Here is a 72,089-nt window from a genome sequence, read left to right on the forward strand (position 1 = left end):
GCTCAAAAATCATTATTCATTATTACTCCAGTGTTTTATTTTAAAAGAAGGGTTAATCTTCAGTAATCATCAATTTATTTATAGAACTCAGTTTTTCATCCACGAAATGAGGGAAACACTAAATGTTTTATGGGGGAAAGCTGAAAGCATTTCCACTCAGAGCTGAAATAAGACAAGGATGTCCATTTTCACCATTCTTAGTAAATATTGTATTGGAAGTTTAGCAAGAAGAATTAGGGAAAGAAAAGAAAGAAAGGGCATCAGAATTGGAAAGGAAAATGTAACAATATCCATATTTGCAGATGACATGATGTTGTACATGAAAACCTAAAGACTCTACCAAAAAGTTATTAGAAGTGAAATATCAATTCAATAAAGTCTTTTTTTTTTATTTTTGACAGGCAGAGTGGATAGTGAGAGAGAGAGACAGAGAGAAAGGTCTTCCTTTTGCCATTGGTTAACCCTCCAATGGCCGCCACGGCGGGCGCGCAACGGCTAGCGCATCGCACTGATCCGAAACCAGGAGCCAGGTGCTTCTCCTGGTCTCCCATGTGGGTGCAGGGCCCAAGCACCTGGGCCATCCTCCACTGCACTCCCAGGCCACAGCAGAGGGCTGGCCTGGAAGAGGGGCAACCGGGACAGAATCCGGCACCCCGACCAGGACTAGAACCCGGTGTGCCGGCGCTGCAGGAGGAGGATTAGCCTATTGAGCCGTGGCGCCGGCTCAATAAAGTCTTAAAATATGAAATCAACAAACAAAAAACAATAGCATCTTTATGCACCAAAAGTGATCTCATTGAAAAGGAAATGAAGAAAAAATTTCATTCACAAAAACTTCAAAAATCAAGTATTTTGGAATACATTTAACCAAAGTAGGAAAATATCTCTAGAATGAAAATTACAAAAATTTTGATGAAAGAAATCATCAAGGACACACGAAAAATGGAAATATATTCCTGGCTCACGGATTGGGAGAATTGATACCATTAAAATGTCTGTACTGGGGCTGCTTCTGTGGGATGTGCCAGCATCCCATATGGACACCGGTTTGAGTCTCAGCTGCCTCACTTTCGATCCAGCTCCCTGCTGATGTGCCTGGGAAGGCAGTGAGGATGGCCCAAGTGCTTGGCCCCTTTACTCATGCAGGAGACCCAAAAGGAGTCCTGGATCCTGGCTTCAGATTGGCCCAGCTCCAGCCATTGCAGCCATTTGGAGAGTGAATCAGCCGATGGAAAGCCTCTCTCTCTCTCTCTCTGCCTCTGCATCTCTGTAACTCTGCCTTTAAAATAAATAAATAAATCTTTTTTTAAAAAAAAATGCTCTCTCCCTCATCTATAGTCTCACCATAGGAACTCCCAGATTTCCCCATATGTCATCAACTAAGGTTCTAACGCAGGGGCAGAGAGCTTTGATACATTGTGTCAAAGCTATGACCCAAGTTCATTCTGATTAGTTGATGTATATGGCATTCCAGCCTTAAAATATTTTGGATACCACAATGTGTGTTACCCATTTCCTCCAACATGGAGATATAACTGTGACCTCTTTATCCTCATTCTGTATACATTTCTTCCAACTCCACTGATATTGTTCTCATGTACTTCAGTAGACTTAAAAAATCCACCCCCCCCCAATTCTCTTAAGACCTCTCCACTTGTCGTTCCTAGAACACTGCTTCTCTCTACTCTTCTCAAGTGTGATCCCATCTCCCTCAAAGTGAGCTTCCCAGTTAGGGCCTCCTGGGCCACCCCAGTCAAGCTAGGTAGTACCAGTTCACATTATGTCTGTCTTTATTCTTCTCACACTAAAATTGTAATTATTTTACAAATTTACTTGTTTGTTTTGGATTTCTCTTTCACCAGAATGTAGGGTCCATCAGAACAGTTATGGTGGCTGTCTTTTTCAACATTTTATTCCTAATGCCTACTACCATACTTGGAATATAGCATACCCTCCACAAAAGAAATATACCTTAGTTCAAACTATTACAATGAAATTACTATATGCTAGGTAGTTTCAACAACAAACATTCACTTGTCACAGTTCTGCGAATTTTGAAATCTGAGATCAGAGTGCCTGCATGATCAAGCTCAGGTGAGAGCCCTATCTAAATCTTTAGCAATCTTTTAATAACTAAGCATTTTTGACTTAATATTTTTAATTTAATAAAGTAAATTTGCTCTAAGGTCTGTAAGTCTCTCCTGGAGAGAACTTGTCCTGTTATTTAGTAATTATGCAGCAGATCATGATAATTTGTTGTTAGCTCTGATGAGGGAGAAGAAAATTTCTGAGCACCTTGAAGGAAAAATGAGAGATGAGGTTATATCTACTTATAAGGAATTTTTACAGTTAAAAGTAGCTCATCATGGGGTCAGCACTGTGGCGTATTGGGTAAAGCCACCGCCTGCAGTGCTGGCCTCCCATATGGGTGCTGGTTCAAGTCCTGGCTGCTCCACTTCCGATCCAGCTCTCTGCTATGGCCTGGGAAAGCAGTGGAAGATGGCCCAAGTGCTTGGCCCCCGCACCCACATGGGAGATCTGGAAGAAGCTCCTGGCTCCTGGCTTTGGATAGGCCCAGCTCCAGCTGCTATTGCAGCCATTTGGGGAGTAAACCAGCAGGTGGAAGATCTCTCTCTCTCTCTCTCTCTCTCTCTGCAACTCTGACTTACAAATAAATAAATAAATCTTTTAAAAATAAGTAAAAGTAGCTCATACAATTCTCTAGTTTTACAGATGAGGAAACCAAAGCACAGAAAGAGGGAGATATTTATTGATGTTCATTCACATGTTTTTTATTTGATGCCTGATATGTGCCAGCCTTGTAATGTTGTGGATATCGAAATGAATAATACATGTTTCTTTCTTTCATTAATTCTTTTTTTTTTAAAGATTTATTTATTATTTGAAAGTCAGAGTTACACAGAGAGAGGAGAGGCAGAGAAAGAGAGGTCTTCCATCCGATGGTTCACTCCCCAATTGGCCACAATGGCTGGAGCTGCGCTGATCTGAAGCCAGGAGCCAGGAGCCTCCTCCCGGTCTCCCATGCAGGTGCAGGGGCCCAAGTACTTGGGCCATCTTCTACTGCTTTCCCAGGCCATAGCAGAGAGCTGGATCAAAAGTGGAGCAGCCAGATCTCGAACTGGTGCCCATATGGGATGCCAGCGCTTCAGGCCAGGGCTTTAACCCACTGTGTCACAGCGCCGGCCCCGCTTTCATTAATTCTTAATTTAACTCCACATACTCTTCTCACTGCACCATTGACTTTGAAATCTGAGTGTTTAACATTTCCTAGCAAGGTGTGTAAATTGGATGTTTGTTACAATGTTAGTAAACTGAAAAATATTGTTCATTTTTTAAATAAATGTGAGGTAGACTTTTCATAAAATGCATTCTTCTGGCAACCATGTGCCAAATACAATAGTGTAATGTTATATTCATCTGATCAATTCTTTTTTGCAGATACCTTATTTAACACCAGAGGACACTGAATCTTTTAAATTTTCCTTTGGGATCATGGGGAGGTACTTTTGATCATATTTCTCCTAATTGCTAAAGCTATCATAAAGCAATCTGAACTGCTTGCTTGATGGGTGATTTTACAAATCTTCATAGGATATGAGCTACCCTGGCCTAGCATACATGCATTCATGACACAGCCACATATTTGTCCAAATATGCAGCTTTATCAACCTGATTTTCTCTATTTAAGAAGCAAAAGAAGGCCGGCGCCGCGACTCACTAGGCTAATCCTCCACCTGTGGCGCTGGCACACCAGGTTCTAGTCCCGGTCGGGGCGCCGGATTCTGTCCCGGTTGCCCCTCTTCCAGTCCAGCTCTCTGCTGTGGCCAGGGAGTGCAGTGGAGGATGGCCCAGGTGTTTGGGCCCTGCACCCCATGGGAGACCAGGAGAAGCACCTGGCTCCTGCCTTCGGATCAGCGCGGTGCGCTGGCCGCAGTGGCCATTGGAGGGTGAACCAACAGTAAAGGAGGACCTTTCTCCCTGTCTCTCTCTCTCTCTCACTGTCCACTCTGCCTGTCAAAAGAAGAAGAAGAAGAAGAAGAAGAAGAAGAAGAAGAAGAAGAAGAAGAAGCAGCAGCAGCAGCAAAAGAAAAAGTAATTCAGGAAAGCCTGGCATTGATTTAGGACAATATGTTGTCCAGACATAGAGTGCTGGAGGCAAGACTCTATTTTTGTTATCTATGTCACTAACATGCATGTTTAAGTGATTATATAAATTGTGGGTGAAAAATTAATGGCTAAAAATCAAATAAAGCAAGATGTCGAATCTTATTGCTTTCTCACAATGTCATACTTCTTAGGAGTAAAATATAGACAAACAATATACTTTTAAAAACAATGAAAATTTACCAAATACAACTACAAAAAAAAGTGCCATACACAAATTCTGATCACTGCCATGCTATGTGCATTGCCTTAAACATTAATTTAACTCTTGGGTGAAATCACATACCTTCTATCATTCAAATCAAAATATCTATAATTGTGATGCATTGATTGACCTATCCTGCCATTACTGTATGCAATAATTCCAAAAGCTAAAAGAACTGCAGTGTCTCTTCGAAAACTTGGAAAATAATTACTGCAAAACCAAATCAAACAAAAATATCAGAAGGCAAAATGAAGCTGTGGAGTAAGATCTGGAGGATGAGATATTACTGGACCTTTATTTTTTTCATTGAGTAAACATGACTGAACAGAAAGATATTTGAAGATTTAATAATTTCCAACCAATTTATATAAGTTATGCTTTGTACTATAACATTTCAAATCTGGCTTGATTTTTTAGTTCCTCGAACCCCAAAATATAGTGATTTTCACTCAAAGCCTTATGATTTTAAGGTCTAGATTTTTATTCATTATAGCACTGACAAAAATCATTACAGTGTGGTGTAGCGGATAAAGCCGCTGCCTGCAGCACTGGCATCCCATATGGGCACCCATTCCAGTCCTGGCTGCTCCACTTCTGATCCAGCTCTCTGCTATGGCCTGGGAAAGCAGTGGAAGATGGCCCAAGTGCTTGGCCGCTGCACCTGCATGGTAGACCCAAGGAAGCTCCTGTCTCCTGGCTTTGGATAGGCCCAGCTCCAGCCATTGCAGCTATTGGGGGAGTGAACCAGCAGATAAAAGACTCTCTCTCTCTCTCTCTCTCTCTCTCTCTCTGCCTTTGCCTCTCTGTAACTCTGCCTTTCAAATAAATAAATAATAAATAAATAAATCTTTAAAATATATTATATCATTGATTTAGACCAAAATTTCTCAGCAACTGCTTGTGTTGTATGTGTTAAACAAGACAAAACTTCAATTTTTTTTTTCATTTAATTTTTAGACAAGTTTTCTTTTAAATTGAGAAAACTGCCTCCTGAATGCTTCTAGAAAGAAAAAAAGTCCCAAAAATTTTAGGGTCATAATTTTTCCTTGGATGAGACAGAGAAAAGCAGAAATGTAGTCCTGTTGTCTTGTGTATACAATGATTCTGGAGGCCTGAAGCACCAAAGAAATGAAAGGGTAGATGGCACAAAGGCAATGTAACATTATTACATTATTTCTATTTCTGATTCTAGGCTTAATTGGAATATCACCTAAATTAAGCTTAAAGTGAAATTAAATTGAAGGAGGCTGGCGCTGTGGTGTAGTGGGTAAAGCTGCCACCTAGCAGTGCCGGCATCCCATATGGGCACCAGTTCCAATCCGGCTGCTCCACTTCCCATCCAGCTCTTTGCTATGGTCTGGGAAAGCAGTAGAAGATGGCCCAAGTCCTTGGGCCCCTGCACCCATGTGGGAGACCTGGAAGAAGCTCCTGTCTTCAGATTGACGCATTTCTGGCCATTGCAGCCATCTGGGAAGTGAACCAGTGGATGGAAGATTCTCTCTCTCTCTCTCTCTCTCTCTTTCTCTCTTTCTCTCTTTCTCTCTCTCTCTCCCTCTGCCTCTCTGCAACTCTGCCTTTCAAATAAATATACAAATACATAAATCTTTAAAAGATAAATAAACAAATAAATCTTTAAAAAAAGAAAAAAATTAAATTGAAGATAAGGTAAGCTGTGCCTTTTCCTCAACGAGCAGCAAGCACCATTCAAATCACTATGTACATCAAAACCCTTAGATGCTGAAGTGCTCAAGGACTAAATCCTGTTTCCTGTGGTTTGATCTCTGTGGATTTATTCACATCAATGGGTTCTCTTTAGGGCAGAGGCTGTATTTAGATTAATTATTGTTTGAGCCTTTAATATCACACAACTCCTAGAGGTGGAATTAGCTTTTTGAACCATCTTTTTTTCTTTTTATATCTAAAGATTTGTTTATTTTATTTGAAAGGCAGAGTTACAGAGAGGGACAGGGAGAGAGAGAGAGATCCATCTGCTGGTTCACTCCAAAGGTGGCCACAATGACTGGAACTGGGCCAGACCAAAACAAGGAGCCTGGAACTCCATCTAGGTCTCCCATCTGGGTGCAGAGACCCAAGAACTTAGGCCATCTTCTGACACTTACCTGGGCACATTAGCAGGGAGCTGGATTGGAAGTGGATCAGCCAGGGCTGGAACAAGCACTCATATGGAATCATGATGTCACAGGTGGCAGCTTACCCTAATATGCCACAATGCTGACCTCTGAAGATTCTTATCTATAATAAGTGAGAATTATCAAGTGCAAGTAAAAATCATATATGAAGATCCACTAATTTATAGATATGTCTTCTCTTATTATAGTAAGATACCACGTTGGGAAACATCAATTGATTTTATTTATAATGTTAAGAGGCAATGCAACAACTGTTGATATCTTTACTTAGTATATACTAAATTGATCCTCTGTATATAAAGATAATTGAAAATGAATCTTTATGTGAATGGAATGGGAGAGGGAGCGGGAGATGGGAGGGTTGTGGGTGGGAGGGAAGTTATGGGGGGGCACTGTAATCCAAAAGCTGTACTTTGGAAATTTATGTTTATTAAATAAAAGTTAAAATTTTTTGAAAAAAATAAAAGAGGCAATGCAACAAGATTAGTGGAACTTTGGGGACCAAAACCTTTCCAACTGTAGAAATCAACATAGTCATCAAGAATAAGTCAGTATAGAACAATGGAGTAAATTTTCATAGCAGGAAACAGAGTAAATAAGATAAATAAACTGCTAGAGCACCTTGTGTTATGATGAAAATAGAACTCTCATATATTTTACTTATAAATATAATGAAAAAGACCTATGTAATTATTATGAATGTTTAATTTCATGCTTAGTAATCTCTAGCCATAATTATATTCACATAGCATAAGAATTGTTATTCTGCTAGTGGGAAGATGGCAGAATAGGGAGGGGGCTTAGTGCTCTAGGCTAAGGGAATAAATTTTAAAAAGTGGAGAGAGTGCAATCTCAGAGAAGAGTTAGAGAGAAAACTGCAGTGGAAACTCCACGCAAGTTAGAGGAACACTGCAGACCTGTGTGGAGGGTGTGGATGCGCAAGATGAACACGGACACAACACAGAGTCACAGCAGCCGAGAGCCTCAGCACCAGCTTTGCAGAATGAGATGAGTCCAGACTGCAGCAGCCCCGGCCAATGGCAATAAAGCTGTGAGGAGAGCCTGGTGTGAGTGTGGCATAAAGCCCTATGGGGACAATGTACCTGCTAACCTAGAGGAAAATGGAGGGGCACGTTTCTCTCTCCCTCACCATCCAACAAAGGCATTATGTAACCAGCTGAGAGAGGGCTAGAACCATATTCAACAGCTTGTGTCCACACCCTAACAACCAGCTGAAAGGAGATGCTTGAGTCTGGCTCGGAGAATTGACAGGAGGCTGGGTGCATTTGACTGTGGGAGTCTTGTGTGCTGGGATTCTGAAAACACTGTGGCTACATTTGAGGGCACAGGATGTAGCTGGGTCTCTGGGCAGTTGCTGTGGGTGTTTCGGGGCTCACTGATTCCCCGAGGAGGTTCATTAATGCAGGATCCATGCTCACATTGAGGACTGCACAGATCCTTCATGTGGTTCTGGAAGAATATTGCACCCAGTGGGGCTAGCACCCACGCAATGGTCTACTTGGAGGAGAGGAGGTGAGCATGAGACCAGGCTGACAGAGCTGATCAAACCCTCCCCTCTGATGAAAAACAGAGATAACCCATTCCCAATCTGGGTGTCACCTTGGATACTTCCCTCACCCTGGAACACAGAACAGAGTTCCCTGGACACACCCAGTACATGCCTCTGGATATTTACTGAAGTGAGTAGACACTCCACTAAGCCACAGAGGCATAGATAAAAGTCATCAAAGGGGAAAAAACAACAACCAAGTATCTCCACAAATGCCTAAAAATATAAACAGAATTTCAAAAAACAAGAATAAAGAAGACAACATGATGCCCACAAATGAACACAACACTTCAATACTAGAATGTGAAGATGAAAAGATTGAAGAAATGCTGGAAACAGAATTTTAAAAATTGATTATAGAATTACTTAGAAGTAATCAGAAGCGAATCCACAAATTAAAGAAATCCATACATGACATGAATGAATATATTTCACATGAATGTGATATTTTAACTAGAATGAAATCAAAATGAAATAATAAAAATGAAAAATTCAGTAGATCAAATAAAAAATGCAGTGGAAATCTTTAGCAACAGACTCAGTGAAGCCGAGAAAGAATATGAAAGTTAGAAGACAAATCTATGGAAATTTTACAGTCAGACCAAAAATAAGAAGAAATTAGAAAAATTAAAAAGTGTTGAAGATTTATGAGATACTATTTATTAATTTTTTTAACTTTTATTTAATGAATATAAATTTCCAAAGTACAGAATATGGATTACAATGGTTTCCCCCCATAACGTCCCTCCAACCCGCAACCCTCCCCTTATCCACTCCCTCTCCCCTTCCATTCACATCAAGATTCATTTTCGATTCTCTTTATATACAGAAGATCAGTTTAGCATACATTAAGTCAAGATTTCAACAGTTTGCTCCCACACAGAAACATAAAGTGAAAAATACTGTTTGAGTACTAGTTATAGCATTAAATCTCAATGTACAGCACACTAAGGACAAAGATCCTACATGAGGAGTAAGTGCACAGTGACTCCTGTTGTTGACTTAACAAATTGACACTCTAGTTTATGGCCTCAGTAATCACCCTAGGCTCTTGTCATGAGTTGCCAAGGCTATGGAAGCCCCCTGAGTTCACCGACTCTGATCATATTTAGACAAGGCCATGGTCAAAGTGGAAGTTCTCTCCTCCCTTCAGAGAAAGGTACCTCCTTCTTTCATGGCCTGTTCTTTCCACTGGGATCTCACTCGTGGAGATCTTTCATTTAGGTTTTTTTTTTTCCGCAGAGTGTCTTGGCTTTCCATGCCTGAAATACTCTCATGGGCATTTCAGCTGGATCCGCATGCCTAAAGGGCTGATTATGAGGCCAGAGTGCTGTTTAGGACATCTGCCATTCTATGGGTCTGCTGTGTATCTCACTTCCCATGTTGGATCATTCTCTCCCTTTTTTATTCTATCAGCTAGTATTTGCAGACATTATTCTTGTTTATGTGATCCCTTTGGTTCTTAGTCCTATCATTACGATCAATTGTGAACAGAAATTGATCACTGGGACTAGTGAGATGGCATTGGTACATGCCACCTCGATGGGATTGAATTGGAATCCCCTGGTATGTTTCTAACTCTACCGTTTGAGGTAAGTCAGCTTGAGCATGTCCCGAATTACACATCTCTTCCCTCTCTTATTCCCACTCTTATATTTAACAGCGATCACTTTTCAGTTAAGTTTCAGCACTTAAGAAGAATTTTGTATTGATTACAGTATTCAACCAAAAGTATTAAGTAGAACAAACAAAAAAATACTAAGAGGGATAACATATTAAGCTGCTCATCAACTGTCAGGGTGAGGGCTGATCAAGTCACCGTTTCTCATAGTGTTCATTTCACTTTAACAGGTTTCCTTTTTGGTGCTCAGTTAGTTGTCACCTATCAGGGAGAACAAGTGGTATTTGTCCCTTTGGGATTGGCTTATTTCACTCAGCATAATGTTTTCCAAATTCCTAACAGGGATCACTTTTCAATAAAATTTAAACACCTAAGAATAATTGTGTGTTAATTACAGAGTTCAACCAATGGTACTAGAACAAAAAAAATACTAAAATGGATAAAGTATTACATTGTACATCAACCGTCAGGACAAGAGCTGATCAAGTCACTCTTTCTCATAGTGTCCATTTCACTTCAACAAGTTTCCCTTTGGTGCTCAGTTAGTTGTTGCTGATCAGGGAGAACATATGATATTTGTCCTTTTGGGACTGGCTTAATTCACTCAGCATGATGTTTTCCAAATTCCTCCATCTTGTTGCAAATGACTGGGTTTCATTGTTTTTGACTGCTGTATAGTATTCTATAGAGTACATGTCTCATAATTTCTTTATCCAGTCTACTGTTGATGGCATTTGGGTTGGTTCCAGGTCTTAGCTATTGTGAATTTAGCTGCAATAAACATTAATGTGCAGACAGCTTGTTTGTTTGCCAATTTAATTTCCTTTGGGCAAATTCCAAGGAGTGGGATGGCTGGGTTGAATGGTAGGGTTATATTCAGGTTTCTGAGGAATCTCCAGACTGACTTCCATAGTGGCTTAACCAGTTTGCATTCCCACCAACAGTGGGTTAGTGTCCCTTTTTCCCCATATCCTCTCCAGCATCTATTGTTGGTAGATTTCTGAATGTGAGCCATTCTAACTGGGGTGAGGTGGAACCTCATTGTGGTTTTGATTTGCATTTCCCTGATGGCTAGTGATCTTGAACATTTTTTCATGTGTCTGTTGGCCATTTGGATTTCCTCTTTTGAAAAATGTCTATTGAGGTCCTTGGCCCATCTCTTAAGTGGGTTGTTTGTTTTGATCTTGTGGAGTTTCTTGACAAAAATAAGAAGAAATTAGAAAAATTAAAAAGTGTTGAAGATTTATGAGATACTATTTAAAAAAAACAACATAAGGGTCTTAGGAGTTCCTGAAGGCAGGGAGAAAGAGAATGGGTTAGAAGGCCTTTTTAGTGAAGTAATTACAGAAAATTTCCCTAATTTGGAGAAAGAGAGGGACATCCAAGTACAGGAAGCACACAAGAACTCCTAATAGACATGGCCAGAAAAGATCTTCCACTCTACACATGGAGTCAAACTTTGTACAGTCAAACATAAAAAAAAGATTCTAAAATGCACACAAGAGCAATGCCATATTACTTTCAGAGGATCTCCAATTAGCTCACAGTTGACTTCTTGTTAGAAACCCTACTGGCTAAAAGAGAATGGCAGGATATATTCCAAGTCTTAGGAGAAAAAAATTTTTAACCCAGAATACTGGACCCTGCAAAGCTCTCATTTATGAATGAAGGTGAAATAAAGACCTTCCATAACAAGCAGAAATTTAAAGAATTTGTCACACTCATCCAGCCCTAAAAAAGATACTTAAGGATGTGTTACACAGAGAAACACAGAAACACGATCATCACTATGAAAGACTGTGAAGGCAGAAAATCTCCCAGTAAAAGCACAAAAGAAATCCAAGGTAAACAATAAGAATAGTTGTGGGAAAATGGTAGGGCCAAGTCGTTATTTATCAATAATCACTTTGAATGTAATTGGCCTCAACTCTCCAGTTAAATGATACAGACTGGCTGAATGGATTAAAAAATAAGACCCATCTATTTGCTGTCTACAAGAAACACATCTCACCAACAAGGATACCTGCAGACTGAAAATGAAAGGGTGGAAAAAGATATTCCATGGTAACAGAAACCAAAAGAGGTGCTATAGCCACCCTAATATCAGAAAAAATAGACTTTAACACAAAAATTGTTAAAAGAGACAAGGAAGGGCACTATGTAATGATTAAGGGATCAATTCAACAGGAAGATGTGACTATAATAAACGTATATGCACTTAATTACAGGGCACCTGGCTATTTAAAAGAAATGTTAATAGATCTAAAGGGAGACTTCGACTTAGACTCCCATACAGTAGTATTGGGGGACTTCAATACTCTACTTTCAGCAATAGACAGATCAACCAGACAGAAAATCAACAAGGAAACAATAGAGTTAATCAACATTATAGATCAAATGAAACTAACAGTTATCTACAGAACTTTTCATCCTACAGTTGCAGAATACACATTCTTCTCAGCACTGCATGGAACTTTCTCCAGGATAGACCACATACTAAGCCATAAAGCAAGTATCAGCAAATTCAAAAACATCAAAATCATACCATGCATCTTCTCTGACCATAACAGAATGAAGCTAGAAATCAACAACTCAAGAACCTCTAGAACATGTGCAAACACATAGAGACTGAACAACATGCTCCTGAATGAACAGTGGGTCATTGAAGAAATCATAAGAGAAACCAAAAAACTCTGGAAGCAAATGAAGACAATACAACATATCAAAACTTATGAGATACAGCAAAAGTAGTGTTAAGAAGAAAGTTTATAGTATTCAGTGCCTACATCAAGAAATTGGAAAGTAAATAAATTAAAATTGGAAAAATAAAAATTTATTTCAAGGAACCAAATTATAGTTTCATTGTCTATTGTATTTATATTCCTTATTTCATTAGTTATCACTCTAATTTTTTATTGTTATTCTTTTCTTGCTTTATGTTTAGTTTGCTCTTCTTTTTCTAGTGATTTAAATGGGAAGATTAGACTACTGTTTTAAGGTCTTCTTTTTTAATATAGATATTTTTAAAGATTTATCTTTAAAAGAGAGAGCAAGTTAGAGAGAGAGAGTGAGAGTGAGAGAGAGAGAGAGAGTCTTCCATCTGTGGGTTCAATCCCTAACCTAAATAGTCACTACAGCCAAGGCTGAGCCAGAATGAAGCCATTAGCCAGGAACTCCATCCTGGTTTCCAATTTGGGTCGCAGGGACCCCAAGCAGTTGGACCATCTTTTGTTGCCTTCCCAGGTACATTAATAGGAAACTGGATCAGAAGTGTAGCAGCCTGGACTCAAACTAATGCTCTGTCCTATATGGTGTCAGACAGTGGCATAACGTGCTGCATCACAACACCAGCCCCTTAATACAGATATTTACAGTTACAAAATTGCATCTAATAATTAATTTAGGTAGCTCACATGCATTTCAATATATTGTGTCTTCACTTTACGTCTTCTCAAATATTTTTCCAATTTCCATTTTGATTTCTTCTTTAACTCATAGATTGTTTAGTAGAGTGCTTTTAAATTTTCTAATATGTGTCAGCTGCACAAGTTACTTTTTTTTTTTTGACAGGCAGAGTGGATAGTGAGAGAGAGAGACAGAGAGAAAGGTCTTCCTTTTGCTGTTGGTTCACCCTCCAATGGCCGCCACGGCACCGCGCTGATCTGAAGCCAGGAGCCAGGTGCTTCTCGTGATCTCCCATGGGGTGCAGGGCCCAAGCACTTGGGCCATCCTCCACTGTACTCCCGGGCCACAGCAGAGAGCTGGCCTGGAAGAGGGGCAACCGGGACAGAATCCGGCGCCCTTACCGGGACTAGAACCCGGTATGCCGGTGCTGCTAGGTGGAGGATTAGCCTATTGAACTGAGGTGCCGGCCACAAGTTACTTTTAACTATAAAATTGTTTTTGTATTTTAATGACAGGTCAGATATCCCAAAATGTACATATATTTTAGGTGTATTCTAATCCCAGTTGAGTTAAAATATTAAAGTAACACACATGAACTAAGAGAATTCAATATTTTTCCAAGGCACTTACTGAATCTTCATGACAAAATGAAAATAAGACCAATTAGGATGATAATTTTTAAAAAAAAAATTGAGAGTGAGTGGGAGAGAGAGAATGAGAAAGAGAGAGCACTCCTATCTACTAGTTCACTTCCCTTCCCAGATGCCCACAGTGGATGGGCATGGGCCAGGACACAGGTGGGAGCTGGGAACTCAATACACAGCTTTCACATGGGTGGCAGGAGCACAATAACCTGAGCTGTCGCTGCTCCCTGTCAGGGTATGCATTGACAGTAAAGTGGAATCAGGAGCCTGAGGCAAGAGCCAACCCAACACACTGTGATACAGGATACAGGTATCATAACCAGCCTCAATGGCTAGGCCACATGCCCAGCTTTAAAATCAATGTTTTGTTAACAGATTACACAGGGGCCAGCACTGTGGCATAGTAGGTAAAGCCGCTTTCTGCGGTGCTGGCATCCCATATGGACACTGGTTCAAGTCCCAGATGCTCCACTTCTGATCCAGCTCTCTGCTATTACCTGGGAAAGCAGTAGAAGATGGCCCAAGTCCTTGGGCCCCTGTACCCACGTGGGAGACCTGGAAGAAGCTCCTGGCTCGTGGCTTCAGATAGGCGCAGCTCCAGCCATTGAGGCCATCTGGGGAGTGAACCAGAGGATGGAAGACCTTTCTCTGTCTCTCCCTCTCTCTGTAACTCTGTCTTTCAAATAAATAAATAAATAAAACTTTAAAAAAAAACAGTTTACACAAAGTATTATTATTACAATCTTTGGTCTCTGATAATCTGCAATGCTGGCTGCATGAATCCAGCAATTTTCAAATTCAGAAACTATTTTCTAGAACTCCAAGGCAAAAAATTTACAAATACAGTACACAAAGATTTAGACCATGCAGAAATTACTTACATCATGTTAATAATGTTTTATGACTGTAGCTTTATCAAATTATACACCTACTTGCTCTGTACACATAGAAAATAATGCATACATGATAAAACAGCAAAACAGTAGTCTTTAAATTCAATTTATCATAACATTGTTAAAATATTAACATCTACAAGCAGCATATAACAGGGATAAGGGACATTAAGACAATAATATTTGAAGTAACAAAATAAATCATATATAATGTTTTCCTTAGTGTAGTATATGGTAGGTAGAAAAAAAATCTTAAGGCAACAATATACAGTGCTATTAGTCCCACATTTTAAATATGGGATACTGTAAATACGGCTTTTTTGTGACACCTGAATTTTCCAGTATAATTTAAAGTGTCTTTTAATTGCCTGAATCATGTTTATTCTGAAGGCGGAACTCTTAGGCCTTTGGATTTTCCACAATGATTAACAAAACCAATATTTATGATTTCTGTTGGACTTTTTGGTATTTGATCTTTCTTGACACTGAAAGTAGATGGACATTCTGTACAAGTCTCTGTGTCCATATCTCTTCCTGGATGATCACAGTTTGCATTTCCAGAAGTTATCAAGCCTTCAAACTGTTTTGTTCAAACTGTTCCTGACTTTGAAGTTCACTTCATTTGGATCTTGTAGGTATACTCTGTTCACTTGCTAATACAAAAGATTCAGGAATTATCAGGTTGGAGAGGAGGTGGATCTTCACTAACATCAACACTGTTTTTCAGCACCTAAATGTTTTGTTCCTGCAATATTATGTCTAGCAATAGACATCGATGCCTCTTTCTTGGTAGAAATGTTTTCAGTGCTAATTTCAACAGAAACTGTGGCACTTGCTGTTGAAATACTAGTTTTATTCTTGATCACAATGCCATGGGAGTCCAAGAAACCTGAGTAAAGCAGATTAGTAAAATGAGAGGTGCTCAGAATAAAGGTGAACAGTTAAGGTGATCCACAGGATCATTGGTTTCAACTTTCACAGGTCGTGGTCTTAAATTCAATTTTCCTAGTTTGATAGTGGCTATCTGAGGATTTGCCCTCAGATGCATCAAGTATGAGTATGCCATTTTCAGGTGCATGAAATGACCACATTTTATGTCTCGCATCAAGAGGTAAGTGGTCTGCTTGTGGAGGTGTACTTGAATTCTGTGATTTTTCTGGTGGAGTAACTGGAGCTCTGTTTGACTGTGCTGCACTTCAGTCCTCATGAGAATTCTGAGAAATATCACCAACTTTTAGATTCCCTGAACTTAATTCTTGCAGCTCAAATGATGATACAAGTTGAAGCCAACTTAATTTTAACCACATGTCCCCAATTCTAGAGTGTGTTTCCATAAAAAATTTTTCATCTATCTTGAAGAGGGACCCTCTTAACCTCAAACCTTATATTTTGTTCCAAATTTTTATCTACCTGTTCAATAGCTGAAGATCTGTTAGTCTGTTAATAGTTTCTGTTGAGCTCTGTTGAATATTCTGATGTAACCATGTGCACCACTGACATTTGATGCTATCTGGCATTCTCCTGCCACACAATATTGACTGCTGGGAAAGTTGAAAGGGGGAAGGGCATTTGGTATGGTGATTGACACTGCTTTAGATGACTTCACCTCATACCAGAGTGGTTGGGTTCAAGTCCTGGCTCTGCTCCTAGCTCCAGCTTTCCTGTTAATGTGCAGCCTGGGAGATAGCAGATGATGGCTTAAATACTTGGGCCCCTGCCACCCACATGGGAGATCGAGACTGAGTTCCTGACTCCAGGCTTTGGCCTGGCCCAGCCCCAGCTGTTAAAGACTCAGGAGTAAACCCAATGGATAGAAGAGAAGATTCTCTCTTTCTCTCTCACTCTCTCCCTTTCTCCCTCTCTTCCTCTCTCCCTCCATTTTAAATAAAATAATATAATAATAAAAATAAGTAAAAATTAAAAAAGGAAAATGTAAAGGGGAAGAAGATGTCAAGATGGGTGACATTGGATGATGTTCTGGTGATTGCAGTATTTTCTTCCATAGTATCCCTTTCTTTTTTTTTTAAGATTTTTAAAAATTTATTTATTTGAGAGGTAGAGTTACACAGTGAGAGGGAGAGAGAGAGAAAGATCTTCCTTTACAGAGAGGTAGAGGCAGAGAGAGTAGTCTTCCATCCACTGGTTCAGTCCCAAATGGCTGCAATGGCCAGAGCTGCGCTGATCTGAAGCTAGGAACCAGGAGCTTCCTCTGGGTCTCCCACACAGGTGCAGGGGCCAAAGGACTTGGGCCATCTTCTACTGCTTTCCCAGGCCATAGCAGAGGTGGATTGGAAGAGGAGTGCCCAGGACTAGAACCGGTGCCCATATGGGATGCCGGCACCTCAGAGAATTAACCTACTACACCACAGCGCCAGCCCCCATAGTATCCCTTTCTATAAGGCAACCACAGGATCTAGGTGGTTTTGGAGGAGAAACTTGTTTTTCATGACATATAGAGTAGACATATTTTAAGCATTAATTTAATTCACTTCAAATTCCCATACTCCATGAATTTCATAGCTTTGTAGTTATTTTCTCAAGTAGTTGAGTGATATCTCTACGAACAAGCTCACATTGCTCCTTCATTTGTACTGAAGAAGGCTTTTGTGTCCTCATTTCTTGTATTAAATCAAATATAGTAAACTCTTCTGGTATTTTCCCAGCTTTTAGTAAATCCCACATATTATCTACAGCACAAATGGCACCTGTTCTTCCACATCCAGTTCAATGAATACAAATGGGAGTGTCTTCATATTCTTTGTATATCCCCATTAAGCTTTTCATATCCACAATATAATTAGATGATGAAGGAGTATCATGATCTGGCCAGTTCACATAATGACTAATAGCCTACAAGATTCATTTTGAAATTCAAATACGAATTCTGAATGAAATAGTCTGTTTTTGCTTGTTCATCTTCAGAGAATTTTAAACATTGCAAATGTTATAGGATCCTCCCCATTCAAAGGGCAAGAGCATTTGTATTTTTCCTTCCCTTCTCAAATTCTCAACAGGCCATCACAATGACTGCAACATTGTACTTCCACATCATCCTCCAAAAATCTATTACTGTGTTTGTTAAAGCCACTTGGGTTGTCACATATGCTTTTGGCTGACAGATAAATACCCTTAGTAAAAAATTAAATTGATATAGGTTGAATCTTGAGAAGCAGTCTTTAAAGTCAACTTAATTCCATGTGATCAAATGGTATTGTGTCCTTGTATTTGTTCATTTTAACATTTTCTTCTCCTCCCTGCTGCCAGTGTTTGCAGGATAAATCTTTTCTATGCTATATTTGGTAGACAATCTTCTTAATTGCTGGCCTGCTTTGTGACCATCTTGAGAAAAGGGATTCTATGACCCAGTGCCAACTTTAACACCACCATTCCTTTGTTAGTCAGGTTGCACTCTCCTTCGTCAAAGTCAGGGGTGCTGCTTTTTCTGTCTCATAGTATTTACACTAAGTTTTTCATGGTTACTGCTGAAAAAATATTTTACTTTTGATGTATTTGTATGATTGATTATGAGTGTTTCTCCTGCAGACAGCTTATACTTGGATCTTATTTTTAATCCAATCTATTTCTGCTCTTTGGTTTCATCATTTAGTTCCTTTTTTAATCTTTTCTTAATTTTTAATCTTCGGATACTTTTTTCTGAAATTATTTCAGTTAAATAATTTTATCAACATGTGATGCTTGTACATTTGTATAGGATACAGTGCAATACTTCAACATACACATACTATGTAAACCAAGCAAATCAGGCAACTACCCTTTCGATTTCCTTACCTATTCTTTGTATTTGGATCCTACCAGCTCCTATCTTTCAGTTCTTTACACAAAATATAATATATATAGTAAACTCTAGTTACCTCGCTGTATGCTGGAACATCAAACTTGTTGCTTACATCTAACTATAATTTTATTACCATTGTCCATCCTCCCTTTGTGGCCCCTCATCCTTCCCGACTTCTAGTAATTTCTGTTCTAAGTTCAGATTGTTTATTGCTTTTAAACTTCCACATATGAGGAAAAAAAACAGTATTTGCCTTTCTGTATCTGGCTTATTTCACTTTACTTATATATATATATATATATTTATATATTTACTTGAGAGGTAGAGTTACAGACAGAAAGAGGGAGAGACAGAGGGAGAGGTCTTTCATCTGCTGGTTCATGCCCCAAATGGCCACAATGGCTGGACCAATCCGAAGCCAGGAGCCAGGAGTTTCTTCCGGGTCTCGCACATGGGTGCAGGGGCCCAAGCACTGGAGCCATCTTCTACTGCTTTCCCAGGTACATTAGTAGTGATCTGGATTGAAAGAGGAGCAGCCAGAACTCGAACTGTCACCCATATGGGGTGCATGCCGCAGATGGATGCTTAACCTACTATGCCACAGTGCCATTCCCTTATTTCACTTAAGATAATGATCTTGAATTCCATTTATTTGGCTATAGAAAATTTTGTATTCTTAGAGAGGCATGATGACTACATGCAATGTGTTATCTAGACTTTATTCTGGAACAGAAAACAGACATTAAAGGAAAAACTGAGGAAGTCCATATTTGGTCTAGAGTTCAGTCATTGGCAAATGTACTAAAGTTGATTTGCTTAATACTCCATTTTATATTGCAATAATATCTTAGCAAATGGGAAACTAGATAATGGACTTATGTACTATCTTTATATTTTGTAAATTTAAAAGTACTCCAGAAAAAAAATGATATTAGAAAATATGAGAAGTCAGGGGGCCAGCATTGTGGTGTAATAGGTGAAGCCGCCTCCTGCAGTGCCGGCATCCCATATGGTGTTGATTCAGGTCCCAGCTGCCTGCTTAATGGCCTAGGAAAAGCAGCAAAGATGATCCAGGGATTTGGGCCCCTGCACCCACATGGGAGACCTGGAAGAAGCTCCTAGCTCCTGGCTTTGGCCTGGCCTATCCCTGGCCATTTGCAGAGTGAACCAGCAAATAAAAGATCTCTCTCTCTCTCTCTCTCTCTCTCTCTCTCTCTCTCTCTTTCTCTCTCTCTCCATTTGCCTTTCAAATAAATAAATAATTTCTAAAAAAAAAAAAAAAGAGAGAGAGACTATGAGAAGTCCTAGAGGTCCATGCTCTGTTAGCATGCTGAAGCCAGTTTGTAAATTGTTTCACAAAAGTCAACTGTTAAATTTTTAGGAATTTTCAAATCGGTTGCTAAACAACCATTATTTAAAGGTCAAATATAGGCTGTCGCCATGGCTCACTTGGTTAATCCTCCGCCTGCGGCGCCAGCACACCAGGTTCTAGTCCCGGTTGGGGCGCCGGTTCTGTCCTGGTTGCTCTTCTTCCAGTCCAGCTCTCTGCTGTGGCCCGGGAGTGCAGTGGAGGATGGCCCAAGTGCTTGGGCCCTGCACCCCATGGGAGACCAGGAGGGAGAACCTGGCTTCTGGCTTCGGATTGGCGCAAGGCGCTGGCCGTAGTGGCCATTTGGGGGATGAGCCAACTGAAGAAAGACTTTTCTCTCTCTGTCTCTCTCTCTCTCACTGTCTAAACTCTGCCTGTCAAAAAAAATTTTTAAAAATAAATAAAGGTCAAATATATAAAGTTATAATTAAATGTAGTTTTAAAAATGTAATTAATACTAAAACATGCCAATTCCTCATGTTTTACCACCCTTTATATATTCTTTTGATGTTATTTGTGTCTATTTTGCTGCATGTTGGAAATAACGTATGTGGTATTGTGCATCTATTTTCTATGACTTCTCAGTAGCTTGAAATTGGCTTTGATTGGAGTACTTACATCATGGAAATCAGCAAACACAAGGCTTCCTTTCCATCTTACTACCCTACCTGCCTCACCGAGAGCTAGCTGCTAAACATTTAGCAACGTATTACTGACGCATGTTCCTAACGGTTGCATCAGTAGACAACTGATCATCTAGTTTATCTTTAAAGGCTCCTTTGCAACTATGCGTATTAGGTCTTAGAGACAATATTTAGGAAGTATATTGTGTATAATGATATGTCTGAGATTGGGACAATGAAGTTTGGGCATTTCTACTACTATATTTTCTCTCTCATCTTTCCCAACTAGTTCCCTTTAATGTGTTAGACACCTGGAGTGGCAGTTATAACCCTAATAAGGCTATGATTTCTTTGCCTACTATCTACAGTTTGGATTCAGGAGGTCTGGGAACTTCCTGAAATCATCTGCAAGATTTAGCATATTCTTAATATGTTCATTTGAAAAGATGATTCATGGACATCAAGATTAGTGATTAAAATGCTCACATCCCGCACTGGACTACCTGAATAAAATTCCCATCTCTGGCTCCTGACTCAAGCTTCCTTCCAATTCAGACCCTGGAAGGCAGCACTGATTGTTCAAGTATTTGAATTCCTGTCACTCATATGAAACATCTGGATTTTGTTCATGGCTCCCAAGTTTTGGTCCCAGCACATTTTTGGTTGTTTCAGGGATTTAGAAAGTGAATCAGCAGATGAAAGATCTTTCTTATCTCAAATGAATAAATAAAATTTGAAAGAAAAGATGCTCCATAAATTTCATCAGACTTTCAAATGTGACCTAAAGAACATGAAAACACATTGATATTGAGTACCTTTTAAGAAAGAACTCGTGGGTGTTGAATACCTTTTTAGAATGATGATAGCCAACTGCAGGCAACTGATATATCTCATTTATTACTGTGAAAAAAACCGCATTTGACGGTAACTTAGCTGACTTTGCAGGCACCTATCTTTTTAGTATTGTCTTCCTAATTCCCCCTCCTACCTACTTAATTGCTCTCTTTAGTTCAAAACCTTTTCTTAATTTTTTGACATTTCCATTTTGTTGTCATCTTCTATCTTCTCATTTTATTTCCTTCCTGTGTCTATAGTATATACAAAAGAGGCTATTTCAATGTCTGGTTAATATAATTTTGTTTTGAATAATTAATTTAAAGAGTATATCAAAACCAATGTAAAAGGATGTTTCACTATAAGGAATCTTAATTTTAATATGTTTCATAGGGTTTCTGGTAATATTAAAATCTGTTATGCTAACAGAAGTTTTAGTGGAAATATTTGTCTATTTGTTGGTCTCAAGTCTAATGGTGATATTCAGGGAGAGTAACATAGCAAATAATGATCAAGATGCAAAGTTATGGAATTGAGTCAAAATGGCTTTTTAATTTCATCATTTATTAGTTATGTGACTTTGAGGAAGTCACTTAACTCTTATAAACTTAACCTCTCTAAATAGCATTCTCTATCTCAGAGTATTGTTGTAAGTATTATATGAGATAATATATATGAGGTGTGTGCCCCATGCCTGGCACTTGATAAACAATTAATGGTAAGAATGATTATATGCCCCATGTTAGGATCATCATCATGAGTTGTTCACTTTGAGATATTCACATATCTGTTTTCAAGGGAAAAAATAGCAAGCATATATATGTATTTATGTAATATCTACATATAGAATGAATGTAGCAAAATGTTAAAAATTGTTAAATTTTAAAGCTAAAAAAATAACATTATAAAAAGAATGATTACATAATAAATAAAAAGGAATTTGTGCTAAATTTTCTTCCAGTAGATGTATGTTCAGTGGGAGAAATGCAGGATCAGAAAAACATATTTTCTTTATTTGTAAAATATTTCCTGAGCATTTTTTTGCATTACATAATTTTAAGAACTCTGAGAAACATGGAGATTAACAAAGCAGGGTCCTTCCTCTTAGGGAGCATTCAGTTTAACATTACTACAAATTATAATCAAGATACATGGAGAGAAATAACCCCTCTCTCCCTCTGTAGACCTCATTAACAAATCCAGATCTCTATATGTCTTTGTCTTTTAGAATCTCTTTCTTTATTGCTAATATAGTCCCCTTGCTTTCTAACACTTCCCTAGCCTCTTATAATTGTTCTTTTTCCAAAGTCATGTTTTACTTTGTTAGTTCTTGTGTCATAGCTTTTGTGTTAATAGTCCACCAAAAGTTAAATAAACATTGCATCTCATATGTTACAGATTTAAGCTGATATGTGTGCAGTGGTCAAAGGGCTAGGTAGATAAACTGAACTAACGAAGGAATGGACCTTCCAAGAGAGAAATCAGGAAGGCTGATTCACAGAGCAATGGGCAGGAAAAGAAGGTTAGGGCAGGCATCTGACTAAAAAGAAGGTAAACTATCAGTCTCCCATGGATAAAGTGTCCAAGGTTAGGAAAAATACCTGGAACACAGCAGGACTGAGCATGGATGCGAGTAGTTCTGTTCAATACTTGAAAGACATGGAAACACCTGGCAGGTAGTACATCATCTATCGCATCCATCATAAAACATAACTTTTATCATGCATTTAAATGTTTAATAATATGAATTAAATACTGTTAAATAATGAAAATTAGCCTAAAATTCAACAACCACAAAAAAACCTTATTTGTAATAAGAACATGATAACCAGACCTAATTATTGAGTTGCCTTTTTTTTTTTGTTTTGCACTCAAAACTGGCCTTTTTAAGACAACAGATTAAATTTCAGAAGCACATTTTCATTAGAAAAAGATGTGTTAGATAAAAAAAAGAACTAAAAGTTTAAGGGAATTAAATTCCCTCACATACCAAAGAAGACATCAACAATGAAAAATGAAACTGTTCAGAATTTTAAAACTACAGAAAAAATCACAGCAACATTCCTACATTCTACCTATAATCCCATCCTAACAATTCTCTTTTTTAAAAAAAAATTTATTTTTATTTATTTGAGAGATAGAGTTACAGACAGAGAGAGGGAGAGACAGAGTTAGAAAAGTCTTCCTTCCATTGGTTCACTCCCTAGATGGTCTCAACGGCTGGAGCTGTGCCGATCCGAAGCCAGGAGCCAGGAGCTTCTTCCGGGTCTCCCACGTGGGTGCAGGGGCCAAAAGGCTTGGGCATCTTCTGCTGCTTCCCCAGGCCATTAGCAGAGAGCTGGAATGGAAGAGGAGCAGCCAGGACTAGAACCGGTGCCCATATGGGATGCTGGCGCCGCAGGCGGAGGATTAACCTACTGCGCCACAGCGCCGGCCCCAACCGTTCTCTTTTTATAATGTCTCTCAGATCTGGCGTTTTCCTTCCATTTCTATAGCCACTCTAGTAACTATCTCATTAATAAGCTTCCAGCTCATCTCACTGTCTGCAATTCATCTTACATTCAGTTAGTCTATCTCAAATGCTATTTTCATGCTACTCATTGCTAAATACTAAGAACTTACTATGGTCAGGCACTATTCTAAGTGATTTACATGCATCATCTCAGTTTATCTCCACAACACTATCATGGAATTATTGCTATTATACTTATTTTAGATAAGATGAAACTAAGGTGTAGAGAGTTTATGCAATTTTCTCAAGGTCATACACAACTCAGGCAAAGCCAGGTTTCAAACACAGGCTCTCTGACTCCAACTCCTATACATTTAGCCATTCTACCAACCAATAGGGCTCAAGAACTTATGGTATTTTCATTCATTTTGTTGAATTTTATTTTTAGTGTCATGGAAATACAAACAAAAAAAGTTGGAGGCCGGCACTGTGGTGTAGCCGGTAAAGCCTCCACCTGCAGTGCCGGTTCGAATCCCAGTTGCTCCACTTCCAATCCAGCTCTCTGCTATGGCCCGGGAAAGCAGTAGAAGCTGGGCCCCTGCACCCACATGGAAGACCTGTAGGAAGCTCCTGTCTCCTGGCTTCAGATCAGCACAGCTCTGGCCATTGTGGCCATCTGGGGAGTGAACCAGCGGATGGAAGATCTCTCTCTCTCTCTCTCTCTCTCTCTCTTTCTCTTTAATTCTGCCTTTCAAATAAATAAGAAAAAATAAATCTTTAAAAAAAGAGTTGGAAGGAAGTTTTACAATTTATCTAGTCCACAGATGGCAAACTAATAGATTACAGGCAGAATATAGTTGACAAATGCTTTTTTTTTTTTAACTTTCGGATTGTTTTCATTTAAATTCCTTATCAACAATTAAAGGTAGGAAAATTTCACATACAAATAGCAATCGTTGGAGTGTAGAAAAGTATCTGACTTTGTGCCCATTAGCCACAAAGGAGCAGTCAGGTCCCCAGCTTTCTTTAACTCAGTTAACTACTTGCCCATTATAAGAATTGGCATTTATGATCTATAGGTTGGCTGAATTCCAGGTGGGGAATTTAAACTTATGGAGGGAAGCCAACTTCCAAGAGCATACAGAGAGCTGGTAGCAAAACCAGGTCTTTAAGACTGCCAATGTTATGTTTTCCGTGTTTTTGAATGCTATTTATTTTACAACCAATACTCTTTCAAAATGTCTTTCAGTCTGCTCACTACTTCCGTCAAAGTTGCTCTTGATATTTACTATCTCTATATAATCTTCCAGACTGATCCATTACGACTCTGATCACAAGTATACTAAGCATCCTGTTAGTACTTATTAATTTGCACTTGCTGATATACTGCTTCATACAACATTCAGTCATTTCCTCTGTGTATGTTTTGTTTCTTCACTGAAACAAAAAAAAGGCAAAAAAAAGGCAAAATTGTAAAGTTTGTGGAACTTGTGTTCAATGATTCCAACTTCTTTCTCTGCCGTTTCGGACTACCCAGTGCTTACTCTTGTGTTCTCTTTCTACTCCCACCAGAGTTTCCTTTAATGGATACACCTATTACCAGTAATTGGTGGCCTGTGAGCTCAATTTGGCTAGCAGACATATTATGTTGGCATGATAAACGCTTTTTTAACTTTGTGAATTTTAATGTCTTCAGATGAGACACCCAGTTTCTAGTTCAACAGAACCTCTTACGCTAGGTTGATAGTCCTGGCCTGTTTTAAACAATTGTATTGTCTGCCTAGCCACTATAAAACATTTGAGTTCACAGTCCCTGGGTCCTGTCCTCTTTTGGGTCTTCTGCATTGTACCCAAAACCCATTTCCACTTTTTCCCAGATTTGGCAACTGAATACCAATGTTGTTCTTTCCTGTAGTCTGGGTTATCTTGGTATTCTTCTCAAAATCTCAAGTTTTAGTTTGTTATCTGGTGACTCATTTACTGAGGATAAACATCTACTTAACTGTGTTCTGAGTGACATCTGTTCCTTAATTCAACGGGCTTGTCCTCTGACCTAGTTTGAGTATGCTGTTTTTCCCAATGAGACCATCTCATGCTACTTCTGTAAATGATCTTATGTTGCCATGTCAGTCAGATGTGGTTGGTGCCTGTCTGCCAGATAGGGCTTCCCTCCAACACCTAAGGTTAAATCTGATGCCAAGTACCTACTTCTGCTTAGTGTACAGATCTAATTCGAAATCCTGTTCTTACTCTGTTGATCTGAATGCATTTGCAATTAATTATTAGGCCACAATCAGGGAGGTCTGCTCATATAATACTGAATGTGAATTTAACTTACTGAACTCTCCTCTTTTCTAGGGACTTTTATCTTAGGTCATTTTTTTTCTATCAGCCAGTATGGGACGGAGATGTTGGAGGAAATGAATATGTCAAAGACATGCATTTCCCATAAATCTCTGTCCAGGATATTGATGCTGGGTAGCCATGTAGCATCTTAGTAAATATTGTTCCTTTTTTTGAAATCTCATAAAGTGCTAAGCATAAATGGTGGCTCAGTAAATGTTTTGTTTTCTTTCTAGAAAAGTGTCCAGCATGCAATATAAATCACATAATTGGACATACAAAAAATAAGAAAGATGATATTCAAAACTAGATTCGTAATGAAAAATATTTGGGCTAATTGTATCATTACAGCAGAGGAACTAGAATTTACAAAATCTCTTGTCACTTTAGCCATGAAATCTTGGTTGAAAACAGGAAATGTCTGGCCTGTTCAAAGTAAAACACCAAGAGTGTGGTGTTTGGCATAACGATTAAGATGTCGCTTAAGATGCACATATTCCATATCAAAATACAGAATATTTGTTTTGGAGTCCTGAGTCTTCTCCCAGTTCTAGCTTCTTGCTAATGCATACCCTGGGGAGGAGCAGCAGGTGATGGACCAAGTAGTTGGGTCTCTACCACCAATGTAGATGGGGATTGAGCATGCAGTCATCCCTGGCTGTTACTGGCAATTGGGGAGTGAACCAATGGATAAGAGATTCTCTCTCTCCCCCTCTCCCTCTCCCCCTCCCCCTCCCCCTCCTCCTTCCTCTCTCTCTCTCACTTCCTTTTAAACAATAAATAGGTAAATAAATTTCTTTTTTAACATAATTAAAACACCTTGAGAAAAGATTAGCCTGGGTCTCTTCCAATTCTGACTGTATCATCCTCTCTTTAGTTTTAACAACAAGTGTGTATAGTGTTTTTGTTTAATGAAAGTAATACTGGATTAATTTTAATTCCTTTCAATATTAAATAGAATAAATAGTATTACTTCTATTTTCACATAATAAAACCACAACAGCTATGCAAATTGTCCAAAAACCCCAAGAGCATAGCACTAAGGTTAAATTTTACAGTTGTAATCAAAACAGGCTGGTACTGGCACAAAAACAGAGCAATGGAACAGAACAGAAACTCTAGAAATCAACCCACACATCTACAACTAACTTATCTTTGACAAAAACAGCTAAGCTCAATCCCCGGAGCAAGGACAGTCTGATCAACAAATGGTGCTGGGAAAACCGGATCATCACATGCAGAGGTATGAAGCAAGACCTTACTGTACACCTTACACAAAAATCCACTCAAAATGGATTAATGACCTAAATCTACAAACTGATACCATCAAATTATAGAGAACACTAGGGAAACTGCAAGACACTGGCATGGGGAAAGAGTTCTTGGAAAAGACCCCAGAGGTACAGGCATTCAAAGCCAAAATTGACAAATTAGATTACATCAAATTGAGAAGCTTCTGAATTGCAAAAGAAACATTCAACAAAGGGACAGGTGGGGCTAGCGCTGTGGAGTAGCAGCTGAATCTGCCACCTGCAGTGCTGGCATCCGATTTGGGTGCTGGTTCGAGACCCAGCTGCTCCACTTCTGATCCAGCTCTCTGCCATGGCCTGGGAAAGCAGTGGAAGATGGCTCAAGTACTTAGATCCTTGCACCCCTGTGGTGGGAGACCCAGAAGAAGCTACTGGTTCCTGGCTTTGGATCGGCCCAGCTCCAGCCATTGTGGCCAACTGAGGAATGAACCAGTGTATCGAAGACCTCTCTCTCTCTCTCTCTCTCTCTCTCTCTCTGTCTCTGCCTCAGCCTCTCTGTAACTCTGTCTTTTAAATAAATAAATAAATCTTTTTTAAAAGTGATGAGGCAACTGACAGAATGGGAGAGATTATTTGCAAACTATGCAACTGATAAAGGATTATAATCAGAAATCAAGAAGCTCAATAACAAAATAAACAACCCTGTTAACAAATGGGCAAAGGACTTAAACAGACATGTTTCAAAAGAGGAAATGCATGGCTGGCACCGCGGCTCACTAGGCTAATCCTCCGCCTGTGGCGCCGGCACCCCGGGTTCTAGTCCCCGTTGGGGCACCGGATTCGGTCCCGGTTGTTCCTCTTCCAGGCCAGCTCTCTGCTATGGCCCGGGAGTGCAGTGGAGGATGGCCCTAGTGCTTGGGCCCTGCACCTGCATGGGAGACCAGGAAGAAGCACCTTGCTCCTGGCTTTGGATCGGTGCAGAACGCCGGCCGTAGCGGCCACTTGAGGGGTGAACCAACAGAAGGACGACCTTTCTCTCTGTCTCTCTCTCTCTCTGTCTAGCTCTGCCTGTCAAAAAAAAAAAGGAAATCCAAATGAGCAACAGACACATGAAAAAATGTTCAAGATCACTAGCCATCAGGGAAATGCAAATCAAAACCACAATGAAGTTTCACCTCACCCCCATTAGAATGGCTTTCATACAGAAATCAAAAAACAACAAATGTTGGTGAGGATGTGGGTGAAATGGTACCCTAATCTACTGTTGGTGGGAATGTAAACCGGTACAGCCACTATGGAAGACAGTATTATAGATACCTCAGAAATCTGAATATAGACTTAGCATATGACTCAGCCATCCCATTGCTGGGAATTTACCGAAGGGAAATGAAATCAGCATATGAAAGTGTGATCTGTATCCTCATGTTTATTGCTGCTCAACTCACAATAGCTAAGATATGGAATGAACCCAAATGCCTGTTAACTGAAGAGTGAATAAAAAAATGATGGGATATTTACACCATGAAATTCTACATAGCAGTAAAAAAAATGAAATCCTGTCATTTGCAACAAAATGGATGAAACTGGAAAACATCATACTTAGTTAAATAAGCCAGTCCCGAAAGGACAAAGACCATATGTTCTCCCTGATTTGTGGTAACTAATAGAGCACCTGAAAGGTAATCTACAGAAGTGAAATTGACACTTTGAGATGCTATGACTTTGAAGAGCCCTTGTTTAGACTGTTGAGGAATAGTTTTTTTTTTTTCATATTACTTGTTGAACTCTTTACTTAGTATAGAGTTAATTGTATGTGTATAAAGTTAATTGAAAATAGATCTTAGTAAAAAATAAGAATGGAAATAGAAGACAGAGAAGGAAAATGGGTATGAGTGTGGATGGGAGGGTTGGTATGGTGGGAAGAATCACTATGTTCGTAAAGTTGTGTTTATGAAATGCATGAAGTTTGTATACCTTAAATAAAAGGTTTCTGAAAAAAAAATAAAAACATTAAAATAATGATTAGACCCTAGACCTCAGCTTGATGACCTAGAAAAGATAGCCTTAATGTATTTATTAAATTTTTTTTATTTTTTTATTTTTTGACAGACAGAGTGGACAGTGAGAGAGAGAGACAGAGAGAAAGGTCTTCCTTTTTTCCATTGGTTCACCCCCCAATGGCCGCTGCGGCCGGCGCACTGCACTGATCCGAAACCAGGAGCCAGGTGCTTCCTCCTGGTCTCCCATGCGGGTGCAGGGCCCAAGCACTAGGGCCATCCTCCACTGCACTCCCGGGCCATAGCAGAGAGCTGGACTGGAAGAGGAGCAACCAGGACAGAATCCGGCGCCCCAACGGGGACTAGAACTCGGGGTGCCGGCGCCACAGGTGGAAGATTAGCCTAGTGAGCCGCGGCACCGGCCCTATTAAATTTTCTATTGAAATGTATGTATGTGGGGCTGGCACTGTGGTGCAGTGGGTTAACGCCCTAGCTTGAAGCACCAGCATCCCATATGGGCACCGGTTCGAGACCTGGCTGCTCCACTTTTCATCCAGCTCTCTGCTATGGCCTGGGAAAGCAGTAGAAGATGGCCCAAGTCCTTGGGCCGCTGTACCCGTGTGGGAGACCCGGAGGAAGCTCCTGGCTCCTTGGCTTCGGATCGGCGCAGCTCTGGCCATTGCAACCAACTGGGGAGTGAGCCATCGGATGGAAGACCTCTCCATCTCTCTCTCTCTCTCTCCGCCCCGCCCGCCTCTTCTCTCTCTGTGTAACTCTGACTTTCAAATAAATAAATAAAATATTTTTTAAAAAAGTATGTATGTGATAAGCATCTATATTTTGACTCATATTTGTATTTTGAAAATATTGTACATTGCAAATATGAAACTAATTTTTAGAAAATAATATCTATAAGAGAGAATTAAACTAAAATTTATCTTTAGTTTCATTTGTTCTATTTCCCTTAGTTTTTTTTACATAATATTTACTTAACCAAAGTTACTTTGCCATGAAAATGTAATAAAAAATAAAATTGCTGGGGGAGATGATTCTGAGAATATGATGGCAGCAACTATGTAATTTTTGATCACCTCATAATTACCTATAAAAATGAAACAAGCAGAACAGTAAACAAACAAACAAATGACACAGAGAAAATCTAATACACAGCTGGCACTGTGGCATAGCAGGTAAAGCCGCCACCTCCAGTAACAGCATCCCATATGGGTGTGGGTTTAAGATCCAGCTGCTCCACTTCCAATCCAGCTCTTTGCTATGGCCTGGGAAAGCAGTAGAAGATGGCCCAAGTCCTTGGGCCTCTGCACCCACGTGGAAGACCTAGAAGAAGCTCCTGGCTCCTGGCTTTGGATGGGCACAACTCTGGCCATTACAGTCATTTGGGGAGTGAACCAGCAAATGAAAAATCTCTCTCTCTCTGTCTCTCTGCCACTGCCTCTCTCTAACTCTGCCTTTCAAATACACACACACACACACACACACACACACACCATATATATATATATATACACACACACACACACCAAGGTATTCCTTGTTCAAGTTGAGAGAGAACAAAAACCACTCACAGGTAGATGAATATGGTATCAGCATCTGTGAAGAGGGAGATGATAAAGTATGTAACTCGTGTGGGAAATAGAAACCGCCCCTGCCCCCAACAGCCAACAGTTATTCACCAGAAATTGCATTAGACCAATTTGAGACCAGTAGCTGAGACTGAAAAGGTGTCCAGTTTTCTGGTGAATAAAGGGGTCTGAAGAAACGGTGAAGGGCTTGGAGTTGTCTGTGACCTGTGGACTCTTCAAAGCAACCACCTGAACCTCCTGTCCGGGGCAGGGCCCCACGATGAGTAAAATCCCAAAGAAAACAATCTTCAGATTAAGCAAGAGACGCCTCCCGAGCAAAGTAGAGCTCAGGAGAAGAAGTAGGAGATGAGCTGTTGTAAGGCAAACATGACGTCCTGTAAGGCTGTTGTAGCTCCCTGAGCCCCACTCTGGCTGCAGTGTTCAGTCAGATATACATACAAGAAGACAGGCAGCAGCTTTAAAAACCTCAGTGAAAAGTGACCAGGCAAGAGCTTTGGCATCAAGAAAATGGAAGGTCACTATGTGCATTCTGGAGACATCCTTGGGACTCGGCGCCAGTTCCGCTGGCACCCAGGTGCCCACATGGGGCTGGGGAAGAAGTGCCTGTACACGTTGCAGGAGGGGATAGTCTGCTACACCAAGGAGGTCTATATGCCCAGTCCTAGCAACTCAGAGGCCATGGATCTGGTCACCAGGCTGCCCAGAGGAGCTGTGCTCTGAAAGACAAAATTTTGTCCATGAGGTGCCTGCCAAGCCTGAGGGCACCTTTAAATTGGTAGCTGTTCTTTGAAGTCCTGGTTAAGGCCAGTGGACAGAGACTGAAGCTCCGGTGACAGAAGGCAGCAACTGAAGTCAACAGTTGGGGTGACTACAAAATCTCCCTAGAAGACTGCAGGTTTGTGACTTTGAGAAACCCTTTGGGAGACCTGACCTGGGACCACAAGTAAAGTGAGCTGGAGTCAAGGGTCTGCGAGTTCAAAATGAACCCTGATGGAGACACTAAAAAAAAAAAAAAAGCAAGAGATGTCAGAGAAAAAAACTACATTTATAGTTATTATATTGTGAAAGCATCAGAAGGACTCTAGAGCTTCTAGAGCTCTAGTTGGAAAAGTTCTCCTGACCCAGTCTCTGTTTGAAAATCTCATAAAAGTAATGCTATATTAACGTGAATAAAGTGAAAATATTGTAGTTGAATTCATGTAGAAATCCTAAGAAGGAGAGGGACAGAATGAATGAATACACAGAACAGAATATGAATATACTCAAAAGAAGTATGCCAGAAAGACATACTTTCAAAAGTGTTAAAAATAATAACCTAATTTTCCAAATGAGCTAAAATAAAATGTTTAATAAAACAGAAGAAAATATAAGATGACATAAATGCAACTCTGCTTAGAAAATGACATAAAATAGGCCAGCATTGTGGTGCAGCGAGGTAAGCTACCACCTGTAATGCCGGCATCCCATAGGGACGCTTGTTCAAGACAGGCTACCCCGGTTTTTATCCAGTGCCCTGCCAGCGTGCCTATGAAGGCAGCAGATGACCTAAGTATTTGGGCCCCTGCACCCCCATGGGAGACCGCAGGAAGTTCCTGGCTCCTCCTGGCTTCAGCCTGGCCAATCCACAGCTGTTGTGGCCATTTGAGGAGCGATTCAGCAAATTGAAGAGCTCTCTCTTCTTTGTCTCTGTTTCTCTATATAACTCTGCCTTTCAAATAAATAAATCTTTTTTTTAAATACTAAAAATCAAAAGAAAATGACATAATAGAACTCAGGAAAGAATTACAAATTAACAAAAAATTATTTGAGAAATCAATTCAAAATCAGAAGAATCATAATAGTGATACTGGAAACAGATGAAGAAAAAGAAATCTTTGTTATTTTTTCAAATATTTCCTGAAGCAGAAATAAGAGTCTTGAATTAAGGATTAATTCAGGAAGGTGTTAAAATAAATGTCATCATGCTTTGCTAAGCATTTAAGTGATCTGGACACACAGTGTAGCTTTTTCTTAGAAAAATTTAGTAAGTGCATTAGTGACCCATGTCAAATAACAGAATTCTTAAAACATCACTGCCATATATATTACTCAATATTTTACGACCAATGTAATGTTCACACAGTGTTTCAAATCCTTACAGGCTCCAAAAGGCAGTTTTCAATGTTAGAACAAAAGTATAAAATGTTAAATCTATAAGCACTAGAGAGACTCTGATTTTTAAAGAAAAAGTCAAACTCAATAAACAACCTCTGAATTTAAAAAATGATAAAATATGTGGAAGAGAAAGTGACATATGTAAGAGAAAAGCAAGTAAGATCCTATGTACACGTAAGAGGAGTTCCCAAAGCTAAGGACAAGTACAAATGATAAAATCAATAATTCCAAAACACCATTTTTGAAAAATCAAAACAAAACAGGTAACACACCACGCCCTGAAGAAAAGTCACAGAATGAAAGCACTAGCACATATTTTGGTAAACTTACTTGGATGTAAAGAAAAAATTCTTCAGACACAGAAGAAAAAATACTAAATTATATATTTATATACATATATGCAAATAAGTAAAATTGTCAGAATTTTCAAACATAAGCCTGATATATCCTATTTCTTCTGCAGAGTATAAGTAAAATTTAAAACAAGTTCATATGCACTCTGGAAAGTAAAGAAAAGCAGGCAGGTTGAGGGATCTCGAGATGGAGAAATAATCCATACAGTGTGTCATCTGCTTTTCTCTTGTCACTTTTACTCATAGAGGGAACATCGTTTTCAAAATAACTCAGTAGCATCTCAAGGAGCTAAAACTGAGAGAAACAGTCTTTTTGGTCAATGCACCATAAAAAGAAAAAAAAAGAGTCCCTTGAAGACTTTAGACAGTGGGAGGAGTGGAATTTCATTAAGAGTTTAAGGGAGGATCCTCTAATACTGTGTATGAATCTGTAAAAAGCCCAGAACTATCCCAAAGTTACTTGTGTGTCATACAGAATAAAGATGGCATAGCAAAGGCTTTTTTTAAACTTTTATTTAATAAATATAAATTTCCAAAGTACAGCTTTTGGATTACAGTGGCTTTTTCCCTCCATAACGTCCCTCCCACCCGCAACCATCCCATATTCCACTCCCTCTCCCATCCCATTCACATCAAGATTCATTTTCAATTATCTTTATATACAGAAGATCAACTTAGTATATACTAAGTAGAGATTTCAACAGTTATAGCAAAGGCTTTTAATAATTGAACCCAATATTGGAAACACTACCCACAGAAGATGAGAAAAAACTTGGAGTATGAGAAGCACTGGGTTCATTAACTGTTAAAACAAATAAATGCTCACTACAGGATTTTTTAATAAAATTTACATAAAGAAAAATTATTTCTTTCGGTGTGGAGTTCCATGAGTTTTAACAAATGCGGAGAATCAATCGTGTTAACTACCACTACAATTAAAATACATTCACTACTAAAAAAAAAAATTCGTATTCCACACACGGGCTTCTTTCTGGGCACCCCGGCTTCCATGGGCAATAATGGGGAGACGGAGAGGCGCCGCGCCTCTGGCATTACTCATTACTTGAAGAAGCCAGAGCGCCCCGGCCTCCCGCCGGCTCTCCCTCGCTCTTCCCAGGGGAGAGCGCCCCGCCGCTCTGCGCCTCACCCCGCCGCTCCACGCCGCCAGAGGCAGGTCCTCCGGATATGTCAAGACCTCTGATCACTAGATCCCCTGCAAATCCACTGAACAATCAAGGCATTCTTAGTCTAGCACAGCTCACAAGTTGTCCACATTGATGTGGGCGGCCACCCTCAGCAAACACACCGAATCAAGAATCGGAAGACTTTTCGGTGGTACAGAGCCCATTGTCTTAGACAGTCTCAAACAGCACTATTTCATCGACAGAGATGGACAGATGTTTAGATATGCCTTGAATTTTCTACGAGCGTCAAAACTCCTCGTTCCACATGCTCTCAAAGACTGCACTTTGTTATATGCAGAGGCAAAGTATTTTCAGCTGCAGCCCATGTTTCTGGAGATGGAAAGACGGAAGCACGACAGAGAAAATGGTCGTTTTTCACGGCCCTGTGGTGCCTGTGGCCCCTGACCTCAGAGAAAGGATTACGCTCAGCGGGGGCAAGTCTTTGATAGAAGAGGTGTTTCCAGAGGTCAGCGACATGATGTGCAACTCGGTCAACGCAGGCTGGGAATCACAACTCCACGCACGTCATCAGGTTTCCACTGAACGGCTTCTGTCACCTCAACTCTGTCCAGGCCCGCAAGAGGTTGCAACAAAGAGGATTTGAAATCGTGGGCTCCTGCGGGAGCGGAGTGGACCCTTCCCAGTATAGCAGTGTCCTCCAGCAGAAACTGAGGCGGACCCTCCACGTGCCTTCCCTCAACCGGCTAAAGCAAGAACCACTGGACTAACGGACCTATTTCTTATGGGAAAAGAGGAGAACACACCACACACACACACACACACACACACACACACACAAAACAACCAGAAAAGGGACCAGGGTCGGCGCTGCGGCTTAGCGGGTTAAACTGCTGCCTGCAGTGCCAGCATCCCATATGGGCACCGGTTCGAGTCCAGGCCAATCCAGCTTGTTGCGATGGACTGGAAAAGCAGCAGACGGTGGCTTCTGATAGGCGCAGTTCCAGCTGTTTGGGCCATTTGGGAACTGAACCAGTGGATGGAAGACCTCTCTGTCTCTATGCCTGCCTCAACCTCTTTGTAACTCTGCCTTTCAAATAAATATTTTTTTTAAAAAAGAGACAATCATATGCAGTTGGAACAGTGAACTAACCTAAAATTGAAAAGACACATTTAGATCCAATTGAGACCACATCTGTATTCATATAGGAAAAACTGAAATAGCAATAACCTTTAGGTGTAAAAAACATAAATATATATAGTGTGTACAATATCTATAAAATATATATAATATATAAATATTTATATATAGTGATAGATATATATCTCAAAGGTAGGACATGCAGAGAGACTTTAAGACACCTTGTTCTGTTCATTACATATCAAGTGGAGAAAAAACAGTAACAATATAAGTGAACTAAACAGCATAATCGGTACAATAGATTTAATACATATTTAACTATTAACTCCATTCATAGAAAGTACATTTTTTCTCATGTCTGTGAAACAGTAACAAAACTATCCCTATTTTATCCTACAAAGAAAATCTCAATAACTTTCAAAGAATAAAAATAATACAATGGGAGCCAGTGCTGTGGCACAGCTGGTTAGGCCTCTGTCTGCAGTGTTGGTATCCCATATGGGATGGCTCCCTGCTGCTTCACTTCCCATCCAGCTCCCTGCTGGTGCTCCTGGGAAAGCAGCAGAAGATGGCTCAAGTGCTTGTGTCCCTGCACCCACAAGGGAGACCCAGATGAACCTCCTGACTCCTGGCTTCAGCTTGACCCAACTCTGGCTGTTGCGGCCATTTGGGGCTTAAACCTGCATACAGAGGATTTCTCTCTCTATCTCTATCTCTATCTCTATCTCTATCTCTATCTCTATCTCTATCTCTATCTCTCCCTCCCTCTCTTTCTCTCTCTGTAATTCTGACTTTCAAATAAATAAATAAATATTTTAAAAATACAATGCATTCTTCGATTATAACACAACAAAATTTTAAATGAATAGAGCTCCTAAAATGTTAATGCACCTGGGAAAGCAGTAGAAGATGGCCCAAGTCCTTGGGCCCCTGCCATCCGTGTGGGAGACCCAGAAAAAGCTCCTGACTCTTGGCTTCAGCCTGGCCCAACTCCAGCCATTGCAGCCATTTGGGGAGTGAACTTGCAGATGGAAGATCTCTCTATCTCTCCCTTTCTCTCTCTCTGTAATGTTGCCTTTCAAATAAAGAAAAAAACTTAAAAAGAAATTTTGCAAAGCTAGAAAAATAACAAAGAAAGCTAAAAAAAAGAAGGAAAATATAACAAATGCAAAAGGAGAAATTGATGAGTTAGCATATAAACTAGTAGAACTAATAAATCCGAAATGTAATTCTTAAAAATAATGAACAAAATACGTTTGTAAAAGGCACAGTTACCCTAATCAAAAATTCAAGGAAGAGGCCCGCATTGTGGTATATTGGGTAAAGCCTCCACCTGTGAAACCAGCATCTCATATGGGCCCCAGTTTGTGTCCCGGTTGTTCCACTTCTAACCCAACTCCCTGCTAATGGCCTGTGAAAAGCAGTGGAAAATGGCCCAAGTGCCTGGGCCCCTGACACCCACTTGGGAGACCTGGATGAAACTCCTGGCTACTGGCTTCGGCCAGGCCCAGCCCTGGCTGTTGTGGCCATCTGGGGAGTAAGCTAGTAGATGGAAGATCTCTCTCTCCCTCTCTCTGTAGCTCTTCCTCTTTCTCTGTAACTCTGACTTTCAAATGGTTAAGTCAATCTTTAAAAATATTTTTAAAAATTAAAAGAAGCAGCTAAAATACACCAAGTTAAAAATGACAAAAGGGAAATAACTACTAAAATAGATTAATTTTAAAAATTTTTTTCTTGAAATCAAAGATGTTAATTTATCAAAATGAGGGTCATGACAATGATCCTAATGTGGAGAAAGAAGAGTATATAATTATGTAAAGGGTATGACTCATTGAAGCAATATTTATAACTATATGCCAAATGATGCAGCATCCACACAATTTTTAGCTCTATACATTTTAACTTCCACAATGAGAGAAAACATATGATATGTATATAGCCTTCTAGGTATGGCTTATTTCATTTAGCATAATGATCTACAGTTCCATCCATTTTGCTGTAAATGCAAAATGCTGTAAAATCACAGGCCTCCTTTGTATAACTCAATATATATAATTCTGACAATTGGGATAAAATTATTAGGAAAAGCTACAATTTAACCAAATTTACTATAGTGGAGAAAGTCTACATGGACTATTTACTATAGACTACTGAAAGTAGGCATAAAAGTCTGTCCTTTAGGGAAAAAAGAAAAAAAGGGACAATGTGTGGCACAGCAGCCTATGACACCTGCATCACATAGCAGAGAGTTGGTCCAAATTCTAGCTGCTCCGCTTCTGATCCAGCTTCTTGCTAATGTGCCTGAGAATGTAGTGCTTGATGGTCTGCCACCCACATGGGAGACCTAGATGGAGTCCCTGGTGCCTGGCTTTGGACTGGCCCAGCCTCAGTAGTTGCAGGTATTTGGGAGTGAACCAGCACACAGATTTCTCTCTCTCTCTCTCTCTCTCTTTCTGTGTATGCCTCTCCCTCCCCCGTTTCTGCAACTCTGCCTTTCAAATAAATAAATAAATAAATCTGTCAAAAAGAAGAAAATAAACAGAAAACAAAACATCCCAGTTGTTTTACAAGGAAGGGGAGCTCTAGGAATTTCAGTAAGGTTTATAAAATAAGATCAATGCAATTGTAAATTAAACTTTCAGAGCACAAAAAGAAAAGTGTTAAATGTATTTTACAAAGTAAGAAACTTATGATTAAACCTCACAAAGTTGTAACCCAAAAAGGAAACGATTGACCAGTCTCATTCCTGAATGTTGATATGGAAATCTTAAACAAAGTATTAACAAATGAAACTCTACAGCCCAGTGAAAAAAAGACATATCACAATCAAATAGAGTTCATTCTAAGAAAACAAGAACAGTTCAATATTAGAGGATCTATCAACTAATTATTTATACTATTCATAGAGCTATATAGATAAATCAGAAAATGTCCATATATTCAAAAAGGCTTTTCATAAGACCTAATACCCAATCATGCTAAAAACACTAAAAATAACAAATATAAACCAGTGGGTATTTTGTTACCATGATACATTTTTAAATGCCTTATATACATAATAATTGGGAAGAAAAAAAGTAAAACTATCTATATTTGTAGAATATGTGCTTGTATATCTGGAAAACCCAATGAACCAATGTAAGAAAACTAGAAAATATGAGTCAACTTAATTAGCAGGTTATAAAATTAACAGAAACATCAATGTGTTTCATATATAGTATGGTATTTTGAAAAGCTCATGGGAATGGAATTAAAAGTTTGTTTTGGTACAAAAAAGAGAAATGGCCGGCGCCGCGGCTCACTAGGCTAATCCTCTGCCTTGCAGCGCTGGCACACCGGGTTCTAGTCCCGGTCAGGGCACTGGATTCTTTCCCGGTTGCCCCTCTTCCAGGCCAGCTCTCTGCTGTGGCCCAGGAGTGCAGTGTACGATGGCCCAAGTCCTTGGGCCCTGCACCCCATGGGAGACCAGGAGAAGCACCTGACTGGCTCCTGCCTTGGGATCAGCGCAGTGTGCCAGCCGCAGCACGCCAGCCACGGCGGCCATTGGAGGGTGAACCAACGGCAAAGGAAGACCTTTTTCTCTCTCTCTCTCACTGTCCACTCTGCCTGTAAAAAGAGAGAGAGTGAGAGAGAGAGAGAGAGAGAGAGAGAAATGCACGTGTTTTTTTCATGCTGCAATTATATAACAAAAATCAGAAGATATAATGGAAGACCTTACTTATAATAACATGAAAGAAAATTAAATGTTTCTGTTAGTTGTGCTTCTAGATGTATGCACTATGGTGGATTGGTGGTTGTGATGAGGATGGCATACAGCATAGAATGACAACTCTAGGACAGCAGCAGCTATAGGGAGTGTTTAGCATGAAACAAATGACCTTGGGCCCAATGAGTGCTGGGAACTCTAAACTGGCCTTGGTTACAGGAAGCATTTTATATGGAACACAAGTCCTGGGGCAGCAGTGGCTCTAGGGGGAATATTTTGCATATAACACATACCCCTGGTTGAGAGCAACTTGCCCCATAGCATTACCCAGAAGTGTCACCATGCTGAGCAACCTGTGTTCCAGGTGTTGAGGGGAGACAATGGAAGAAATTTCTCTAAAGTAAACCAATGCTGCAGACTCCAAGTAACTCCCTTAATAGGAATTATGGTATGTATTGAACCCTGTCATTTAGGGTCATCAAATTTAACTCTCTGTAATGCTATTTCAGATCTCTTCATCTTATAGGATTCCTGTCTCTCCCTTGCTAGGTCCAGTGACACTCCTCTTGAAATGCAGCTATTGATTGATTGATTGATTGATTGATTTTGGTTCTTCTGTATAGAGGATAAGGCTTCTTTTAAGCTATTTCTAGTCTTTCTCCAAAACTGCGTATTTCTAAGCAAAGGATTAATGGAACAGTTTAGTTCTATTAATTCTCTCCATAAAATGTGACAGGAGAAAGGTGAGTTGAAGGAGGCATTGTTAAGCAAAAAGGAGGGAAAAATTGAAGATTTTTAATATTTTCATCCTATTCAAGTTGCAAAAAATGAGAAAGCTTTTCAGAAGAGAATATTAAGAATGTGGCTGAAGAGTCATTTGATAAAAATATCTAGAGTACATTCTGGGTTTACGAAAAAAAATGAGATTAAATGAAATAATTTATCCCAGATTTCTTAGATGCTTCAGTATCAATTGGGACTACAGAATGATTTGAATGCAAATGAATGCTATTTTGCAGGATATAGGAAGGACTCTAAGGGGATGCATAGATCATCAAGGCCACATCTCAGAAAAACCTTGGTGGCAGGCCTGCCAAGAGCTTTGAGGGATGACCACCAACCAGAAAAGCCTCAGAGGGAGGATTTCAGGCCTAATGACTCGGAAGACAGAAACTTGAACCAAGAAGAATTACTTTAGCCTTAAGATCTAGCAGAATTTGTATCATTAAGTTGTGAACTTGATTGGGACATATTACTCTTTCCTTCTTTCTTATTTTTTTCTCCATTTGGAATGTGAATGTCTATCTATGCCTGTCGCAACATTTTATTTTGGAGGCACATAAATCGTCTGATCTTTCAGGTTCATAGAGAAGAATTTTTGCCTCAGAATGAATCATACCTCAAGTTTCACCTATATCTGATATAGATGATATTTAGATGATACTTTGGACTTCACATTCCAGAATTGATGCTGGAATGAGTTAAGAATTCTAGGGTTTTGGGAGTAGAAATAAAGTACCTTTTTTGTATATCAGAACTTGGATTTGGGTGGCCAGGGGCAGAATATTATAGATTGAATTCTGTTCTCCCCAAACTTATATGTTGAATCCCCAAACTCCCAACCTGATATTTGAAGATGAGGTCTTTAGGGAATAATTAAAGTAAGATGAGGTCATTACAACAGGTCCCTCAAGAGATAAGTGGTTTTATAAAAAGAAAAAGAGAGGGGCCAGCATTGTGGCACAGCAGGTTAAGTCACTGCCTGCAACACCAGCATTCCAATATGAGCACCAGGTCCCTGCTAATGCACTTGGAAAAGTAGCAGAAGATGGCCTGAATGCTTGGGTCCCCGACACCCACATGGGAGACCCAAATGGAGTTTCTGGCTCCTGGCCCTGGCTTTAGCCTGACATAGCACCAGATGTTGCAGTCATCTGAGAAGTGAACCAGTGGATGGAAGACCTCTCTCTCTCTCTCTCTCTCTCTCTCTCTCTCTCTGCCTCTCTGTAACTCTACCTTTCAAATAAACAAATATTTTAAAACAGAAAAGAAGAGAGAAAGAAGATATCTCTCCCTTTACCGCATGAGAACACAGTAAGAACATAGTCGTCTTTGAGCATGGCAGGAGCCTTCCATAGTAATCAAATTAGCCAGCTCCTTGATTTTGGACTTCTCAGACTCCAAAACTCTGGGAAGTGTCTGTTGTTTATGCCACCCAGTCTAGAGTATTTTATTAGAGCATCCCAAGCACATTAATACAGATAAGAATAGTGGAAATCATATTTTCAATTACCCCTAAGTCACTAATTTAATGGAATCTAAATAAAAATGTCTTATCTTCCCCATGACATTAGACAAGGTAATTAACAAGTTCATATGGAAGGTCAGTCAAGTGGAGCCAGGAGACCCCTAAGATGAAAGAGCAACAGGGAGTTGTTGCTGCCAAAGTGTGACACTCTTTCTTTCAACTTCTATAATTAAAGAAATATAGTCCTGGAGCATGAGCAATCAGATCAATTAATAAATCCAATCACGATATCAAAATTTGGTATATGATAAAGGAAATGTCTTAGTTTAGTTCCTCCAGAAAGAGATCCTGAGACAAGGATTGGAGTACAAAAAGTTGATATTTGCAGTGATCCTAAGAAATACAAATTAGGGACTGGAAAGTATAACAGGAAAGGGAAGAAAGTCAATAAAAGTTTGTTATAAAGCAAATTACTTTTGCATGTATTTAGAGCTAACCCCTACTGTGTAATTCTGGGAAGAACATATGCCGCAGGATTATCCCTACTAAAACTTTTTTTTTTTTTGCAATTTACTTTTTTTTTTTTTTTTTGACAGGCAGAGGTGGACAGTGAGAGAGAGAGAGACAGAGAGAAAGGTCTTCCTTTGCCGTTGGTTCACCCTCAAATGGCCGCCGTGGCCGGCGCACCGCGCTGATCCGATGGCAGGAGCCAGGTGCTTCTCCTGGTCTCCCATGGGGTGCAGGGCCCAAGCACTTGGGCCATCCTCCACTGCACTCCCTGGCCACAGCAGAGAGCTGGCCTGGAAGAGGGGCATCCGGGACGGAATCCGGCGCCCTGACCAGGACTAGAACCCGGTGTGCCGGCGCCGCAGGCGGAGGATTAGCCTAGTGAGCCGCGGCGCCGGCCTACATTTTTTTAATTTTAAGAAGGACTTACTTTGTCAGAAACTACTATTAAGTCATTGGTTATAGGTTGTTCCTATTGGTTGATAATTCCCAAGTACTTCTAGCCTGCCACATGTGGGCAAAGTGAGTTGTTTTTGTTTGTTTGTTTAAGTGAGTTCTCATAGCTAGAACTCAAGTAAAGAAAGTAAGTTAACGGTAATTGCAAGTGAAAGGGCGAAGGCTACAGGCAGAGCACTTGTGACTACAGCTTCAGATGGCAACTTGAACCAGTAAAGAAACTGTAGACTTAATAATTGGCATGAAGATAACTGGAAATTAAAAAATGGATCTATTCTACAAACTGTACAATAGGGTAAACTATATAAATCAGAGATTTAAATGTAAAACATGAAACCATGCCTATACTGTAAAAAATACAAGAAAATTACATTATATAGTGGGAGTGAAGAAAAATTCAAATCTAGAGGCAATAAAAGGAATTTTTTGATAAATTTATTTTGTGGGGCCAGTACTGTGGTGCAGTGAGTTAAAGCCCCAGCCTGAAGTGACAGTATCCCATACTGGCACCTGTTCAATTCCCGGCTGTTCCACTTCCAATCCAGCTCCCTGCTAATGCGCCTAGGAAAGCAGTGGAGGATGGCCCAAGTTCTTGGGCCCCTGCACCCACCTGGGAGACCCGGAAGCAAATCCTGGCCCTTGGCTCTTGGCCCCTGGCTTTCGCCTGGCCCAGCCCCGGTTGCTATGGCCATTTGGGGAGTGAACCAGCGCATGAAAGACCTTTCTCTCTCTGTGTGTGTCTCTACCTCTCTATGCAACTCTGTCTTTCAAATAAATAAAATACATCTTTTAAAAAAATTATTTTGTGCCTTTAAGTTTACTTTACAAAAGATGCTCCATAAGCAAGGAAAAATGGCAAAATTAGAAAAAATGCACAAGTTATACCACCAATAAAAGTTAAATTCTCATGCATATATATTTTTAGTAGAGAATAAAAATACTAATTCTGCTTAAAAATGGACTAAATAAATGAACAGTCAGTTCACAGAAAAAAATTGAGAGTAGGGATTCTCAACATTGGAGAAAACAGATACAGATGTAAGATCAAAGAGGTTAATTTAATACTTGTGGTCTGATATTTGAATTTTAAGTATCAGTATGAACTCATGAAGTATTTTATCTTTAAAATAAACTCCTATCTCTGTCCACTGAAAATATTTAGAAATAATGACCAACCCAGGAACAAGGAGCACCCCTAGTACCCAGACTGTGGTCTTAAAAAACCATTCTTTCAAAAATGAAGCAGCATTACTCAGAGAAATTCAAAGTTTGGGGCAGGAAATGTACAAGATGATCCTGGAACATCTTGTCATAACAGAAATAAGGAAACTATTATTAGACTACTGGAGGCTGTGTCAAAAGGACTCAGGAGCTTGAACATGACACCCACAGGTCAAAGAGGGACAATTTGAGCACCCGTAAGGATAATAACTGTCATTGATCGAAACACATCAATCAATTGGATCACAGTGAAAATTTAGAAAAATTAAGTGATCATCAATGGACACTGCTAGAAAACATGTTAGTAAAAGAAAGTTCACAGCCGCGCCGCGACTCACTAGGCTAATCCTCCGCCTGCGGCACCGGCACCCTGGGTTCTAGTCCCAGTTGGGGCGCCGAATTTGGTCATGGTTGCTCCTCTTCTAGTCCAGCTCTCTGCTGTGGCCCAGGAAGGCAGTGGAGGATTGCCCAAGTGCTTGGGCCCTGCACTCATGTGGGAGACCAGGAGGAAGCACCTGGCTCCTGGCTTCGGATTGGTGCAATTCCAGCCGTTGGTGGCCACTTGGGGGGTGAACCAACGGAAGGAAGACCTTTCTCTCCATCTCTCTCTCTCACTGTCTAACTCTGCCTGTCAAAAAAAAAAAAAAAGTTCACAAACAGAATCAAAAGTTTTTAAACAGAAAGAATTAAGATTTTCTGATTCTCTTGCATAAAATATATCTCATATAATAGATGAAGTGAAGTAGTCCGTATAATAAATAGAGAATGTTACAATTAGAAAATTACCATTTTTGATTACTGTAATCAATACACAGTTATTCTTAAGTGTTGAAACTTAACTGAAAAGTTATTGCTGTTAAATATAAGAGTGGGAATAAGAGAGGGAAGAGATGTGCAATTCGGGACACGCTCAAGCTGACTTGCCCCAAACGGTAGAGTTAGAAACATACCAGGGGATTCCAATTCAATCCCATCAAGGTGGCATGTACCAATGCCATCTCACCAGTCCAAGCGATCAATTTCTGTTCACAATTGATCATAATGATAGGACTAAGAGCCAAAGGGATCACATAAACAAGACTAGTGTCTGCAAATGCTAACTGATAGAATAAAAGAGAGAGAGAACGATCCAACATGGGAAGCGAGATACACAGCAGACTCATAGAATGGCAGATGTCCTAAACAGCACTCTGGCCTCAGAATCAGCCCTTAAGGCATATGGATCTGGCTGAAAAGCCCATGAGAGTATTTCAGGCTTGGAAAGCCAAAGCACTCTGGCAAAAAAAAAAAAAAAAAAAAAAACACCTAAATGAAAGATCTCCACAAGTGAGATCCCAGTGGAAAGAACAGGCCATGAAAGAAGGAGGTACCTTTCTCTGAAGGGAGGAGAGAACTTCCACTTTGACCATGGCCTTGTCTAAATATGATCAGAGTCAGTGAACTCAAAAGGCTTCCATAGCCTTGGCAACTCATGACAAGACCTAGGGTGATGACTGATGCCATAAACAAGAGTGTCAAATTGTTAAGTCAACAACAGGAGTCACTGTGCACTTACTGCTCATGTAGGATCTCTGTCCTTAATGTACTGTAAAAAAAAGAAAAAGAAAAAAAAGAAAATTACTATATGACAACCCTTATTAATGAATGGATCTAGACATTTAGCATCAGTGGCTGCCAACATCCCAAAAAGACATAACCAGACACATAATGTTCCTGATGGAAGAATGTAATACTACCTAAAAATTATTCCTGCCACTCCCAGAAAAAAAAAAAAAACTCAAACCTGAATCTGATCAAAGCTTTGGATTCAGTTACTTATTTACTGGTAATGCAGAAGTTAGAGGAAAATATTAAATGATATCTCTGAGATGCAATCATCAAAACCTTGTGAAATTCTATGAGACAAATGACCTAGTTTCTTCCATAGGTATATCATAAAAGGGAATAAAAGAAATGGAGCAGAAACTACCAATTATAAGAGACAAGAGATATATCAGTCAATCCCAAAGTATGGACCTTATTTGGATCCCAATTCATATAAAAAACTTCTAAAGGTATATTAGATATTTACAGTATAGTCAGAAATCTGACAATGAATCTTTGATAATTTTAAGGATTTATTAATTTTTAAAGTATAGTAATGGTACTTTAGTATGCCATGGTTCTTATCTCTCAGAAACAATGAACTGTTTACATATTATATATAATTCCAAGGTTTGCTTCAAAATAATCAGATTGTTAAGGAGGTAGGAAACCACTGAAACTAGAGCTCATAGTGCACGAAGTGAACCACTGTCTTACCAGTTCCTTCAACTTATTAAACGCTTTATCTTTGTTCTGAGGCTAATATGATCATAACCTAATTTAGAGAAATAATGACTCTGTTCAATTCAGCTATTCCTCTTCCTCAGTTCTCCCCTTAAAGCCACTGGAGGAACTCAAATATGAAAATCAGTGCTACCACAAACACTCATGGCCCTTAAAATTAAACTCCACTATCCTATTTATATATTTATCACTCTCTCATTTCCTGCAGTGTTTTTCTAATTATTTGCTACAACATTTCATCAGTTCATTCAGTCTCATGTAATTAATTCCTATCCCATTGGAGCTTGGCTTAGCAGTCTCATAAACCCGCATGCTTCTCAACTAAGGAGTTCTTGAAATCTTGACTCAGCCCATTAGTATGGTTTTTGAGTTGCTTATGGAATATCCTCAGAGGTCCTCAAGAGTATTTTTGAAATGTCAACACTTCGAATTACCTGGTAGAGCCCTTTTCCACAGGGCTCTTAGACAGTTCTTGGTTGAACACAAAAATTCTAGACTGTAGCTAATCACAGAATCTTCAAGAAAGCATCAGAGTAAAATAAAAACTAGCTGTAAACTGCAGTAGCTAAAAATGGCTTTGGCTAATTTATTACCAATAATTTTCAAAAGTCAGAGATCTGATGAAGTTTATAACAAGAATAATGAATATGACAAGGAAATTTGGTTGTTTCTATACATGCAAATTAGATAATGAAGTTAATCCAACAATTTTTAGATAAAATATCTGTAAGAATATGTCTATTTTTAAGAATACAGAGAAATTTATATCTGATTATAAAAATAGATAAACATAACTTTTCAGAGTTTTTTTACTTTTTTATTTATGTAAATGAAACAAATATCACATATTTCATTTATATAGTTTTAAGAGCAAAAATTTGAGATATATTATAATCCTAATATATAACATAAAACAAATCATGAATATGCCAAACATAACAAAAATATATGTATATTATTAAGTAGAGCTTCAGTAGTCAAGAATAGGACTTAAATATATGAAATTTATTAAAGCTCTATAAGTAAGTGATGTCAACACTAGTTGAAAACCACTGGCCTAGAAGATTTTAGATTTACATTTAAGAAGTAAAGTTGAAGGCCGGCGCCGCGGCTCACTAGGCTAATCCTCCACCTAGCGGCGCCGGCACACCGGGTTCTAGTCCCGGTCGGGGCGCCGGATTCTGTCCCGGTTGCCCCTCTTCCAGGCCAGCTCTCTGCTGTGGCCCGGGAGTGCAGTGGAGGATGGCCCAGGTGCTTGGGCCCTGCACCCCATGGGAGACCAGGAAAAGCACCTGGCTCCTGGCTCCTGCCATCGGATCAGCGCGGTGCGCCGGCCACATCGCGCTGGCCGCGGCGGCCATTGGAGGGTGAACCAACGGCAAAGGAAGACCTTTCTCTCTGTCTCTCTCTCTCTCACTATCCACTCTGCCTGTCAAAAAAAAAATAAAATAAAATAAAAAAAATAAAAAAAAAATAAAGAAGTAAAGTTGAGCCTAAGTAAACATTTTTAATAATAATCTATACTGTTGTTGCCTAATATTGGAAAAAAGTATCCTCAGGACTCTGATAAATATAATAAAACTCAACAGAACTTTTAAACACTATTTTAGAATTTTCCCAGAGATTAAAATGTATTATCAAAAATGAAGGCATTGACAAATCACCAGGGACTTCCCATGAAGCACATGGCTTCTAAAATACTAGAGTAATAATATTTTACCCATACAAATTTAATATAAGTAAAGAAATTTTTTTCTCATTTGACAACTCTTCCCATGCAACTCATCAATAATAACATATCAAATAGATTTATTTTGAGCCCTTCTCTTTTTATAAAATGAAAAATGCAGATCCTTTGTGAGCTTGCCCTCTGGGAAATCTCAATGGTAATTTTAGATACAAAATATATCAGTACTTTATTTTAGTTTATTTTACTTTTAGGATTCAATTTTTTGAAGGCAATATCAAAAGTTAAGATGGATCATGGGTACTTGAGAAATGATACATGTCTTTCCTTTTGAAAGCAGCAATAGCAATTGCAAAAATACAAACAGAAGATAACATGATTGCAAAGAACTCTTAGCTCTCTCCTATGAGGGAACTTTGATCTTTTTAAATAACAAAGGATGTTATAAAGGCAACATAAAGCACAGAAAATTCTTCTGGTAGGACATGAAATCTTTGTTATCTGGAATGATTACAGAGAATAAAACAAAGCTCTTCATATTGTAGATTATACGTAATAAATATGAGGTTACCTTAAAAAGTTATGGAAAATGTGTATCATGGTCTGCATAATATGCATGGGGTCTTGCTTATATAACCCCAGAATAGGTGTGTAATTATTCTTAAGGTAGCACATTCCATTCTTACTGTCAAATTAGTAAGATTTTATCTTTGTGCATCAAAATAAACTTAACTTTTAATTCCATATTTCCATGAACATTTGCAAAGACACTTGTAGTAAGCCAAGGAAATGAGCCAATCAAAATTGAAAAAAAATTTGCCATAACAGTAATATATTCCATAGCTTTTCAGACACAGGCAGTATAAATCAAGGCAAACAAAAGTTGTTTTCCAAATTTCAACTTTCATTATGTTTTTTTTTTAGTCTTTTTTTTTAAAGACTACTTTATTTGAAAGGCAGAAATACAGAGAGAGAAGGAGGGAGAGAAAGAGAGATATCTTCCATTCATTGGTTCACTCCATAAATGGCTGCAACAGCAAGGGCTGGGCCAAACCAAAGCCAGGAACCAAGAGTTTCTCCCGGGTCTCCCTCGTGGGTACAGGGACACAAGCACTTGGGCATCTTCCACTGCTTTCCCAGGTGCATTAGCAGGGAGCTGGATTGGAAGTGGAGCAGCTGGGACTTGAACTGGCACCCATATGGGATGTTGGCACAACAGGTGGAGGCTTAGCTTTCTATGCCATAGCGCTGCTACCTTTTTGTAGTCTTATACTTTATCCTGGGGGTTTGAGAAGTTAGGACTGCTTTCATAATGTTATCAAGATGTTATTATCATGCAGGGCCCAATGCTATGGCATAGTGGGTTAAGCCACTGTTTGCAATGTCAGCATCCCATATCAGTGCCAGTTCAAGTCATGGCTGTGCTGCTTCTGATTCAGCTTCCTGCTAACATGATTGGGGAGGCAGCAGAAGATGGCCTAAGTACTTGAGTCCCTGCTAATCTTCTGGCTTTGGTCTGGACCAGATCTGGCTATTGTAACCATTTGGAGAATGGACCAATGGATGGAAGAGCACTCTCTCTCTCTCTCTCTCTCTCTCTCTTTCTCTCTTTCTCTCTTTCTCTCTCTATCAGCCTGCCTCTCCAATAAATAAATGAATCTTTTTTTAAAAAAAGTTAGTAGTATGCAATACTAATGATGAATTCATCATTAGTATCTTCAAATGAATCAATATAGAAGTTTTAATATTTTTCTTAATTTCAATTTTTATTGTTATATGCCCCCCCAAAGAAAAGCTCCTGGGAGTCCTCAATATGTTTGAAGTGTATAAGGAGGCTTAGTGACAAAAAAAAAAAAAAAACCACCACAAAAGAAAGAAACAAAAGAAAAGCCTTCTGAGAATCGCGGCTTCAGGATAAAACTACTCTTTGAGAAATAGAAGCATGCCTGCAGTTATACTTCTCTGAAACTATTGTTGTATAGTCTCAAAGAGTTAAATTAATTATAAATTTTAACCAAAGTAACTTCCAATTCACAAAGAAAACCCAAGGGTGGGTAATTGAGAATTGCCTGCCACACACACACACAAGTATTTAGCAGACTACAAGAGCTCATGAACATACAAAGGATAACTTTTTACAGCCATGAGAACTCCATATACAACCATTCAATGTGGCAAAATGAATATATTTATCATGACCTAAAGATACAACTACAAATATAAAAGTAAGAAGCACAAGTATATAATGCAAATTTATGCTTAGTAACCACTGAGTCATTTTACTTAAAAATGATGTGTACATCCAATGGATTCATTAATTAACTCAATATTAGGCCAAGATTTTAAGTTACCTAAAGATCTTGAAAATTATATTTGGGGGCGGTGCTGTGGCATAGTGGCTAAAGCCATCGCCTGCAGTGCCAACATCTCATATGGGCACCAGTTCAAATCCTGGCTGCTCCACTTCCAATCCAGCTTTCTGCTAAGGCCTGGGAAAGCAGTAGAAGACGGCCCAAGTCCTTGGACCCCTGCACCCACAGGAGAGACCCAGAAGAAGCTCCTGGTTCCTGGCTTCTGATCAACCCAACTCCGACGATTGCAGCCATTTGGGGAGTGAACCAGCAGATGGAAGACTCTGTCTCTCCACCTCTGCATCTCTAACTCTGCCTTCCAAATAAATAAATAAACCTTTAAAAAATTATATTCAAGGTGACTTACAGCAAAGTATACTGTTGAAGGGGCCAGCATTGTGGTGTAGAGAGCGGGTCTGCAGTGCCAGCATCTGATATGGGCACCTGTTCTAGTCCTGGCTGCTCCACTTGCTATCCAGCTCTCTGCTATGGCCTGGGAAAGCAGTAGAAGATGGCCCAAGTGCTTGGGCCCCTGCACCCGTGTGGGAGACCTGGAAGAAGCTCCTGGCTCCTGGCTTTGGATCGGTGCAGCTCCAGCCATTGTGGCCAATTGGGGAGTGAACCAGCAGATGGAAGACCTCTCTCTCTCTCTACCTCTCCTTCTCTCTCTGTGTAACCATGACTTTCAAATAAATAAATAAATCTTTAAGGAAAGTATACTATTGAAATACAGTTAATCACAACATTGATCTACCTGATTAAGTGAAAATTTACATTTTTCATAATCTTAAACATGGAGTAGAAGTAATGCTAGTTTCATTGATCAGTAAATCTGTATAAAGATAGCAAAATGCATTCAAGTAGAATAAAAATATGTTTATATTAAATGTAATACTAATAAATCAGAGAATAAGACATGGCTATTTTTATAAAGCCAAAATTATTGAACTGCTCTCATTTTAAAGAGTTTGGATTTGTAAAGTATTTCTAAGTTGGTTTCTTTGAAAATGCTATTTTCTAGCACATTGAAAGCATTCAATACACAATCACCTTAATTTCTCAGATTTTTAAGAATATTCAATTTATATAAGTATCTATTCATCACTATAAGCCACATAAATAAGAGGTCCTTTAACTTATGATATAAATTATTTTTAAGATGAAAATTAGTTGTTTTTATTGTGTTAGACACAATATAATTTATTAACACTGGGAGTAGAAAAACATCACATACTCACAAAATGAGATGTCAAGCTCTTTATGAATCATAGACACATAGATATGCAGACACAAAGAGGGTTTATAACTTCAATGCTAAAATTTCAGCCATGGATCAAAAATAAACTAAAAATTTCACCATTCTAGATATCAAATAGCTGACTTCATTCCTGGTGAGTATAAAAATCTGAATTATTAGAGCTCAAAGTAGACAACTACACACAAACAAATAAAAACCTAACAAATAATATTTTCTTTTGTCTCTCATTCAACAGAGAATAGATGTCCACAAACCGTTAACCCACTTATAGAGATCATTGATCAGAACTTAAAGCCAAATATGGTCACATTATCAAACCAAATTCCCAATAACTGCTCTTTGTACCAATGTTAAATAACAGTCTTAAAAGAATTAAAAACCAAAAACAAAACACAAAATTGATAGAGAGGAAAACTAAAATTAGGGAAATGGAGCCAGCAGTGTTATACTGCCAACTTAGACTCACCTCTTAGAGCCAAGACCTGTTTGGGTTTAAACCACTCATAAGCTGTACTTCTCTACTTGAAGAGTTTACCTGACAGTTCATGAATTCATTGAGTATCTCAGTGGAAAACTGTTACAGGATGGTTTTCAAAAAGAAAAGCAAAATAATGATTCTCATAAAGATAAAATAAAGAACACATGTTACAGATTGTACTTACTCATGAGGGGAAAAGACAGGTTTGACTACTTGTTTGAAAATGACTATTGGGCCAGCGCTGTGGCACAGTGGGTTAAGCCACTGCCTGCAGTGCCGGCATGGCATATAGGCACCGGTTTGAGTCCTGGCTGCTCCATTTCTGATAGAGCTCTCTGCTAATGCACTTGGGAAGCAGCAGAAGATGGCCCAAGTGGTTGGGTCCCTGCATCTACGTGGGACACCTGGAAGAAGCTCTGGGATCCTGACTTTGACGCGGCCCTGCTCCGTCTTTGGGGAGTGAACCAACAGATGGAAGATCCTATCCTCTCTCTGTGTCTCTCCCTCTTCCTGTAATTCTGACTTATAAATAAATAAATCTTAAAAAAACTGTGAAAAATAAACTAAGTTTATAGACCAGGAAATAGCGGCAAAATTGATTTTTCCAGAGCAATAGGGACCAGAAAAGGGCTTCTACTGGATAAGATAAAATGTGCAAATCCATCAACAAGAATTATTTCCATTGCTATTAATTATTTACAATGGATAGAGTTGTAAAGTACCTCCTAGAATCAGATAATCCAGAAGAGAGTTTTACAGAGTCTAGATAATGCAGTTTTCACTGAAGACCATTTATTTCCCTACAGAATTTTGTCTCTAGATCCTGTAAAACACAAGTTTAAATATCTGCTATCACTGCTTAGTAGCTGTACTACCTAAAGCAAGCCGATAACCATTCTCTCCCTGAGTTTCTTCATCCATAAAATAGTATACCTTTCTCTTGAGATTGTAAAGGTTTAGGGAAATATGCATATGAAGAATTCCCACTATATAATAAGTGTTAAATATTAAATTAGTCATACATCAATGACTTTTGAATCTAGCTGCATTCTTTTTCTCCTCTGAATTTTTTTTTTTTATTTTTTTGACATGCAGAGTGGACAGTGAGAGAGAGAGAGACAGAGAGAAAGGTCTTCCTTTGCCGTTGGTTCACTCTCCAATGGCCGCCGCCGGCGCGCTGCAGCTGGCGCATCGTGCTGATCCAAAGGCAGGAGCCAGGTACTTAACCTGGTCTCCCATGGGGTGCAGGGCCCAAGCACTTGGGCCATCCTCCACTGTCTTCCCAGGCCACAGCAGAGAGCTGGCCTGGAAGAGGGGCAACCGGGACAGAATCTGGCGCCCCGACTGGGACTAGAACCCGGTATGGGGGCGCCGCTAGGTGGAGGATTAGCCTAGTGAGCCGCGGCGCTGGCCTCCTCTGAAATTTTTGTCATAATCTCATAATACTATATCATGAGAGGCAATGAGACATACTGCGAAGAGTACAGATTTTAGTCTTAAATAGGTCTAAGTTTATTTCCAGGTTCAAATACTTGTCAACCATGTAACTTTGGCCGGAGATTTAATCTGCTGATTCTCAGTTCCCTCATATGTAAAGTAAGATAATAGTTCTCATAAGATTGCTGGAAGAATAAAATAAGACATCTAGCAAGAGTAAGAAGTTCTGGAGCTCGCTTGTACAATATGGTGATAACAAATAATTTTGCTTTACAATATATTTCTCTATTAAAAAAAAAACTAGAAGGGGCCTACAATGTGGCACAGTAGGTTAAAAAACCAGGCCTTCAGCACCTGCATCCCATATGGGCACTGGGTTTGAGTTCTGGCTGCTCCATGTCCTATCCAACTACGTGTTAATGCGTCTGGGAAAGCAGCAGAGGATGTTTCAAGTCCTTGGGCCCCTGCAACCACGTGGGAGACCTGAAAGAAGCTCCTGGCTCCTGGCTTCAGATGGGTTCTGCTCCAGCCATTGTTGCGGCCATTTGGGGAGTGAACCAGTGGATGGAATACCTCTCTCTCTCTCTCTCTCTCTGCCTCTACCACACTCTGAAACTCTTTCAAATAAATAAAATCAATCTTTAAAAAAAAAAAAAAGCTCAAGTCTTTTATTAAAAAAAAAAAAAAAAAAAAAAAAACTAGAGGGGCCGGCGCCATTGCGCAGTAGGTTAATCCTCCACTTGTGACACCCGCATCCCATATGAGCGTCAGTTCTAGTCCCGGCTGCCCCTCTTCCAATCCAGCTCTCTGCTGTGGTCTGGGAAAGCAGTAGAATATGACCCAAGTCCTTGGGCCCCTGCATGGGAGACCTGGAAGAAGCTCCTGGCTCCTGGCTTCAGATCAGCGCAGCTCTGGCCATTGCAGCCATTTGGGAAATGAACCAACGGAAGGAAGACCTTTCTCTCTGTCTCTCCCTCTGTCTGTAACACTACCTGTCAAATAAATAAATAAACTCTTTAAAAAAAAACTAGAAGACAGGATTTGGGATGTTTTCTTTTAAAAAAAAAAAGATTTATTTATTTATTTGAAAGTCAGAGTTACACAGAGAGAGGAGAGGCAGAGAGAGAGAGAGAGAGAGAGAGAGAGGTCCTCCATCCAATGGTTCACTCCCCAATTGGCTGCAACGGCCGGAACTGCACCAATCCGAAGCCAGGAGCCAGGAGCTTCTTCCAGGTCTCCCACACGGGTGCAGGGGCCCAAGGACTTAGGCCGTCTTCTACTACTTTCCCAGGCCATAGCAGAGAGCCGGATTGGAAGTGGAGCAGCCAGGACTAGAACCGGAAGCCATATGGGATACTTGCGCTTCAAGCCAGGGCGTTAACCAGCTGTGCCACAACGCCAGGGCCCTGGGATGTTTTCAACATAAACAAATGTTAAATGTTTGAAAATATAAATATATTTGTCCTGATTAGGAATTGCACAACGTATACATGTACCAAAACATCACATAGTATGCTGCAAAAATTTTTATATCTCTTAATTTTTTAAAAAATCAAAAAGACAACAAAGAAATGTGTACGGTCCATCTTAAATGCTCAGTGTATGGCAGCTCTCATTTTATTACTGTTGTTGTTACTGTTATTTAAACTTCCATTTGGGGCCGGCACTGTGGTTTAGCAGGTAAAGCTGCCACCTGTAGTGCCAGTATCCCATATGGATGCCGGTTCTAGTCCCGGCTGCTCCACTTCTGATCCAACTTTCTGCTATGGCCTGGGAAAGCAGTAGATGATGGCTCAAGTCCTTGGGTCCCTGCACCCATGTGGGAGAGCCAGAAGAAGCTCCTGGATCCTGGCTCCACATCAGCCCAGCTCTGGCCATTATGGTCATTGGGGAGTGAACCAGCAGATGGAAGATCTCTCTCTCTCTCTCCCTCTCTCCCTCTCTCCCTCTCTCCCCCTCCCTCTCTCTGTCCCTTTCCCTCTCTCCCGCCCTCTCCCTCTTCCTCACCTCCTCCCTCTCTGCCTCTCTGTGACTCTGCCTTTCAAATAAATAAATATAAAAAAAATCCATGCAAGTGACCCACCTACAAACTTTCCAACTACAGGACCTTTGCCATTCCATCTGACACATTTTACCCAGGTTGTAATGCTGTGAATTTTATAACTGCTCAAATTCAGAAAAGTCTTAAATATTTTACTACAGCCACAACCTCCTTTTCTATTAGTTCTCTTATGATCATACTTCCTGTAAAATTGCTTTTTTAACTCAGAGGCTTCAATTTCTTTCATTATCTTTGCAACTATAAGTAGTAATATGATTTTTCTTCCTAAATTATGTTGGGCCCCATGAACTATCATCTGAATTATTATTTCTCAATTCTCTTGTATATATTTTCATGTCTTTACTTTATCTCAGAAATTATCCACTCAACACGCAAACTTATTCTCCTTAGAAATTCTTCCCACTTTCCACATCTTAAACTGATGCTTTCATGTAAAAAATATTTCTGAGGCTAGCGCTGTGGCATGGTAAGCTGCCACCTGCGGCACTAGCATATCATATGGGTGACTCCAGTTCAAGTCCTGGGTGCTCTTCCGATCCAGCTCTCTGCTAATGGCCTGGGAAAGTAGTAGAAGATGGCTGAAGTCCTTGGGCCCCTGCACCCACCTGGGAGACATGGAAGAATCTCCTGGCTCCTGGCTTCAGATCGTTCCAGCTCTGGCCATTGCAGCCATTTGGGGAGTGGAAAAGCAGATGGAAGACCTTTGTCTCTGTCTCTCCCTCTCTCTGTAACTCTACCTCTCAAATAAATAAATAAAATCTTTAAAAATATTTCTTAAATGTATCTTGTTTTCATTCTTACATGTATCATTTTCAGTTTCCTAGAGTTTCTTATATTTTCCACTCCAATGTAAATCTGACAATGTTATTCCCCAGAGAAAAAATGTTCAATGACTTCAATCACTTGGAAAATTCTTTAAATGTGGACTTCTGGAATGCTACAGGCATACTCTTGGGCTCTGCAAACTATTTAAGGGATTTTTATAAGAAAAATAAAACACAAAATGTTTTTTTACTTTATAATACTAGGAAAATCATTGTCCACACTTGTGCTTATTATCAAGTTGCTACCATGTAGTACTATTTCATTGCTTTCTGACAAAGACAAAGATTTAACTTTGTGGTAAGTGAAGAGGCTCAGCAGAGAAGATAGTATAACAATTTCCACTTAACCAATTTTCCTAATTAATTGATCCCCACTCTATAAAATATTAAAATAATATGAAGACATGCAGATCTTGGTTATTCTCTGAAACAGGAAGGCTGAATAGAACTTTCTGTAATGATGAGAATGTTTCATACTTACTATGTGCAATACAGAAGCCCCTAGCCTGGGTTGGACATTGGGGACAATGAGTTAAATTACCACTTGTGATGCCCACATTCCACAGCAGAGCGCATGCTTTGAGTCCAGCTACTTTGCTTTTCATATCCAACTTATTGCTAATGCATGTGGGAGGCAACAGATGATGAGCCAAGTACTAGATCCCTGCCACCCTCAGGGGAAATTCAAATGGAGTTTCTGGCTCCTGACATCAGCCTGGTCTAGCCAAGGCTGCAGTAGGCATTTAGTGAATGAAATATCGTCTTCTCTCTTTCTCTCCCTCACTCATCTTCCATTGCTTTCCCAGGTGTATTAGCAGGAAGCTGGATCAGAAGTGAAGCAACAGAGCTTGAGCCAGTACTTTGATATGGGATGTTTGCCTTGCAAGTGGTGACTTAACCTGCTGAACTAGGACATGATTGCCATGGTTGTTGGATACTTGAAATGTGGCTAGTTTGATAATTAATCAATTTTAATTAATTAATTTTAATTAAACTTGCATTTCCTTATATTGCTAATAATTACCTTATTTTACAACACAGCTCTAGAATATTTGAGTATGTCTAGTCTCACCAGTTGAGTTGAATGCTTACTAAGACTCAACAGTACTGTAAACACATTTGTATCAGTTTTACTTATTGCAAAATATACAATTTATATATAATATATAAATATATATAATTACACAATTTACTTAAATATCATGTGAACTGATTAAATAAATGCAAGAAGAATTATATATGTGTAAATGAAGATACCTTCTTTTCATTATTTCCCACTCTAACTCAGTTTTGCTTGGAATTCACCAACTATCTGTTGAACCCTTCTCAAAATGCTTCATATAAGAGTTTCTAGTGTACTTTGGAGAAAAATAATGGAGGAATTGGAATGTTTATACATATAACAAAATATGCAAGCTGAATTCAAATGAATCTTTGCTGAGGTAGTCAGGTGAATATCTAATTTAATTTCTTTTTTTGTGGTATTTATTTATTTATTTGAAAGGAGGAGTGATAGAGAGAGATAGAGAGACTTAGAGAGAGATCTTCAATGTGCTTGTTCCCTCCCCAAATGGCCATAATGGCTGGAGCTGAGCCAATCTGAAGCTAGGAGCCAGGAGCTTCTTCAGGGTCTCCCACATGGGTACAAGGGCCCAAGGACTTGGGCCATCTTCCACTGCTTTCCCAGGCCATTAGCAAGGAGCTGCATGTGAAGTGGAACAGCCAGGACTCGAACTGGCACTCATATGGGATTCTGGTAACACAGGCGGAGTCTTAACCTACTATTGCATACTGCCAGCCCCATCCAGTTTAAATTCAATAAAATTGAATCATATGTCACATAAGTCACATGTTGTATTTTATCCAGTTTGTTATTTTGTTCATATGTAACAAAGTTTTTTGGCTTAGTAGTAGTTTGACTAGCATGTTCAGTGAGTATAATTCATAATAGAATCAAAACGTAAGACTTATTTTGTTTCTCACTATCCATTCAATATTTATTATTGAAGGCAATCTTCCTCCTGCTTTAAAAATACTTCAGGAGGCTCCACACTTTTTAACCATCCTTAGGTAATAGAAAGTACAGTGGGGGGCCGCGCTGTGGTGCAGCAGGTTAAAGCCCCAGCCTAAGCACCGGCATCCCAAAAGGGCGCCAGTTCAAGTCCTGGCTGCTCCTCTTCCGATCCAGCTCTCTGCTATGGCCTGAGAAAGCAATAGAAGATGGCCCAAATCCTTGGGCCCCTGCACCCATGTGGGAGACCTAGAAGAAGCTCCTGGCTTCGGATCAGCTCAGCTCTGGCCATTGCAGTCATTTGAGGAGTGAACCAATGGAATGGAAGACCTCTCTCTTTCTCTCTCTCTGACTCTACCTCTCTCTGTAACTGTCTCCCAAATAAATAAAATAAATCTTTTAAAAAAATAAAATATAGTACAGTGGGACTTCATATCATAAATGCAGCTCATTGAAATTGAGTTATTCAATTCGACTCTTCCTCATCTTGAGCTTACTTCAAAGCTATAAGCTTTCGATGGGAAGGAGGTGAGGTTGATTTATTTTTTATTTCTCTGCTATGTATTTATGCTCTACCTTTACCTCCTACAGTGTCCATTCCCTATTTGCTAACAAATTTCTGAGTGCTCCAGGGTTAGAGGCTTTGGGAGAAAGGAATAGGTATGAGAATAAGAAAGTTGCTCTTGCACTGATCCTGTCCTAGACTGCCTTCATATTCTCTAGCTCCAACTGATACTTAAAGCTAACGCTCTCTCATCTAGGCTTTCTTGGGTTCTTTAGAACATCTCTCCTGCAATCTATTGACTGGATATTAGCCATAACTAACTTTTTCATATGAATGTGACATTCACTTCTAGGTCTCATGACTGTCCCCCTGGGCAACCCTATTGGAGATCCCAATATTACCTCCTGCAAACTCTTCCATGTGACCCACATCTGATCCACAGAAAATGCTCATGGATCATTTGCCTTAATTCCAATACTTTCACCTCTAACCTGCCTCTGTAGCCTGCTCTAGCTATCTCAGGTGTAAGCCAAGTGCAGGTCCTCTATGTTCTCCAAACTGTAGGCAAAATATTTCAAGCTCCCTAAATTGTTCCTATGGAAGTCCTAGCACTTAAGCTTTAAGGGAAGAGGGAGAGCCTTCCTAACCCTCTTCCTTTAAGGGTACTCATGATAGTGCAAAATCTCTCTAAAATTAGATTTTATAATTTTTTTCTCCACCTCTTTCTCCTTTTAACAATCTTGAAGAGTCAAGAGATTGAAGAGTTGAGAACATTGAGTTTAAACATTTGCATATTGGGGCTGACACTGTGGCATAGTAGGTTAAGCCTCCACCTGCGGCATTGGCATCCTATATGGGCACCAGTTCCAGTCCTGGCTGCTCCACTTCCCATCCAGCTTCCTGCTAACGGCTTGGGAAAGCAGTGGAAGATGGCCCAAATTCTTGGGCCCCTATACCCAAGTGGGAGACCCAGAAGAAATGCAAAATTTATTGTTTTTTTTTTCCAAATCTATCAAAATCTCTAAATTGATCCAATGATGTTTTCACTGCCCATCCACTCCCTAACGTTCTTACTTTCTTCCTTCCCCAGTTAGATTCCATAGTCCATCTCAAGGATCACTCTCATGCATACACTCCTTGGCTTCACTTTTCTATCATACTGTCCTAGAAAAATACCAAATATAGTTACAACTCACCCCACCCATTGCCACCTATTTTAACCTAAACTAAGCAGCAGAATGTAACTGAAAAACAACACAGAACTATGCTGACTGCACTAACTTTAAAATTAGAGCCATTGTCAATCCTGGAAATTTTATTACATTTATCTTACCATTTTTTTATTCTCTGCACTTCAAGATAAATGTTTTGCATCTTCTCATCTGTCCTTAAAATTCCAACACTTCTCTCATGTGTTCACTCTTGCTGATTGTCTTGTATTCTCTTTAATTGCTAAGATTGAAGTAAACAGAGAACAATGTTATTTTCACAAAATGAAATTTACCAAACTGTCTGTGCATGTATCCATATACATCAACTTTTAGATTTCTCTACTTCTTGGTTGTCTGACATTGGGAAAATCACAACATCTCCAGCCTCAGTGTTCTTATATGAAAAACAGAATAACAATATTTTCTCTCATAGGGCTGTGATGAAGCTTAAATGAGTTCATAATATTTACAATTTTTCTGGGCCGTACTTAGAATAAATGTTAGGGTTATTTTTATTAAAATTCCTGCTCCTACCTAAGGTTAATGTCCTGTTTGACTCCAGATTTATATCCCTATGCCTTCTCAAGGATTTTCACCTCGCAATTGTATACTATATTTCTTAGAGCGTTCAGCCACGCTATCACTTCCGTATACTATATTTCTTATGTCATCCATTTGGTCATCTCTATTGACCATTCCTATTATCATACAGACATGCTATAGTATTTCTTATATTGAAAACTGCTCTAATTTCCATGTCACTCTTCAGCTAATCATCTTATTCCTCTTCTCTGCTTAAGAAGAAAACTAACTACTAATGAATAATAAACTACATTTTGACCAAAACAATGAAAATGGGAACACCAGAGAATAGAAAGAAGGAATAAAAAAATCCAATAGAGCACAAAAGCTCAGGATGGCTACATAGAGAAAGAAAGGAAACATCTTGCCTCCACTACTCCATCCCCCCAAGCAGGATCAGCTCAGAATCAGGAGATACTTTTCCCTGTGGGGAGAAGGTAAGCGCAAGCATTGCGACAGACCCCATCACTACCTCAGATACCTGTAGTCTTTGCTACTGGAACCCCCTGAATTTCTCACAGGCTCTGAACCCAGCTAGGAGAGCTTCCTGGAATCCATACATTGAGAGAGCCCCAGAGAAGACACCGGCACCTTTTGTGGACCCTGTGGTCCATGCTGCCACTACTCTGCACCACCTTACAGTGAGAATCACTGCTAGAATGCATCCTGCTCCATGAGGGAGTAGCCATTTTATCCCCTCAATCCCTGAGGCTCAGCCACCGCTGCATCATGCCCACTCAGTAGTACACCACCCCTGAATAGAGCTGTTGCTATGCTCTACTACTGGAAAGCTACCTCATCTTCCAAATCCTACTCTCTGGCCCACTCTCCTCTTAAGGCTAAGCTGAAGAAGCACTCTACCCCCAGGGATTGTGGGCCTTGAATTGACAGAGCAGTTGTAACCCTGGTGACACAGCCAAAGCATCACCATCAGAGGTTCTCAGGCTCCAGCACACTGGAGCAATTGCATTCTCCAACGCAGAAGAGGCACAGTGTGCCCCAGGACCTCAGGACTCCTGCAAACACGAGTAGTTGTACACCCCTCAATGCTACAAGGAAAGCTGTGTGTTGCTCCCGGGGGCCTCAGGTCTCCAGCATACTGGCGCTTTCTGGAGCTGACCAGATGTGGTGCCATGTATCCCAAAGAAACAGAGCCTTGGCTGACCTGTGCCACTCTGTTCTTCAGGCCAAAGAGTCAGAGGACCCTGCATACCCACACCTGAACTATCCCTTCTGGTCTAAGCTGCTGAGGCACTCCACCTCTCTCTGAGGAGTGTGCTCATTGCTAAGTTGGTCCCTATAAACCAGGGCCCAAACCACAATGGCATGTTGCCATTTCTGGGTCTTTACTTCTGCTGCTCCTAACCTACAGAGCCTGGACTACTGTCGTGTCCCCTCGTTCCACAGTCCACAGCACCTCATCCCCTAAACCCCAAAGCATCCGTTGTGCCTCTTGTTTCTGGCCCTGAATTATAACTGTCATCTGACCCTTGGGGCATAAACCTCTGGAATAGTCCTTCCCAGAGGTGTGCCAAGACTGTAATCTGCCCACTAGGGCCAGAACAACAGCCACATCTCAGCCTCCTGGGCCAAAGCTAGTGCCGTGTGCCTCAGAGCAACAGGCCCTGATCGGGGAGAAAACTGCATCCACTCTTGCCTTGGAGAGGGAACCTGCACTTTGAGTTCCAAGGGCGATAGTAGTTTCCTAAAACTCTGAAATCATCTCCACAGCCACACCAAGAACCTATCCCTGGATCCCAGTGACTCTATGGCCGCCATGTGAGCCATGTCCGATGCGATACCAAAAGAGATCTGCTCCACTATGACTCCTCACTGAGAAAAAGGTAGGAAAAAAGGATCCCTAAAGCCCTTTCCTTAATAACTTATGATGCCACCATCACTGCCACAAACTCCTGCATCCTGGACCACCATGATCATTAACTTTGATCACTATTGAAGAAGCTGCATGTAGACTACACCACTGCACCTCCATGAGACTCCGGCCTATATACCCTGGCTCTATATATGCTCTCTATATAGAACTATACCCTGCCCAACACCCTCAGGCCAACCTGCAGGTCAAAGTCTTCCCCTATGAAAGCCACTCTAAAGTTTAGAAGAGGTGACTGTCCAATCAAATGTGTAGACATCAATGCAAGGACACAAGAAATGTAAGACAGCAAAGAGATGGAACTGGGGTTGTGGTATATCAGGTTAAGCTGTCTCCTGCAACACTGGTATCCCATATGAACACCAGTTTGAGTCCTGACTGTTCCACTACCTATCCAGCTCCCTGCTAATATTCCTAAGAAAGTAGCAGGAGATGGCTCAAGTGCTTGGACTCCTACACCTACGTGGGAGACCTGTATGGAGTTCCAGGCTCCTGGCTTCGGCCTGGCCCAGCAGTGGCCCTTGTAACCATTTGAGGAGTGAACAACTGGATAGACGGTCTCTCTCTCTCTCCCTCTCTCCCTCTCTCTCTCTCTCTCTCTAACTCTTCCTTTCAAATAAATAAATAAATCTTAAAAAGAAGAAAGCAAAGAAACAATATGACATCACAAAAGGTACAAAATTTAGTAACTGACCCCAGATAAATGGAAATGTATAAATTGCCTGAAAGGGAATTCAAAACAATGATCTTAAGGAATCTCAATGAGCAAGAGATACAAAAATACAATTCAGTGAAATCAGAAAAATAATTCCTGATCTAAATGAGAAATTCAGCAGAGATCAATTTCATTAAAAAGAAGAAAGCAAATCTAAGGCTGAAGAATTCGACCAATGAATGAGATATGACATTTATTTTGGCATGACACTTTGTTTCATTCTTTTAAGTCCCAAAGTCATAAGTTAATGGTACTAAGAGGAAAACAACTTAAGCAAATTATGATTCTTAGAGATGGGGTATTTGGGAAATGAATGGATTGGACTGAGTCATTATTAGTATGGGACCTCTACAATTAAACTATGGTAGCTTTATGAGAGACCGCATGGACACAGACAGATACACACAAGCTCTCTTGCCAGGTGGTATTCTTTTTTAAAAAATTTTATTTATTTATTTGAAAGTCAGAGTTACACAGAGAGAGGAGAGGCAGAGAGAGAGATAAGTCTTCCAACCACTGGTTCACTCTCCAATTGGCCACAACAGCCAGACCTGCGCTGATCCGAAGCCAGGAGCTAGGAGCCAAGAGCTTCTTCCAGGTCTTCCACATGGGTGCAAGGGCCCAAGGCCATAGCAGAGAGCAAGATTGTAAGAGGAGCAGCCGGGACTCAAACTGATGCCCATATGGGATGCCAGCACTGCAGGTAGCAGCTTTACCGGCTACACCACAGTGCCAGCCCTGCCATGTGGTATTCTATGCTGCCTTAGGACTCTGGCAGCTGGGAAGCCTCATCAAAAGCCAAACCAATGGGACCTAGTCAATCTTGGACTATAGGAAACTAAAACTGTGAGTCAAGTATTTTTCCTTTATAAAGTTAGGTTGCCTTAGGCATTTTGTTATAGTGATGAAAAGTTGACTAACACGATTATGGCAGTTTTGGTTATAAGATATTCATCAAAATTATTCAAAACAGGGGCTGGTGCTGTGATGTGGCAAGTAAAGCCACTGCCTACAGGACCAGCATTCCATATAAGTGCTGGCTTGAGTCCTGGCCGCTCCACTTCCAATTCAACTCCTTGTTAATGCACCTGGGAAAGCAGTGGAAGATGGGTCAAGTCCTTGGGCCCCTACACCCACGTGGGAATCCTGGGAGAAGCTACTGCCTCCTGGCTTCTGCCTGACCCAGTTCTGGTTGTGGCAGCCATTTGAGGAGTGAACCAGCAGGTGTAACGTCTCTCTGTCTCTCTTTTTCTCTCTCTCTTTTCCCCCTCTGCCTCTGCCTCTACCTCTGCCTCTCCTTTTCTGTAACTCTGATTTTCAAATAAATAAATAAAACTTTAAACATATATTTGTACTGATTTTATTAGAAATTAGTCTCCAAATATAAACACGAAATTTAAAATTTCTCATACATGAGAAATCCCAGGCCTTTGAAAATACCTTGGTAGATACCCAAAGAGTACAAAAGTCCTACAGTTTGAAAAACAATGGAATAATGGTCACAGCTCCTTTAGTCAGAAAATGGAAGTTTCATATTTCAGCTCCACTACTTACTAGCTATGTGACTTCCAACTCACTTGACTTCTTGATCAATTTAAACATAATGTGGAAGTAATTATGATCATTATGGTATATACTTTATAAGGTAGTCATGTGGACTACATCTAGTAAATGTTTAGTAAATGTCATCTGTCATTTTCACTCTTGTTTTATCTAATGTATCTCTCTTTCTTCTTCTCCCCCTCCCCTCCCAAAACTATCTATATAAAGGAATAAAATTTTATCTCTTAACCTTTTGGGGAGATGGCAGTGCTTTTGAGAATCTAATGAAAGATAGACAAGCTTTGTTCTAAATAATGCATAATCGCACAAAATTTGCATAATGATTGTCATGATCCTGAATCCCTAAGAATTATCCATAACTCCTTACAGGACAGTAGCTTTCAAACATTTTCTGACTCAACTCTACTAGGAAATAAATTTTAAATCATGACCCACAGGAACCTGTTTTACTTAAAGTTATACATCTAAGCAATGACAGAAATCCAGCAGTCAAACTTTCAGCATCAGGAATGTGTGCTAAGAAATAACTGAGACTTGGCCATGGGAGATTGGGGTACAAAGGAAACTGAATTATCAAGGTCAGAGTGGCACCTTCAGGAGACATAAGGAGAAATGTGACCAGTTACTGTCATAGACTTCCTTATTTTCAACCATCATTTATTTGAGACTGTCCTGGAATTTTGGACTGAACTAAATTCAATTTATTCACAGATCAACATTTAGTAATGAACATTGAGGAAAATGTGGGAACTGGGAAATCAGGCGTGCTATTTAATTGCGTATTTGACATAAAGGATTAATGCTTTTTATTCACTATTTAAAAGGTTTTAAACTCATTAACATACAAAGAAAATTAGAGGGTCTCATAATGCCACTCTTCAAGGATAAACAAAGTTAACATTTTAGTCTATGTTTTCCACTTTTGCTTGTATGTATAAATATTTTCAAATCATATAGTTTCAAAAGTGAAATTTATGTGCACCTTTTAGTCATAAGAACATGAGTTAAGGTTAATACAAACTGCCCAATATAGTTTTTCTAAGGGAAAAGGAGAGCATGTGAATCCTCCTGACTAGTGATTTGAAATCAATTCAGTGGAAGATAAAAACCACTGTAACAATAATTGAATTTATTTTAATTTATCCCAACATTATTTTGAAGATAAATAACCATAGAATAGTTAATACCTGAGGAATCATTCAGATTATCTCCAAGACACTAAGTGATATTAATTGCAAATATTAATATTTCCACCTTTTTCATATTTTCACTATTAACATCGTACTAGTTTTCTGATGTTAGTTTGGTCCAACACAGATCTAATCCAAAAACCTATTGAAGAAAAAATGGAAAGTACAGATGAGGCTAGAAGCTGAATTTATTTTTTAAATATTTATTTATTTGAAAGAGTTACACAGAGAGAGGAGAGGCAGAGAGAGAGAGAGAGAGAAAGAGAGAGAGATCTTCCATCCAATGGTTCACTCCCCAATTGGCTGCAACGGCCGGAACTGCACCAATCCGAAGCCAGGAGCCAGGAGCTTCTTCCAGGTCTCCCACGTGGGTGCAGGGGCCCAAGGACTTGGGCCGTCTTCTACTACTTTCCCAGGCCATAGCAGAGAGCCGGATTGGAAGAGGAGCAGCTGGGACTAGAACCGACACGCATATGGGATGCCTGCGCTTCAGGCCAGGGCGTTAACCCGCTGAGCCACAGCACCAGCCCCTAGAAGCTGAATTTCATAGAACAGATGGGACAAGTATCTTTATTATCTGCAAATCAACCTACATCTGATGGCAATGATGCTAATATATATCTCAATTGCTAGAGCAGACTCTTAGTAAATTGAGTCAGATTAATAGGTTGTTCCTTCAGTTGAATAGAAGAGAAAAAGTGCTGAATGGCACTACAGCAATATGTGCACTTAAGAGATTTAAGTACACTAAATGAAATTCAAAGGGGTTTTAAAATGAGATGTCCTAAATTATTTGTTGACATACAAGAATGTAAATGCTTACATCAACCTTTAAGTTTGAAAATTTGAGAAAGCAAGAACATATAAAAATCATCTTTAATAAAATTACTTAATTTTGATGTGATTCTCATCCCTCGTAAGATACAAATGCAGGCCGGCGCCGTGGCTCACTCTAGGCTAATCCTCCGCCTTGCGGCACCAGCACACCAGGTTCTAGTCCCAGTCAGGGCGCCGGTTTCTGTCCCAGTTGCCCCTCTTCCAGGCCAGCTCTCTGCTGTGGCCAGGGAGTGCAGTGGAGGATGGCCCAAGTCCTTGGGCCCTGCACCCCATGGGAGACCAGGAGAAGTACCTGGCTCCTGCCTTCAGATCAGCGCGGTGCGCCGGCCACAAGCTCTGGCCGCAGCGGCCATTGGAGGGTGAACCACCAGAAAAGGAAGACCTTTCTCTCTGTCTCTCTCTCTCACTGTCCACTCTGCCTGTCAAAAAAAAAAAAAGAAGAAGAAGAAAAGAAAGAAACAAGTGCAGCAGGAAGAGTTTAGTCAAAGTGTACAAAGATTCACTTATGTAAAATAAATAAGTCATAGAAATCTACTGAACACCATAGTGCCTATAATTAACAATACTGTGTCATATGTTTAACATATAATAATATGTTAATAATACACAATAATCATAGTGAATAAAGAAGTCAGGAAAAATTTTCGGAGGTGATGTGTATATTTATAGCACAGACTGTGATGATGGTTTCAAAAGCATACAATTATCCCCAAAGTCATCAATCTATATACATCAAATATGTACAGGCTTTTTATGTCAATTATAGCCCAATAAATTTGTGTGGAAAAAAATGCAAACTAATATCATCGTGACTGTCTTTTGTACATTCTACAGGGTACAATGTGGTCACATGCAAGGGGAGGATAAGCTAAGAAAACCTTATACAATAACTTCGGAATATGTTAAAACTATAGAGTAACTACTTCAAATTAGTGAGCTGATAACTTAAATGAAAATGGTTACAACTTTAAAGCAATTCTACTTCTTACTGTTCAAATATTATACAGTATAATAAGGGAAACAACACTGGACTATAAGTCAGGAGTCTTAAATTCTAGTGCTAGTTCTGGCTGCAGGGAGTTTATGACCTCTATCAAGTTATCTATCCCTTTGATTCTGGGTTTCTATCTGCAAACCAAAGGATTACAAAATACTAAATGTACGAGGCTTTCCCTGTAGTCCCTTCTAACTCTATGAAAACTTAATATTTGTTAGTTTAAATATATATATTTTGTGTAGATCATGGAATAATAGTAAGTGTATGTGCCCACCAAACACTTATGATATTCTTGAATTTTACTCTTCTAAATTCATCCACCCTCCAATCTTGCTGCTCTAGCTTCAAGTGATCACGTGATCAATAGCCATGATTTCATAATGGTATTATTTTATTTCCTGACAAGCCTTTTAGCTTCTATAGGAAAAATTTATGCCCCTTGTTTTATAGTAGGGTTCTAAATGATGGGGAGGGTACATAGTTACATAAGCAAATTTTCTGTCACACAGAAGCAGCTATACTTTGTAATACAGACAGCAGCTTTTTCTTTATTGATGTGTGGATACATACAAAATATGTAGCTAAGTAATTTTCTCACTAAACTATCTGATAATGATTTACTGCAAGCTTGCCTATAATTTTCCTGATTTTCAGAAAAACTAAGTAAATTGCCTTGTAATTTTCTGCATGGTGCCATTAATTCTGAGGCAAGGGTTTTTAGAGAAGAGGTTTGTACAGTAATGCAATGAAATGGATTGTGTGGCCCTTAACACCACTTGCAATGTGGAATTACATTATAGAATGGTTTGCAAAATATATGTATCAGTTGAAAAATAAATTTCTAATGGAAGACAGAATCATAACCTTAATTTCAGAAAGATGACATAATCAACTCTTCATTATTTATATTGCTACAATGTTTCTACCCAACATTGCAATGTATTTTGACTCCTAAGGTAATACAATTATATCTGATGGGAGTGAAAATTTCTTTTACATTTGTATGTGGTGTTTTTTCTCAATTTTACAAAGGTTAGGATCATTGTATAGATTCATTGTATGGTTTATTATTCTCATATAATAATGTATTAATAGACACCTTTCAATTCACTCAAACTGAATATATTATACCACCAATTTATTCTTTTTAACCATCACATTATATTTCATGGTACTCTATACTATTCCATACTAATCTACATACTTTACTGTATTTCAATGTTCTCTTCAGCAGCACATATACTAAAATTGGAACTGTATTTCATTCATTTTCTTCTGTTAATTGACAGTCCAATGTTTCCATTTCTTTCTCATATACACATACTACAAACAGTACACCACTACACATCCTTGAATGTATATTTGGGGACTTCTATTTCCATAGGATATTATATCCAAGATGATATTGCTGGGTCAAAGTACATGAAAATTTCTAAATTATGTATGTAGTGAGATTACATCCAAAGAAAGAATATTACAGCAATTTTAACTCCAATCAGCATTGTATGAGAGGGTGTTTTTCCACATGCTTGCAACTCCTATGTATTATCAATTTCATTATATTTTTCAGTTCAATGGATGAAAATCACGTGTTTGCTGCTTTTATTTTTATTTCATTCACTATCTGTGACATTGTACATCTCTACATATATTAATTGAATTATATTTCCTCTTCTATGGATTGCCTGTTCATATTCTTTTAAATCGACACAATTATAAACATGTATTTACATGGTACAATGTGATGCTTTGATACATGTATATATTTTGTAATGATCTATTTAGGGTAAATCAGCACTACCATCATTTCAAACATTTATCATTTCTTTGTGATGGAAGCGTCAAATATCCCCTCCTCGCTATTTCAAAATATACAATACATTATTGTTAACTCTAGTCACTCTACAATAGAATGTGACAACTTGTTCCTCCAATCTAACTGTAATACTGTACCCATGAACAAACCTCTCCCTATCTCCTCTATTTTCTGCACTCCCTCAATTTCAGTAAGATTGAATTTTTAGAGGCAACATACAAAGATCATGTTGTAACTGTCCTATGTCTACCTTATTTCGCTCAACATAATGTCTTCCAACTTCATTCATATTGTTAAAATGACAGGATTTCAAATATTCTATGGCTGAGTATTATTCCATGATATATATATACTACAATTTCTTTAAAAAATGTTTTTGTTTATTTGAGAGGCAGAAAAACAGAGACAGGGCACAGCAGGATAAACCGCATGGGCATCCCATATCGAGGTCCTATTTCGAGGTCCAGCTACTTCATTTCTAATCCAGCTTCCTTCTAATACACCTGAAAAGGTAGTTGAAGAGACTTAGGCTCCTACCACCCATGTGGGTTACCTGGATGGAGTTCCTGGCTCCTGGCTTTGGCCTGACCCAGACCTGGATCCCTCCTCTTTCCCTGTCATTCTGCCTTTCAAATACATAATAAGTATAATACTAATAATAATAATAATGAGAGAGAGGGAGAGAGCGCACTCCCATAATTATGTCACACCCCAGATGCTGACAATGGCCTGGAGTAGGTCAGCCAAAGCCGGGAGCTGGAAACTCAATTCAGGTGTCTGACATGGGTGGCAGTGATCCAATTACCTGAACCATCACTGCTGCCTCCCAGAGTTTGCATTAATTAGAAGCCAGAGACAAGAGCCAGAACCAGGCATTGAACTGATGTTCTCTGATGTCTTTTTTTTTTTTTTCAGGCAGAGTAGACAGTGAGAGAGACAGAGACAGAGAGAAAGGTCTTCCTTTTTGCCATTGGTTCACCCTCCAATGGCCGTCGCGGCCGGCGCACTGTAGCCAGCGCATCACACTGATCTGAAGCCGGGAGCCAGGTGCTTCTCCTGGTCTCCCATGATGGTGCAGGGCCCAAGGACTTGGGCCATCCTCCACTGCAGTCCCAGGCCACAGCACAGAGCTGGCCTGGAAGAGGGGCAACCGGGACAGAATCCGGCGCCCCGACCGGGACTAGAGCCCGGTGTGCTGGCGCCGCAAGGCGGAGGATTAGCCTAGTGAGCCGCGGCGCCGGCCCAGACACAGATGTCTTAATAGGCATCTTAACCACTAGCTAAATACTCAGTCAAACTGCAAGACTTCTGATGAATTATTTTAATGATCTCTACCTCTGGATTCTTCTTTCATATTATGAATTATCTTCCTAATGTCATTGAGTTGTTGCTCTGTGATCTGTATCACATTAACTTTCTGTAGAATTATTCTTTGGGGTAATTAGGCAATTCATTAATTTCCATCTTTGTGGTCTGCTGCTAGAAAGTTATTTTGTTCCTTTGGAGACACCATGTTGCCTTGTTTCTTCATGTTTTTTGTGCCCCTTTGTTGGTTTTTGTTCATCTGGTGGATCAGTTGCTCCTACCAATTTTATAGGGTGACATTCATAGTAAAAGACTCTTTTGGCATTGTGTCTTAGGAAGTTGGTTGGATATGCTGTGGTGGCTTTTGTTCTAAGTAGATGCTCTCATGTAGTGTCCATGAACCTTCATTAGGTGTAATCAACATTAGTGATGTCTGTAAGTGTTTCAGTTGTCTAGGCTGTAGGGGTTGTGGGATTGCACTACCAGTTGGGATGCAACTCCCTTAGACAGGCATGTTCACTGGCAGCTCAGAGTGCAATGCACACAGCTGTGGGTATAGGACTCCAACCAGTTTCTGTGGGTTGTGTGAGTGTGAGGTCAACCCTATGGATCCAGATGGATGCAAGTCAGTGTGTCCAGTAGCACAGTAATGTGCCTGTCTTTGTCTAAGGCCAGCACAAGGGCTGGGTCAAAAAAGTCTGCCCAGATAGCTTATTTGTTAGTGTTTGAGAACTGCACAAGAAACTTCACAGAGCCATGGAGGAACTGACCTGCTCAGAGAGGTTTGCTCAGCTAATTCCAGGGGCTAAAGCATGGTTGGTGAGGTCCAGTATTTGCTTCTCAGGGTCTTAGTGGGCCAAGCTTCTGAGTAAGAGCAGTCTAACTGGTTTTCGGGGTCACAAGAGAATGGACAGAGTTTCCTAGTCTTCTCATGGAACTTGGCAGGCCCTCAGAAAAGGCTACTCAGTTGTTTCCTGGGGTTGTAGATAGGTGGGCAGGGCTATTCATTTGCTTCTCTGGGCTTCAGTGAGTCAATCTTCTTAGGGATGGTTCTCTTTTTGTCTCCCTAGTCCAGGGGTACATAGGTGGGCAAAAAGAGGGTGACCAGGGCCACTCAGCTGTTTTTTTTTTAATTGCTTTCACAAGCTGAGCTACAGAAGGCATGCTGCCCA

The 72,089-nt window shown here is 39.8% G+C and overlaps 2 pseudogenes; one reads left to right on the forward strand and one right to left on the reverse strand.

The window, feature by feature from the left end:
- Positions 1–15,052: 15,052 nt before the first annotated feature.
- On the reverse strand, positions 15,053–17,989 carry LOC100345371 (tyrosine-protein phosphatase non-receptor type 12-like; annotated as a pseudogene).
- Positions 17,990–34,633: 16,644 nt separating this feature from the next.
- Positions 34,634–35,360, forward strand: LOC100346233 (BTB/POZ domain-containing protein KCTD1 pseudogene; annotated as a pseudogene).
- Positions 35,361–72,089: the final 36,729 nt, after the last annotated feature.

This window comes from Oryctolagus cuniculus, chromosome X (assembly GCF_964237555.1).
Source record: "Oryctolagus cuniculus chromosome X, mOryCun1.1, whole genome shotgun sequence".
Lineage (NCBI taxonomy): Eukaryota > Metazoa > Chordata > Mammalia > Lagomorpha > Leporidae > Oryctolagus > Oryctolagus cuniculus.